At 48.6% G+C, this 69,291-nt stretch overlaps 6 protein-coding genes and 2 long non-coding RNA genes across 12 annotated transcripts; 6 read left to right on the top strand and 2 right to left on the bottom strand.

Annotated features, from left to right (window-relative positions):
• Positions 1 to 8,555: 8,555 nt before the first annotated feature.
• LOC132460192 (FH1/FH2 domain-containing protein 3-like) lies at positions 8,556 to 21,737 on the bottom strand. Of its 2 annotated transcripts, XM_060055263.1 has the most exons (4): positions 21,028 to 21,737; positions 14,781 to 14,887; positions 14,041 to 14,079; positions 8,556 to 9,043 (listed from the first exon to the last, which is right to left on the bottom strand). In XM_060055263.1, the coding sequence occupies exons 1-4, from the start codon at positions 21,190 to 21,192 to the stop codon at positions 8,827 to 8,829; spliced, it is 528 nt and encodes a 175-aa protein (XP_059911246.1). In that variant the 5' UTR covers positions 21,193 to 21,737; the 3' UTR covers positions 8,556 to 8,826. The 2 variants fall into 2 exon arrangements, with proteins under 2 accessions (XP_059911246.1, XP_059911247.1); XM_060055264.1 differs by lacking the exon at positions 14,041 to 14,079 and having other exon boundaries at positions 8,717 to 9,043; positions 21,028 to 21,735.
• Positions 21,738 to 23,652: 1,915 nt separating this feature from the next.
• slc6a19b (solute carrier family 6 member 19b) lies at positions 23,653 to 33,822 on the top strand. Its single transcript, XM_060055248.1, has 12 exons — positions 23,653 to 24,125; positions 25,584 to 25,724; positions 25,802 to 25,939; positions 26,659 to 26,840; positions 28,213 to 28,323; positions 29,500 to 29,612; positions 30,502 to 30,630; positions 30,710 to 30,866; positions 30,991 to 31,195; positions 31,819 to 31,978; positions 32,093 to 32,255; positions 32,626 to 33,822. Exons 1-12 carry the CDS (start codon positions 23,927 to 23,929, stop codon positions 32,797 to 32,799), a joined length of 1,872 nt encoding a protein of 623 aa, XP_059911231.1. The 5' UTR covers positions 23,653 to 23,926; the 3' UTR covers positions 32,800 to 33,822.
• LOC132460197 (uncharacterized) lies at positions 33,429 to 35,229 on the bottom strand. Its single transcript, XR_009526365.1, has 2 exons — positions 35,181 to 35,229; positions 33,429 to 34,079 (listed from the first exon to the last, which is right to left on the bottom strand). It is a non-coding gene; the product is annotated as an uncharacterized LOC132460197 (long non-coding RNA).
• On the top strand, positions 34,432 to 42,391 carry LOC132460186 (sodium-dependent neutral amino acid transporter B(0)AT3-like). Its single transcript, XM_060055249.1, has 12 exons — positions 34,432 to 34,729; positions 35,812 to 35,952; positions 36,399 to 36,536; positions 37,117 to 37,298; positions 37,480 to 37,590; positions 37,710 to 37,822; positions 37,922 to 38,050; positions 38,957 to 39,113; positions 39,345 to 39,549; positions 40,526 to 40,685; positions 41,342 to 41,504; positions 41,804 to 42,391. Exons 1-12 carry the CDS (start codon positions 34,555 to 34,557, stop codon positions 41,975 to 41,977), a joined length of 1,848 nt encoding a protein of 615 aa, XP_059911232.1. The 5' UTR covers positions 34,432 to 34,554; the 3' UTR covers positions 41,978 to 42,391.
• Positions 42,392 to 46,450: 4,059 nt separating this feature from the next.
• On the top strand, positions 46,451 to 54,955 carry LOC132460187 (sodium-dependent neutral amino acid transporter B(0)AT3-like). The gene is made up of 12 exons (XM_060055250.1): positions 46,451 to 46,742; positions 47,931 to 48,071; positions 48,536 to 48,673; positions 49,666 to 49,847; positions 50,079 to 50,189; positions 50,316 to 50,428; positions 50,527 to 50,655; positions 51,203 to 51,359; positions 51,637 to 51,841; positions 52,558 to 52,717; positions 53,220 to 53,382; positions 54,368 to 54,955. The coding sequence occupies exons 1-12, from the start codon at positions 46,568 to 46,570 to the stop codon at positions 54,539 to 54,541; spliced, it is 1,848 nt and encodes a 615-aa protein (XP_059911233.1). The 5' UTR covers positions 46,451 to 46,567; the 3' UTR covers positions 54,542 to 54,955.
• A 277-nt stretch (positions 54,956 to 55,232) lies between these two features.
• Positions 55,233 to 61,655, top strand: si:ch211-254p10.2 (solute carrier family 40 member 1). The gene is made up of 9 exons (XM_060055265.1): positions 55,233 to 55,589; positions 55,922 to 56,027; positions 56,115 to 56,182; positions 56,293 to 56,452; positions 56,570 to 56,685; positions 56,871 to 56,997; positions 57,452 to 57,730; positions 58,670 to 59,359; positions 61,161 to 61,655. Exons 2-9 carry the CDS (start codon positions 55,925 to 55,927, stop codon positions 61,424 to 61,426), a joined length of 1,809 nt encoding a protein of 602 aa, XP_059911248.1. The 5' UTR covers positions 55,233 to 55,589; positions 55,922 to 55,924; the 3' UTR covers positions 61,427 to 61,655.
• A 9-nt stretch (positions 61,656 to 61,664) lies between these two features.
• On the top strand, positions 61,665 to 62,876 carry LOC132460195 (uncharacterized). Its single transcript, XR_009526363.1, has 2 exons — positions 61,665 to 61,771; positions 62,147 to 62,876. It is a non-coding gene; the product is annotated as an uncharacterized LOC132460195 (long non-coding RNA).
• A 462-nt stretch (positions 62,877 to 63,338) lies between these two features.
• Positions 63,339 to 67,091, top strand: rpp25l (ribonuclease P/MRP 25 subunit-like). 4 transcript variants are annotated; one of them, XM_060055262.1, is made up of 3 exons: positions 63,339 to 63,551; positions 63,868 to 63,910; positions 64,023 to 67,091. In XM_060055262.1, the coding sequence occupies exon 3, from the start codon at positions 64,045 to 64,047 to the stop codon at positions 64,786 to 64,788; it is 744 nt and encodes a 247-aa protein (XP_059911245.1). In that variant the 5' UTR covers positions 63,339 to 63,551; positions 63,868 to 63,910; positions 64,023 to 64,044; the 3' UTR covers positions 64,789 to 67,091. The 4 variants fall into 4 exon arrangements, with proteins under 4 accessions (XP_059911245.1, XP_059911244.1, XP_059911243.1 ...); XM_060055261.1 differs by having other exon boundaries at positions 64,020 to 67,091; XM_060055260.1 differs by lacking the exon at positions 63,868 to 63,910 and having other exon boundaries at positions 63,349 to 63,551.
• Positions 67,092 to 69,291: the final 2,200 nt, after the last annotated feature.

Here is a 69,291-nt window from a genome sequence, read left to right as displayed (position 1 = left end):
TGCTTGTGTGTAGGTGAGTGTGCGTTCAGGTGTTTAATGGGTTCGGTCTAAACAGGTGTATACGTATGAAAGTAACAAGTCTATCAACTGTACAATACTTTACATGTACAGGTCATTCATGAAATATCTGTGTTGGTGTTAAAACAATGTTTTCTGAATATAACACAGAACTGTCTGTAGAGAATGCCAGTGATGCCATTGCATTCTGTGGGTGAGACAGTTGGACGCATTCAAGCATTTTTCACATGTCAAAGTTTAAAGGCTTTTATGTTCGAAACCAAAGAAGGAAAACATTTGAGTGCTTTGTGTGTTCAATGATTGTTAAGCGACCGCTTAAAAAAGCCACACCGGTCATGAATGAAAAGTTCAGAATGGATTACGACAAAGTCACTGAAAGATAACTTTGGGCAGCCAAAACCAGCCTTAACCCTATCCTTTACACAGACAAACACAATCCCAACCCCAGCCCCTTCACAGCCAACCTACCCCACACAAAACAAAGCACAAGTATTCCCCGCGTCGCTCCCAGCATCAGGACACACCACAGAGTTTCACTCTTCTTTCAAAGCCAAAGAAAAACGCAGAAGTCATTGTTTCCAAAAAACAAATATTTGTCCAGGGCCTGTTGAACGCTTGTGATGAGCATGTTTTACAAACAAATTCAGAAATGGGTTATTTCAAATGACCGCCTTCAAAACACAGTAATCTCTGAAAAAATCCAAACAAATGGAGGTGACGTGATGAGAGGCTGTCTGTGTGGAGCAGGAACATGGGGAGAAGTGGGAGCATGTGGACCGGAGAGCCGGTTCCTACGGTTCAGCAGGCTGGCAGAGGGAGCGGACTTCAGACACCCTCCACCATGTCCAGGCTGAAGCCCTGGATCCTGGTATCGACTCCAGTCCAGACGTGGGGTGAACCCAAACCCTAACCCCGACCAACCACAGGGACCCAGACAATCCCACGCTCACACACTTACCACCACAACCCTAACCAACCACAAGGTACGCCACAATCCCACGCTCACACACTTAACCAAGAACGGGGGCCATGCTTTTTGGGGTGTTTTCTTATTTGACGGCATCAGAAACACCCGGCAGAGCCTGGCCCATCTCCTCTACTCTGAGTGGACTCATCCAGTATTCATTTTTCAAATTGCAAAACATTTATTCAGACAGAATGAATGAATAAAAAAAAAGTGACTGAATAGAAGAAGAATGAATAGGAATGAATGAATAGGCTAACAACATGAATAGGCTGAGAATGAATAGGCCACAGAAGCAGGCTGCTGTGGTGTTTCCTCTTGTGGTGCCGTTGAATAACGTGTTTCAGGAAGGCCTTCTTCCAAGCGTGCCGCTGTTGCAAATGCTCTGCAATCCCAACGGTGTGGAGGACATTTTCCACGAGCCACTGTCCAGACGGAGCTCCACACGTGCACACACACCTCAACAACGGTGTCCCCCACACATCCACACACACATCCACAGACACCTCGCCACCCGTGTCCCACACATACACACACACATCCACACACACCTCGCCACCGGTGTCCCACACATGCACACACACACCTCACCAACAGTGTCCCATCGTCCTAGCTTTGAAGTGCCTCGGAAAGGCCCTTCTTTGTCCCCAGGAAACACGGCTTGAGGTTGGTCAGAGTAGAATGTTCACAAACTATTGGCTGGAGACAACAGATTTGGATTGTGTAGCCTCTTGATTTACGACTTATTTCTTTAACTGTGACAAAGATACTTGGGCTTGCAGCCTGCGCACAAATCCATTCCGTGGGACTCTAAAGTATAGAACGAGATCATCTGAAGTCAATCCATGTTTCAGAAAGACTTTTTTTATTTTTTTAAACCTATGATTAATTTAAAATGAATAATTTCAACGAATCCCTGTTCGTTAATGTCGATGTTAAACTGAAGACATCGTCAGTCAACTGTTAATGAGTAGTGGCATTAATGAGTGCACAAGATAGTTACAGCTGACTAATCTACTTCCTGATTCAAACCAAGCCCCTCCCCAATGACACCCGCCCCCCCCCCCCCCAACAGAGAGGAGGGTCCTTGATGGAGGGTGTGTCCATGGCAACAGGCTCTGCAGGGCTCCATTTAAACGCTGTCCACTTGAACAGGTCTGAATGCTCCTCAAATCATTAACCCGGTAAGGTCCCTGAAGCTGCCGCGGTTAACAAGACTTCCCAGCGGGCCGCTGGCGATGTGAGCCAACTAACGGAGGGAGAATAGCCGGTGTGTAGTCAGCGACACACTGTCGCTGACCACACACTGTGTGTAGTCAGCTACAGTGTGTCGCTGACCACACACTGTGTAGTCAGTGACACACTGTAGCTGACTACACAGTGTGTGGTCAGCTACACACTGTCGCTGACTACACAGTGTGTGTAGTCAGCTACAGTGTGTAGCTGACTACACACAGTGTGTAGTCAGCGACACACTGTGTCACTGACCAAATGATCCAGGCCTTCCCTGATGAAAACACACACAAATGAAGATGGCTGAAATATGGTTGCTGCAGTTAAACAAATCAATAATCTTCTAATATCTGGATGTTACAGACACTGCTGTTGTTTGGCTTTAATGTTAACTGACAATATTTAATATCAACAAGTAGTAGAGCAAAATTAAAGCGCTCCTTCACGCATGTGATACATATTTATGGGGTGTTTCATGCATTCCAGAACAACACTCCATCTGCCTCGGTCCAGTGTTCTATCGACTGACTGCCATCTGGTACGACGGCGGAACAGTCAGGATATAAACCTTCCTGAAGCCTTCTTAATGCCTGTCTTATATATGTGTCCTAATGCCCGACGTCCACATCAAAGCAGCAGAGAGGGAGGGGGGTGGCGGGGGGGGGGGAAACCGCTGGGGGCTGACGGACGGCCGTGAGTCTGACAGAGCAGACAGACGGCCGTGAGTCTGACAGAGCAGACAGACGGCCGTGAGTCTGACAGAGCAGACAGACGGCCGTGAGTCTGACAGAGCAGACAGACGGCCGTGAGTCTGACAGAGCAGACAGACGGGCGTGAGTCTGACAGAGCAGACAGACGGCCGTGAGTCTGACAGAGCAGACAGACGGGCGTGAGTCTGACAGAGCAGACAGACGGCCGTGAGTCTGACAGAGCAGACAGACGGGCGTGAGTCTGACAGAGCAGACAGACGGGCGTGAGTCTGACAGAGCAGACAGACGGCCGTGAGTCTGACAGAGCAGACAGACGGCCGTGAGTCTGACAGAGCAGACAGACGGGCGTGAGCCTTCTCGTGCTTCAGTGACACTCAGTCCTGTCAAACCGACCACAAAGCAGAGCCATAAACCACGAGCCGGAGAGAAATACTGAGAGTTACTCTATTGAATTAACAGATGGATCCAAACAATTCATACATTTAATCAAAGCCTTAAATCGAGGCCCAGACGTGATATAGTTTACCCTCACGAACGTTGATGCATATCTTAAACTTAAAGTTTAATTAAGTAATCCGTCTTTCCTTCGGAATAGTGAGACATGACTGAACTGTGCGTAGGAGGCTCCGTCTTGAGTACTTTAACAGCTTAGTTCAACTCTTGATGTAAACAGACATGAAACATACAATGCTCTCTGCAAAGAACAAACCGGGGTATCTCTAGTCTCCTTCCTCTCTACCCTGTTTAAAGTCTCCATCTACAGAGACACACCTGTCCAGATCACCCCAAAGAGGAGACACACCTGTCCAGATCACCCCCAAGAGGGCGGTGGACTGAAATGTTTTGAATTACAAAAGATCTTCTACAGTAAGGCAATAGCACATATGACTAGTTTGTGCTATTGACCGAAGTCACGGCTCCTCCATGCATGTCCCACTAGGTAACCATGGAGACGTAGTTCCTCCAGCACGTGGCCTGCATGTCCTACCGGTCAACATGGAGCCAGTAGATATAGCTCCTCCCCCATGTGGATGTAGCTCCTCCCCCATGTGGATGTAGCTCCTCCCCCATGTGGACGGAGCTCTTCCCCCATGTGGACATAGCTCCTCCCCCATGTGGACATAGCTCCTCCCCCATGTGGACGTAGCTCCTCCCCATTTGGATGTAGCTCCTCCCCCATGTGGACGGATGTAGCTCCTCCCCCATGTGAATGTAGCTCCTCCCCATTTGGATGTAGCTCCTCCCCATGTGGACGTAGCCCTCCCCCATGTGGATGTAGCCCCTCCCCATGGGTCCGGGCCTCTCTGTAGCCCGCCTCCCCCATGTGGACGTAGCCCCTCCCCCATGGGTCCGGGCCTCTCTGTAGCCCCTCCCCTGAGCGGTGACTGGCAGCTCTGAGTGGACTCACAATAGGAACCAGATGGGTTCTCAATATAAACGATGTGCATACCTTTTATACGTTTGTAAGCGAGAACATGCCAGCCAGTGTTTGCGTCCGTGTCTGGTTATGTTACAGGAGACCTGAATGTATACATTTGCGCGGCAAATGTTTAGAGCATATAATCAGTTGTTAAATACAAATTTGAGTCCCACTGTAATAATTGGCAGAGTGTGTTGTGGGCTTGAGGCACAAGGGGAAGAGAAGCACGGTTTATCCAGAGAAGAGGATGAGGCCTACTCAGAGCTCCGTAAGAGATCATAAAACCTTATATCGTGTATGAAGTATTGAAGAGAATAAAGCCCTATAAAACTAAGGTATATACAGTATATCTCGTCACTCTGTGTGGGTCGATGAATCAACCAAATCACCTCCTAGAAGCGAGATATTCTACAAATATATCAGCTTTATGTCCGCTACGCTACACCTCACTGAGTCGCCCACCCAGGTAGCGGGGACACAACAGCTATCTACATTTTTGTATTTAAAGTCTCCCACTGACAAAACAGGGACGGACTCAACTGCGACGTTAACCTGGTATCTGTTCTCTCCTTCAGACGTCCAACGTCGCCTTCAGTCCATGATCCGACTGTGGCTCGCTCTTTTGTGGAGCCGATGGATCGGGAGAGCCCGATCCATCGGACCGGACTCCGTCTGCCCGGGGTTTCCATGTTCCTCGTATGTTTTGAATCACCCCCCAGCCCCGCACCCCCCCCCCCCCCCCCCCCCCGCTTGTCCCCAGGCGCTTGGACATGATGCAGCGTTAGATTGGATGGCTGGAATGCAAAAATAGAGGGCCTGACATGACAGAGGGCGGGGCTGCGGTGTGGGAGGGCCCAGGAGGGCGCCTCACGGGGGCGAGCGCGCTCCGAACACACCAACCCCTGGGCGGCGCTACAGCGTGCCAGACCGGCACCTCTCTGTGTGGGAGCGAGTTCTGAGCGGACCGTCAGACGTAACCCAGATCTCGGTTTAATCGGCTACTAAAAACATGAGCTGTTTTGGCTGCTTGTGGAATGATAACAGATAGATTTCAAACTGCGATCCCTCATATTAACGCTGGCTTGTTATGGGTGATGAAACCCGAGCAGGGAGCTGGCGCGATGAGAGGACGAGATAGCAGCTCTGCTGCTCAACATGAGCCTGCACGCCGTACGACGTTCATCGGCAGCCACTGTGCCGACATGCCCGCGACACCCCCCTCGGACGAACACAACCGCTGCGCGCACACATACGCACGCGAGGACGCACGCACGCACGCACGCACGCACAAACAGACACACGCACACACACACACACCCAGAGAAAAACAAACACTAACATGCCTATGTGTCAGCCTCATGCAAAGCTTGCTCACAAACACAGAGGGCTATACCTATATATATGTGCATTATAATATTATACTATAACTCTATCATTAACTTTAGAGCTGGACAACATGTGCAGCGAAACCTTCTACCTTCTGGATAGCTGCTAAAGCTAAAATATAACGCTAAAGTATGAAACCTTTGTGGTAGCGGCTAAAGCTCAAGTATTAAACGTTGGTGGATGGCAGCTGAAGTAAACCTTTGTGTTAGTGTTAGCAACACGCGGAGGTTATTGTCACTACCCCAGACCGCTGTGCAGGACAGAGAAGAGAGACGAAGTTCAAACTGAAAAGATAAACGGACACATGATACTGTCTTGTACAGATAACAGATAATTGGTAACTTTGATGATACTTTTCATCAGACGCTATAATTCGATCATATTTGAAATAGAAAAGAAAATATCTTTTTTAATTTAAGCTTAATTCAATCACAAAGTCCTATTGAGGTTAGGCACCTCTTCTGCCAGAGAGGCCAGACAGCAGCACATTCACAAAGCATGACCCTTTAGTCTAGACTCTACAGCACCAGCGTGGGCTTTTCATTTGAAATGTGTCGATAGTCCTCACACAGGCCAAGCCCTTAAGACCCATAACACATACAGATGATAGAGGCTGGGCTTTCGATATCTACATCATCCTCACCCTGAATCCAAAGAGAGGTGAACCCTAACTCCATCTTCACTACGTTTACATCTACATTCAGTGTGTTAAGCAGACGTTTTAAACCAACTTACAACGGCTCATCCACACATTCACACAGCGATGGCGGCGTCAACAACGCAAGGCGGCAGCCAGCTCGTCCGAGACAGTCAGGGTGCAGGCGCCTCGCTCAGCGACGCCTCCTCACCAGGGGGGGCCGGGGATCAAACTAGCAACCTTCCGGTTACAAGTCAACTCGCTCTACCTCCTGAGCTAAGCCGACGCACGCACTGATTGGTCTAAATGGAGAGCCGAGGACAGCCGCTGTCCAACCGGGGCACGCTGCGATCCGGAATCGAACCCACGCCCTGTGGGTGCGTCACATGTGGAGCCTGGATCTCACGGACCGGCTGAGACCGGCGTGAGCCAGCGGTGCATTCTGGGTTCACTGATGTGTTTTTTAATTCCACAAACAATCTAGATTCAAACAGCGTTGTCAGTATTTATCTGGTGTAAACAAAGCCACTAAGTCAGAAGTGGATCAGCAGGAAGGGGGTTCAGTGAACCCTCAATTCATCTGGTAAACACTTTGTGTGTGTGTGTGTGTGTGTGTGTGTGTGTGTGTGTGTGTGTGTGTGTGTGTGTGTGTCTGTGTGTGTGTTTGTGTGCTAATGACTGTGATTAGAAGAGACTGGATAAGCCTTTAGTATTGGGCACGCATTAGACACACACACACACACACACACACACACACACACACACACACACACACACACACACACACACACACACACACACACACACACACACACACACACACACACACACACACACAAACACAATCAGCTGAGCTGTGAAATCAGGCTGTAAAGAAAAATCTCTGAAACGCTGATAGTTTTGTCCACCATGAACATCACAGCTGAAGTCTTAATGTGTCCGGAGGTTTCAGATAACATCGAGAGTCTGAACCACCGGACCAGGGATCACCAAAAGGACCACAAACAACTCACCCCTGTTTCAAATGTAAAGTCATTAACACCCACCTTCTATTTCCAAACCTTATACAATTTGATAAAACATTCTTTTAAACATAGCAAACAACTAATTACCAACCAACAACGTGCAACAGCTCAGGTCATTTTGACGTTGGTGCTCTGAAGTGCTTCATTCTAGGACCGCCAACCCGGGAGAATGATCTATTCTCCAGATGATTGACCAGCTGCAGACCACCTCATCTCCCCTGGCCCCGTGGAGCCACACGCTGAATCCTACAGGGTCTCCTACGGACCCAAGGAGACGAGAGAACGGAGAAGGCAGCCAATAGGAGGCTGACGAAGGCTTGGAGTGAGGAACAGGGCGGAGAACATGAGCGGGCTTTGAGGGGTTAGTGAGGACCCAGCCTCTGTTATGTGGGGTCTCTACCCTCCAGTCCGTCCTGGGGGGGGGGGTGTGAGGGGTCAGGGATCCCCAGTGTTGGGGGTCAGGGTCCCATAGTGGATCGGACAGCAGTAATCAGCCAGTATCCCCCCCCCCCCCCCACATCCCTTCAGGGTATTTGCGCCCCCGTTGCCCGGGGCTACCGGGGTAAGCGCCTGCTCCACTGAGGCTGAAACGTCTGAGACCCACAATGCAACAGTGAGCTGCTACAGCTTACAGCTCCGATAAACCAGAGGGGGGGGGGGGGGGGGGGGGGGGCAACAGGTGGCTGTCAACTTAGAGGAGAGAGAAGGCAGCATCCGCTTAGAGGAGAGAGAACCTTCTGTCACCACCGGGACCCTCACCCTGTCACCACCGGGACCCTCACCCAGTCACCACCGGGACCCTCACCCTGTCACCACCGGGACCCTCACCCTGTCACCACACCCCTAGGACCCTCACCCTGTCACCACCGGGACCCTCACCCTGTCACCACCGGGACCCTCACCCTGTCACCACCGGGACCCTCACCCTGTCACCACCGGGACCCTCACCCTGTCACCACCGGGACCCTGACCCTGTCACCACCGGGACCCTCACCCTGTCACCACACCCCTAGGACCCTCACCCTGTGAACACCGGGACCCTCACTCTGTCACCACCGGGACCCTCACCCTGTCACCACCGGGACCCTCACCCTGTCACCACTCCCCCGGGACCCTCACCCTGTCACCACCTGGGATCCTCACCCACTCACAAACCAGGACCCTCACCCTGTTCGTGTGTGTGTGTGTGTGTGTGTGTGTGTGTGTGTGTGTGTGTGTGTGTGTGTGTGTGTGTGTGTGTGTGTGTGTGTGTGTGTGTGTGTGTGTGTGTGTGTGTGTGTGTGTGTGTGTGTGAGTATACCCGTGTCTGACTGCATGTGTCCCTGGCCCCTGCTGTTGTTCTTCTATCACAGCCCATCCTGTGGTCGGGGGGGTCTCTGACCACGGTCCGAGACCCCATTACCTCCTCACCAGCTCGTTATCACAGCTCAGGGTCACCATGAGGCCCGCAATCTGGGCTCATTATCAGCCATTATTTCACCACAAGCATAATATGAGGCCAGTGAGGGTGATAATAGAGAGGTATGCTGCCGGGTCTGTGTGGTGGGACAGGACGAGGACAGAGTGCCGGAGCCAGCGGACTCACCGATACAGGCGTGGACTCGGACAGACAGCTGCATGCGCAGCACGATGCTGTGCTTCTTGCCTCTCCTGTGGAGAAAGGAAAGACAGAAGGTCAATCTTTATGCAAACATCGATCTGAAAATGATAACAGTGGTGTTTAACAAGGAAATAGGCTCATACAAAGAATACGTGAAACGTTGATAATGCTAAGGTGCTTCATATGATCGGGGTTGTGGCTGCCTGTTGGTAAGTAGTAGGCTCATTTGTGAAATAAATGATTTTGACTGAGTGATAGCATTCATGTGTCTTCGGACGAATGCCCTCTGGTGACCAATCTGTTGTTTGAGGAAACCACAACAGGGTTAAGAGAGAGAGAGGGAACACTGAGAACGGGACCACTGATATCTCCCCCGCGCCATGGCTTCTGAAGCAACCAGCTCCTACCACCTAGTGCCTAGCTCCTAGCTTATAGCACCACCTAACCTTAACCCTAGCTCTGACAAAACCCTAACCCTGGCTCCACCTTAACCCTAACCCTGGCTCCACCTTAACCCTAACCCTAGCTCCGCCTTAACCCTAGCCCTAGCTCCACCTTAACCCTAACCCTAGCTCCACCTAACCCTAACCCTAGCTCCACCTTAACCCTAACCCTAGCTCCACCTTAACCCTAACCCTAGCTCCACCTTAACCCTAACCCTAGCTCCACCTTAACCCTAACCCTAGCTCCACCTTAACCCTAACCCTAGCTCCACCTTAACCCTAGCTCCACCTTAACCCTAACCCTAGCTCCACCTTAACCCTAACCCTAGCTCCACCTTAACCCTAACCCTAGTTCCACCTTAACCCTAGTTGCCCAGGCCAGGGAGGCTTCATGCCTGGATGGAGCCCTCCTGGGCCCCTGATTGTAAAACATCCCATAATGTGGGCCCGCAGAGACTGAAGTGGGGAGCAGAGAGGCAACAGTTTACCTCATAGTTGGAAACCAGACAAACCAGTGCTTTCCCTCAGTGGCCAATTAATGACAGACATGAAGCTGGTGCAGCTAGTGCCCCCTGGATCAGCAGAGCTCCGAAGGTTCTGTAGGTTCTGGTTCTTTACTGACTGATAATGTTCTCTAAGTTCTGGTTCTTTACAGATTGATAATGTTCTGGGTCTTTACTGACTAATAGTGTTCTGGTTCTTTAATGACTGATAATGTTCTGGTTCTTTACTGACTGATAATGTTCTGGTTCTTTACTGACTGATAATGTTCTGGGTCTTTACTGGCTGATAGTGTTCTGGTTCTTTACTGACTGATAATGTTCTGGTTCTTTACAGCCTGATATGATCTCTAAGTTCTGGTTCTTTAAAGACTGATAGTGTTTTGGTTCTTTACAGACTGATGATGTTCTGGTTCTTTACATACTGATAATGTTCTCAGAGTTCTGTTTATTTACAGACTGAAAATGTTCTGTTTTGGATGGAAAGGCGCACACACACACACACACACACACACACACACACACACACACACACACACACACACACACACACGGTAAAGAATGATAAAGTTGTGCTTTGCAGTCTGTTAATATTATCCTTAGACTTCCCTCCTACCCTCATCTGGAGTTAAAGTTGCACTTTTTGTTTCCGTAAACATTACTTGGTTAGTTCAACCTCTGACCCGGTCCCTCAGGGTCCACAGACGACATTAAACTCACCAACAATAAAACGATATATAGGCAGTAGGAAAAAGTTAACAGGATAGGAAAATATGGAAAGCAGCCTTCTGGAATTTGACTCGTGAGACATTTAATAGATACGACAAATAAAGCTATAACTGTAAATTAATCGGACAAATAAACTGTGTGTATATTCGTCATACACTCAATAAATAAAGTTATAACTGTATCTATAAGACTCTGGGGGATTGAAATATTTCTGCTATGTGAATTGTAAATCATCTAAGATTGAGTAGATATGACGGCCGAATCAGCCTGTAGCAGGCTGAAACTATTACGGAGTCAATAACACACACACACACACACACACACACACACACACACACACACACACACGCGCGCGCGCGTGCGCGCGCGCACGCACGCACACGTACAGCGTTCACATACCAATCATCTGTCAAAATCACCTGACAAGGCATCAAGTGAAACCCCAACACCTAATCGGTAACATGTGCTTCAGACAACACCTCCCCCGCCACCCCCAACACCTCCCAGACCTTCCTCCAAGCCTCCGGGCCCACTTCCGGTTCCTTTCGCCGTGCGTGGCTCTGGGAGCAGGTGACCAGTGGGCCGCCCGGTCCTCACACAGACCCGGACGACACAAGCGGCCTCTCTATCTATCGCCGAGGGACGGCCAGACCGGGGGGCACGCGAGTGATGCATCTTCTGAATGCCAGCCTTAAGGGGCCGTCTGCGTGAGGTCAGAGACCCACCCCGACCCGGGGACGGGGGGCCGGGGGGACGAGGGGGTGTGGTGTGGGGGTCCCTGGGTCTGAAGCCCCCCTAAGCGGTCAGCGATGTCATTCACACACGGATGCAAGCTGATTTTAGTGTTTAAGATGCAAGATCTTAGACACACCTAGAGAGTGGAAGCATTTTAACATACGTGTGATAATTGTGGACTGAAATCTAAATGTATCCGTTTGTCATTGAGACTTTCCCTGGTTAAATAAAGGTTTGATAAAAAATAAACAGGATGTTCGCGGATGTAAAGGTCCGATCTTTTTCAATTTGGAATGGTTCCACTGGTTTAAGCTAGCATGCTTGTGCCCTTAACTGGTTCTGGACCGGACCAGGACTGAGGTGCTTGTTTACGAAATTATTCACGCAACTAATTGAACATAACAGGAAACAAGCGCCTAGAAATAGCAATCTAAGGCTGAACAGCTGATATCCTGCGTTAGCTTGTTGCCAAGGCGTTGTAGCCACACACGAGAGAACCCAGGGTGAGCGAGGCTCCCGCTGACGTGAAGAATGACCTCCTCAGTAGAAGCAGAGGTGAGACACAGAGTTACAAGGAAAGGTAAATCGCCTCATCAACCTCTCGTTTAAAATCTCAGCGATCATCCAGACGAACGTGGCAAGGCAGTGGGAGTCGCGATGTCAGGTGATCAACACCATCAAACCAAGCGGGGGGAACGGGCCAACGACTAATGAACGACGTGTTATCACAGAATAATGGTCCAACCCCCCCCCCGCCCATAGCGGCACAGGGAGGGAACCACTGGGAGACAGCGCTGGTTTTAATGGCACACGGTTAAACCGGCTGCAGCCAGTTGGCCGGGAGCCCTGGCTGAGGGCCACTCTCCCCTCGCTCACTAGACGCTCACGGGACCCGTCTCAGAACCGGGGGAACCATCGCCGCCACTCGCAACGTTCCACAGAAACACCCGAGCTGGAGAGCAGTTTGTAAATTCCAGCGTAGGCAAATAAATCCACGGGTATTTGTGGTCTGAGCCGAGCGGGACCGCCGTGCCAACCGCGGGTTTGACATCAGCCATCAACGTGTTCACAGCGTGAGGGCACGCCAACGCGGCCCACGCAGCGCTGACCCCCCGCCCATATAAGGCAGCGAAACACGGAGGGAATGAAGGTTTTTATAACTCTGCCGCTGCGCTGCCAGGTCTGAAGGGGCTAGCTACAGAGCAGCGCGTCGGGTTTGAATCCCGTGTTCCTCGGCTCCGTTTGGCACCGCTGGGTTTGAGGGAGTGTGAGTGAACCCGTGTTGGGGTACTGTTCAAGGTGTTGAGGGACCACTCCATGCTATTGGGGGCGTGAGGCTCAGGAGGTAGAGCAGGTTGGCTGGTCACCGGAAGGTTGCTGGTTCGATCCCCGGCTCCTCCTAGCTGAGTGCCGAGGTGTCCCTGAGCGAGACGCCTCACCCTGGCTGCTCCTGACGAGCTGGCTGTCGCCCTGCGTGGTCGACCCCGACCTCAATGTGTGCATGAATGGGTGAATGTTAGGCGATATTGTTAAGTGCTTTGAGTGGCCACAAAGCTCTGTAGAAACACAGTGCATTCACCATTTATAGGGGTACGATGAAATCATTCCACCTGTTTGGCTGGGCAGACAAGGTATCTAAGATGCCAAAATGGATGGACGCCATACTACCTTAACAACAGTCACACCTTACTCCAGGGCAGATGGTCACATAATGACTTTCTTAAGTACGACCTCTTGATTTAATGTCTATGAATAACAAATGATATTCTTGGTTTATTTATTAACGGTGCGTCCACTAGAGTAGCCGACGTATTTAATAATCAATACCAAATGAAGAGCCAACAATGCATCTCTTTCATATAGAATAGGAAAATGTGTTGGTTCATTGGATCATTCAACAGAGGACAGATATAGAGTCCATGTAGTGATGAATAGTTTTGATGCATTAAAGGTGCAGTATGAAGTAGCAAGGTGGGGATATTTTCCAACATTGCGTCTGGAGCGAGCTTGAAATCCTAAATCTTGCATATTGTAACTCTTAGTGATTTGAAGCATAACATACAGACTTATGCTGCCAGAATGATTTGCTGTCTTTCCATCGTTTCATTCGTGTTCTACTTGAAGCAGTAATCCTGCAGAGAGCGAGCAGATATACCACGGCATCTGAAACTCATCCAGCTAAACCAGCTAACACTTGTTCAATCAGAGAGACACGCTAAACCAATCTCTCTCTAATAAAACAAGTCTCCAGTACTTGAGTTCTGAGTGATCCATTGGGTTTATTAATAACTAGTTCTTTGTTTTGGGGCTCCCAGCAGAACCAGCAGGGCAGAGAACATACAACACCTTCCCACTAGGCCTAAAAAAAAAAAAGTTTGGTTCCTGTTGGTTGTCAGTTGAGGTCATGGGTAGGTAGGGAATTTATTTTATTTTTTTATTTTATTTTTTCCAGCGGCAGCGAATGATAGGTAGGTTGTTTTCATTTAAAAACGAGAAAATTCGCTCATCCTTGTACAGAATGAAGAGGGGCTGTACCAAAACGTAATTATAGAGGTGCTGTACCAACACGTAATTACATTAAAAAAAAAAAAAAAAAACGGAACCAAACAAAAAATTTTTTTAGGCCCTAAGACCATTTACCTTCGACTTCTGCACAGGGTATCCTGGCATTCAGCCGCTCTTCAACCGACCAATAGAGAAACGATTCCACCAAGTGAACAGACATAAGGGGTCGAAGGGAAACAAGGAGAGGGACAGACAGAAGGACAGGAAGACAGACAGACAGACAGAGGTACTGTTAAAGAGACAGAAATACATGGATAGAAAAACAGCAGATAGCAGACAGGAAAGACAGCCAGACAGAGATGCTGTTAAAGCAATAGAAGAGACAGACAGAGATATCAGACAGACAGACATATCAGACGGATAGACATATCAGACAGACAAACAGCGATGTTGTCAGTCGGAAAGACAGACAGCGATACTGTTGAAGCGATAGAAGAGAAAGACAGACATATCAGACAGACAGACATAACAGACAGAGAAACATTGAGCAGATAAAAAGACAGACAGACAGAGATACTGTTATGGCGATAGAAGAGATAGACAGACATATCAGACAGACAGACATATCAGACAGACCAACAGCGAGATGGGCAGACAGAAAGACAGACAGAGATACCGTTAAAGCGATAAAAGAGACAGACAGACATATCAGACAGACAGACATAACAGACAGAGAAACATTGAGCAGATAAAAAGACAGACAGACAGAGATACTGTTAAAGCGATAGAAGAGATAGACAGACATATCAGACAGACAGACAGACAGACAGCGGGCAGATAGCGAGCCAGAGAGGGGTGAGTGGGCGTGGTCCTACCCTCCGTCCACCTGGAAGCCCTCCAGCTCGTCCCTCTGCTCGGCCAGGGTAGAGTCCAGGTCCAGGTAGCTCCCATTGTGGGACAGCTGGAGGGCGCAGTCATCAAGCTGGGGACAGAGAGAAGACGTTTTGATTACCTATCACTGAGGGATCTCCTGTAACAGGACGGGAGGGGTTGGACTGATCGTAAGGTTCATATACGTCGATTCAATTCAATTAAATAACAGGTACAGTCCCAAAGGGCTTAAAATTAGGGAACCCCTCTGATCCTAACGTCCCAGTTGATTATGTTGATTATGGGAAAAATCATAATCAGGATTATTTTGGTCAATATTGAAATCACGATTATTTAAACGATTATCTTTGAGTTTGAAAACATGTATTTATTCAGCATGTCTCTCCCAAAAAAATCTTTGGAACTGAGAACTTTGAAATTTCGCCTTGAATAAATACACAAAATGGTCAAAAAGAGAATGTTCCAATCTAAAATAATGTACAGATATGTATCCACCTGTTCTGCCCTTTCTATAAAACATAAAATAAAAAAAATAAATTAAAAAAAACTAGATTATTGTATTATGTGATCGTTTGACGCTAAAATCGAAATCGCCATCAAAATTTGATTAATGGCCCAGCCCTAAGTGGGTGTGACTCAAACAGATCAGGTAATCCTGACCCGAGGACTAGATAAGCTCTCCTTGGTGGCTCCTGTTGAGTTTGGCCCCTCACGGCCCCGGTCATGGGGTTACAAGCAAGAGCCCTTCATGCAGCTCCAGTTCAGCAGCCCACTCGATGGTGCTGCTCCCTCGTCTCACATCTCAGACTCAAGATCGGCCTCTCAAGTCTGATGGCCGACCGGCTCAAACCTGGGTGATTTCCCTCTCAAACTCTCTGAGACACTAACACATGGTGCCATGGCTTTAAGGACTCGGCGGTCAGATTAACCTATTTATACCCGATCCTGTTAGAGTCAGACCTCAGCAGACGGCAGGGCTGAGGACAGGAACCAGGGGGTCAGGAGTCTGGCCCTGGCCTTGGCTTTGTCCCCGGTGCGTGCACGGTCCCCAACGTGCACAGTGTCCCCTCCACGTGCACTGTGTCCCCTCATCCACGGGCAAGGTGTCCCCTTCACATGCACAGTCTACCCTAACGTGCACGTGTTTCCTAATGTGCACTGATCCAATGAGACCTTTTCTCCAGCTTTGTAATAATATTGTTTCACTATTGCGCTAGTATAGACCCAACTTTTTGCTAATTTAGGGCTATTATTGGGAAACATCAAACTCCCATAATCATTAGAATCGTAACGGCAGTGTTTTGTTAAATACTTTGGAAGCCGGGCTGGCGTCAGGCTCCATCTACTCGTGACTTGATTGAATCTGGTGGAGAAGCTGAGAAAGACATCAGTGCTCAGAATGCTTTGATGTGTGTAATCGCTCTGCTTGTTCTACTCCACAGCACTCAGGGTCTCAAGGACTGAAGGGAAACATCTGCTGGGGAAGACAATCCTCGTTCTCTGGTCCCCAGGTCCGACTCGCTCCCTCGCCCTCTACGCCCTTCTGCCCGCCCTCTAACTTACCCCTCTGAGCACTAACTAACCCTCTTAGCAGTAACTAACCCCTGGAACAAAAACACCTGGAGATCACAGCCCTGTGAGGTCATTGTAGAAGAAGCCAGTCTCATTCTTAACTCTTCTGTTTTTACGACACGTTTTGAACTAAAAGCACATTCTGATGACATGAAAGCCGGGCCCACTGAGCACGGATGCGGGCCGCACAGCCGAGGGGACGGCACGTCGGGCCGAGAGCGGAAGAGGACGCGGAACGAGCCCAAAGCCACAAGGGCCGAGCCCGAGGGCGGGAGGGGTGTGGGAGCGCAGTGTCGGGCCAGACTAAAGGAGAGGTTCAGATGGAGAGGCTCATTAAGCCCAGACATGAGAGCGGAGCGAGGTCCACGCTCCACGGCCGCCGAGACACCACAACCAAGGGAGGAGGAACGGACTGGAGCCGGACGTCTGGCACGAGCTCAGAGCGAGCCGCCGCCGTCCGCTCTGAGCGTAGGGTGGATGGCGTCCGGGTCACACCGAGAGCCGCTGTAAAACAGGGTCGAGACGTTGTGTGTACCCTGTGTCAGGGCACTTGAGCCTGTAGTGCTGACCCTTAACGCCAAGGTCATGTTGGAACAGCCCCCCGTCTCAGTTCTCCTCTCCCGTCTGTCCTTGCGTCTGAGCGTTGTACCCACTTCCTGCCGTGTCACGGCCTGAAGTAAACAGCCACGTTAAACCCTGCAGCCGAGCTGGAACCAGTAATTAGACAAACGTTGATCCAAAGAAAGGCTTTTCCGGCGCACGGTTGGGACGAGTCCGTCTGCCAGTACCCAGCAGGGTACGCCTCTTATGAGCCGCGGCAAAGAGGCGATAGATCCAGATGTGTTCATTCACAAATCCATCCAATCACCCATCTGATCGTTGATCAATCCATCCAGACCTGGACCTAAAGGCTGCATCGTGGACGCTGGTTTCCTCTGCGTTCTGTAGCCTAACGTAGCCGACGTGACAGGGCTCCGCCTCTCCTCCAGCAGCAGCGTCCTGCAGACACCACATCGTGGACCGAGGAGGCTTCCTCCAGCGGCTCCGCGAGGGCCAAGTCCGGAGGAACCACCACAAGGTTCTGCTCACACACTGAGGTCTGGCCTCGGCCGCCGACCGGCATACTGTGGTCCTCTGGCCTGAGGAACTAAAAATAAACACCATGCAATTTTCAATTTCAGAACACTATCTCACTCCAGATATCTTCTGTGCGCCTCTGCGGAAGGTCAACCTCTCCTTCATTGTTGTTGGAGTAGGAGGCCGGTCATCATTGGTCTTTATTGGCAGTTCTGGTAAACGTGTCGTTTGTTAAATCAGAGATACAGACGGTAAACATCTTTAAAGGATTAAAGTGAGAGTGTATTGTTATAAGTTGTGGCCTCATTCTAAGGCACTCTTATTGAAGTACACGGCACGCATGACAGAGCAACCACAAGCAGAACGTATGGATCCACGTCCTCTGTGCATGTGGTGGAGGCTATACCGATTTACTACAGCCAAGTTGTGTGTGTGTGTGTGTGTGTGTGTGTGTGTGTGTGTGTGTGTGTGTGTGTGTGTGTGTGTGTGTGTGTGCGTGTGCGTGTGTGTGTGTGTGTTGATATGTGTGCAGCAATCACACCACAGAACACTATGTCAGACCATGAGAGCCACAAGCCTACATAACAATGTGTAGAGGAATTCAGGAGTCCTTTGACAGGAATGATAGACAAACCTGTATTTTACAGCATTTAGCTGAACTTCTCATTATGGAACGCTGTAATTTCCTCTGAATATTTTGCAGGAAGGCATGGGTGCCAAAGAAGTCCCTCAGAAGCCCTTCAGACCAAGGGGACGTCCTGTGTCTCCTTCTGCCGGGCCACAGCTTCTAATGCATGACATCCAGTCCATTCTACTACAGAATCAGCAAGTGCTGTTTTACTTAATATTTCATACGCAGAGGTAAAAAAACATCCACGATAGCGGCCCTCACATCTGGGATCAGCAGTCTGTGTTGAAAGGACCATAACTCATTTATATTGAAGGGCTGAGTCAGAAAGAGCCTGGTCATAGTTTCCATCGAGAGAAGAGCAGCACACTATCTGTGGTCGAGCTGCTGAGCTATAGAAGACCTACACTGCATAGACAGTCAGTAAGCAGACCTACACTGCATAGACAGTCAGTAAGCAGACCTACACTGCATAGACAGTCAGTCAGTAGACCTACACTGCATAGACAGTCAGTAAGCAGACCTACACTGCATAGCAGGTCAGGAAGTAGACCTTCACTGCATAGACAGTCAGTAAGCAGACATACACTGCATAGCAGGTCAGTAAGTAGACCTACACTGCATAGACAGTCAGTAAGTAGACCTACACTGCATAGACAGTCAGTAAACAGACCCACACTGCATAGACAGTCAGTAAGCAGACCCACACTGCATAGACAGTCAGTAAGCAGACCTACACTGCATAGACAGTCAGTAAGCAGACCTACACTGCATAGACAGTCAGTAAGCAGACCTACACTGCATAGACAGTCAGTAAAAGACCTACACTGCATAGACAGTCAGTAAGTAGACCTACAGTGCATAGACAGTCAGTAAGCAGACCTACACTGCATAGACAGTCAGTAAGCAGACCTACACTGCATAGACAGTCAGTAAGTAGACCTACACTGCATAGCAGGTCAGTAATGGCAGAAACAAGTCAGTACACGGTGACATGACGAACCAGTCGGTGCACGGGGACATGGCAGAAACAGTCGGAGTACGTTGACATGGCAGAAACCAGTCAGTACACGGTGACATGGCAGAAACCAGTCAGTACACGGTGACATGGCAGAAACCAGAGGAAATGAGGAAACCAGTCGGAAACCAGTCGGTAGACTGTGACATGGCAGAACCAGTCGGTACACGGTGACATGACGAACCAGTCGGTGCACGGGGACATGGCAGAAACAGTCGGAGTACGTTGACATGGCAGAAACCAGTCAGTACACGGTGACATGGCAGAAACCAGTCAGTACACGGTGACATGGCAGAAACCAGTCGGTACACGGTGACATGGCAGAAACCAGTCGGAGCACGGTGACATGGCAGAAACCATTCAGTACACGGTGACATGGCAGAAACCAGTCAGTACACGGTGACATGTCAGAAACCAGTCGGTACACGGTGACATGGCAGAAACCAGTCGGAGCACGGTGACATAGCAGAAACCAGTCGGAGCACGGTGACATGGCAGAAACCAGTCAGTGCACGGTGACATGGCAGAAACCAGTCAGTACACGGTGACATGGCAGAAACCAGTCGGTACACGGTGACATGGCAGAAACCAGTCGGAGCACGGGGACATGGCAGAAACCAGTCAGTACACAGTGACATGGCAGAAACCAGTCGGAGCACGGTGACATGGCAGAAACCAGTCAGTTCAACGTGGACGACCACCACTTTTGTTTTTGCTTTCCCAGATCTCCGATGAATCACCGGTGGGCTGACGAGCTCTGGAGGAGCTCAAGGAGACCTTGACCCCTGGGTTAGCGCTAGCTGCTAGCCGCTAGCCATGCAGCTGAGGAGACGGGTTTAGGGGACCTGACCCAGGGGACAGGGTTCAGGGGACTAGACCGTGTTCCTGCTTTCAGGGGACCAGACCCAGGGGAGTAGACCCTGGCCCTGGTCCTGGGCTCAGCTGACGGTTGCTGTGTCGGCCCCCAGGCCACCATGTGCAGCATGTCCTATTTATACCCGCCTAAACCAAGCTTCCTAAAACACCCGCTGACACGACCGAGCGGGGGGGCGGGGGCGGGGACGGGGGGAAGGCGTCACACCACCGGCCGGTACGCCGAGCGGCCTGAAAGTGTATGTCCGTCCGTACGGCTCCTTCTCCCTGGAGCGAGCGCTGAACCACCCAGGCCCCATCACCTGGGGCCTCCTCCACTACACTCAGAGCACCGCAAGCACCACGCTCTCTCTCTTTCTCTTTTTCCATCTCTCTCTGGTGGAAGGTGTTTGCCATCCCTTGCTGATCAAAGGGAGAGAGAGAGAGAGAGAGAGAGAGAGAGAGAGAGAGAGAGAGAGAGAGAGAGAGAGAGAGAGAGAGAGAGAGAGAGAGAGATTGAGCCATGCTCCTGGTACCCAGATCTTCCTGAGGTTGCTCTGTCTTTTTCCTCACCTTTAACAGTCTGTCCCAACCTATCAGGTGAGACGTGGTCTGTCTCGACCTATCAGGGGAGACGTGGTATTAACCTCCACCTTTAACAGTATATGCCTCAACCTACCCCAATGCTAAAAAACAACAACATGTGAAAACTATTTATGAACAGAAACAATGTTGAGAAAACATATGTTGAACTGAAATGAATAAAATGATACAGTCCACAGAACCACGCAAACACAACTCCACGCGGAGAGGACGGCAGAGCTTGTGGTAAACATTAATCCGCTCCACTGATTGATGGCTGATTACTGATTGACATCCGGACCTCATTCTGGACCCCCCGCAGCGTCCCGCACCCCCCGAGCTGATATTACTGTTACAGAAAGACTCGAGGGCCTACCCCATGCTGGGTGTACCTTACTCTATTGTATCACATCAATGGGAAAGTGTCCTGTAATCAATAACAAAGTCTATCCCTTACTTTAGGTTAAACATTAGGTTTAATATTGTCAGGGGAGAAACATACCTTGTGAGGGGCTTTGAGAAGCCGGTGAACTCCAGCGATCTGGTTGATCAGGGGAATCTCTTCCCTGAACGAGTACTGCGGAGGTCTGCTGGGCTCGGGGAAGCTGGTGCTGTTGAACGGATCGGTATCATCCAGGAACTGGACCCTGCACACTAGCGTGGCCATGGTGCAGCCATGCAGCGCGACGCACAACTAATGGAAACGAGTCGATGCGCCACGAAACCACAGAACGGTCTGCAGGAGGAGAGCGATCCAGAGGACACGTCTTCTTCAGCCCTGCGGTCCCTGAGACCTCCGAGACGGCTCCATTCCTAAAGAGGATTCCGGGGAATCATAGCCTACTTATGTCCACTTTGCTCACACCCATGGCTCTTCTTGTGAGGGATGCCTGTGAAATGTTTCGTTAAGTCCCGCACCGTCCCCTTTCGATTTGAGCAGGGCAGTATCCAATTCCATAAATATATAATATATATATGTGTGTATATATATATATATATCCAATACCCTTTCCAAAGGGATTACGGCGGTTCAGGTGCTGACGGGACTGCTGCACTGAGCAGATAATCTGTGAACGTGGGGATGAACCAAACGGCTTCCAGCGCCTCCTGAAGAGTGAGCGGCCAATGCTTCGTCAGGCTCCAGCCGGCTGGTCCTCTCCTCTGAGTAACATCGACCTCCAGTGGGCGAGGCGATGAGTGCCCTGCCTGGATAGAGACGAGGGGACGGTCAAACAGACCTATAATAACACAATTATTCACTCGTACGCGTTAATTCATATGAATATTAATGCTTTAACGAGGCATTCCCGTCATACATACATTATTGAATTCATGCATCCGTTCATAAATAAATAATAAGAAAATATACTCATATTAGTATTTTTTTAGTAGCTACTAAGTTTAGTAAAGAATTACTAATTACTAATGCACAAAAAATATATTTGATAAGAAAATATATTAATTTTAGCATATTAGAATGGTATTAGAGTACTTTTAATGTATAGGCCTACTCAAAATGTATACGCGTGGATGTCTGACTAAACACAGTGAACAGGTGAAGCACAGTGAACATATTTTCCTTTAAGGTCCCATGGCATGAAAATCTCACTTTATGAGGTTTGCAGCCTGCCGCCGGTTGCCTCGAGGCACCACCGCCGCGAAGCACGGCAGCAGGCAGCGCGCGGTTCAGTCCGACAAAGTCGGACTGAATTCCTCCAGACGATTCATAATATCGTCTGGAGGCGCACACAGCTTTTGGCCGTGATAATATGTATTATATGATATAGATATCTATGTATGATATTATTTAGATAGAGCACAAGGACTGTGACGCGAGTGTTGTACACTTCCTTGTTATTTGGATAACCGTTCTGCTGTTGGTGTTATGGCGCATAACACGTCGGACTCTTGTCTCTGGTGTTTCCACAACGAGACTTGTAGTGGGGGTTACTCAGTCATGGTTGAGAATGAATTGGGGGAAAGGAACTTTTGCTTTGACTCCTCAAGTAGGCCTACATGAACCACGACATGGAGGAGAAAGGGATTGTTGGCCGCGAATGTCTCCCGCTTGAGCCCCGCTTCCCGCTGCCGAGGGACCAGTACCGCGGGAAGTAGGGGTGCTGCAGCACCCCCTGTCTGAGGCCCTGTCTTATCACAGAAAACGATCATTTCTAAAAACTCCGGCCAAAGTGGAGATTTCTGAAAACACTGGTTATGTGTTGTCGTGTCAACGGGGAGAAACGGGATTTTAGGTTCTGAAGCGTCACATTATGCACCAGGAAATGCTTAACGTCATGTGAGCGCCCGCTGTACCGTATTGGTCAGAATATGAACACAAAACCCATTGTAAGACGACCTATATTTGGAAAAAAGATTTGAAGACCAGATCTTCTTTTTATAAATAAACAAATTGTATTCATTGAAATAATATACGAAAATAAAAAGGCATTGAATAAAACACTGCATTGCCACTAAACAGTAGTGCAAATAGGCCGTACTGATGTGTACACCAAAGACTATTCCTGACACTCCACTGCCCCGCTGTGTTCGCTCTGGCTGTGGTCGCTCCGCACTGTTTCGGCCCGTGGCAAAGCGAGTCATCCTCGCTGCTGTCCAAGGCATTTTGAGACGCAGCATTTATTTAATGCTCATATGACCTAGTGCTGAAAAAAGTTAGATGAAAAAGTGTGAGGGGAGCGGTGGAGCGCTAAACTTGTTCTGTGAGCAGCTGGATGTGAACCATGGTGTGAACACAATGATCGATTTTCGACTGTGCGCGCATGCACTGGTGTAATTGAGCTGCGCTGCTATATATCTTATATATATATATATATATGTAGCGAGTTGCGAGTCTAGTGCAGGCTGAGTTTTTTTACGAGAATACGTTCCCGCGGCTATGCGAGGGACCACCGCCTTGGCGCAAGCTGCTCAGGGCCACACCCCCACCCTCCTCCTTGACCCGCCTCTCTCCCCCTCATTTGCATTAAAGCTACGGACACTGAAACGGCGCATTTGGGGAAAGCTCAATGTGCGACTGGCTCGTAGTGGCTGTAACTCTGCACCACGGCGGAATTTCGGGATAACGTCTTCAAATACTGTGTTTGGGGCCGACTAATATCTATATTAAAGCATCCATAAAGTAGCATGCCATGGGACCTTTAACTCCCCTAAAGTGAACTTAATTTCCTCAACTCCCCTTAGCTTACCTCTTATCTGAGTAGACAACACTCCATTACATGCCAGGGATGTGCGTGGCGTCGTCACATTAACAGCTCTTATCAGCCCTCGGCTGCTTCTTCAGATAACAGGACGTTGGTTTCCTCCTTCCTGTCCATGAGTTCAGCGCACATAAAGCCGCTCACAGGTAGATCCACCCACAGAGCTCCTCAGACCTCCTCACCATGAAGCTGCAGCTGCCCAACCCCGACCTGGACTCCAGGGTCCTGAGCCACCAGGAGCTGGAGGTGCTGGAGACCACGGAGGCTGGGGACCGCCCCAAGTGGGACAACAAGACCCAGTACATGCTGACCTGCGTGGGCTTCTGCGTGGGGCTGGGGAACGTCTGGCGCTTCCCCTACCTGTGTCAGAGCCATGGAGGAGGTAAGGACGTCGCTTCCTTTCCTATCGACTCGTGCGTTTTGTATCCATGGTGTGTCCGCGGGACAGGCCGTGACCGGACCGGTCCTGGTCCCAGTGCCGTGGGTCACTGAGCAGTGGTGTTACGTGATGGTGGAGGATCCAGGGATACCTTGGGTAATATTTACCCTCCTCACTCAGAGGACTGGATTCCCTGCTGGTCCCAGTTAGATGGTTCACTGAGCAGTGTTGTTAACATGTGAGTGGTGAGGGGATACCTGGTGTAATATTAACCCTCCGTAGAGACTCATAGTCTCAGCTTACAGATCACTGAGCAATGTATCATATGGACCAATAACAACAGATCATATGGATCACTGAGCAACGTATCATATGGACCAATAACAACAGATCATATGGATCACTGAGGTACCGATCGCATGGATCAATAACAACAGATCATGTGGATCCTTTAGCAACCCATCAGATGGATCAATATCAACAGATCACATGGATCCATCACCAATGTCGTTGTCATCTTTGTTTGAACCAAGTTGACCTGGTGTCATATTATCCCTCGACATATTGATTACTCAAAAAACTATTTTATGCTAATTGAGAGCATTTCTGGTCAACTTGGATCAAACAAAGATGTTAATCACCCAAAAAATACTCTCCAACTGTAAAGGAAAGTTTAGAGTATCGAACCGAAACGAAAACTCAAAAGTTTCTTTGATACGAATATTGATGATCACAAACAAATGATAATGTTATCAGTGGAGCCTACAGTAGCTCGAGGGGAGGTTCCTGGTTCAAGGGGTCAGGATCATCCGGACTACCAGGGTTATCTCAGCGTTATCTCCGGGTTATCAGCTCCCCCAGGCTGAAGGCCAGCAGCAGGTTGCGGTTCCTGAGAAGCCGCCTCCTGCCCGGTAGTAAAAGGTGGCGATACGGTGACGGTGAGGAGAAACCAGACGGACATTGCCCCGTGGTCCCGGCCGCATCCTCTGTGTGTGCATCGATGTGTAAGGCAAAGGTGATGGGATATGATGGTATTGACAGGTTAGGCAAAGGTGATGGGATATGATGTTATATACAGGTTAGGCAAAGGTGATGGGATATACTGTCATATACAGGTAAGGTAAAGCCTTCAAGGTGATATAATGTCATATCCTGGTTAGTTAGAGGTGATGGGATATAATTTCATATACCAGTCAGTATTATATCATGAATATGACATCATTTTCTATGACTTACATGAGTAATTCTTACTTATAAACGTGATATCATCTCCATCTCTATACAGTGAGATGAACACAGATAAGGTCAGGACATATGGAGTGACATAAATCTATATTTCATTATCATTTATAATACAAATATTAATAATAATAGTAATTCCTATTATTTTGAGACTATAGATGAAATGGAGCCGGCCTAGTGTGAAGAGGACTCTAAACCGCCCCTTGTCCCCTCTCCCAGGAGCGTTCATGATCCCGTTCCTCATCCTGCTAGTCGTGGAGGGAATCCCCCTGCTCTACCTGGAGTTTGCGATTGGCCAGCGCATAAGAAGGGGCGGTCTGGGGGTGTGGTCTACGATCCATCCCTATCTGTCGGGCATCGGTAAGGCTGAACCCCGGAGCCCGTTCTAGAAGCCCCCCCTGTGACGGGCCGCTCTGACGCAGTGTGTGCGTCCCCAGGCGTGGCCTCCATGTGTGTGTCGCTGCTCATCAGTCTCTACTACAACACCATCATCGCCTGGATCCTCTGGTACCTGTTCAACTCCTTCCAGGACCCCCTGCCCTGGAGCCAGTGTCCCCTCAACGCCAACGCAACAGGTACAGCACTCTGACCCCACCCTAACCCTAACCCAAACCCAAATTTACCCACCCTAACCCTAAGCCTAACCCTAACCCTAACCCTAACCCCTAACCCTAACGCCTAACCCTAACCCCTAACCCTAATTTACCCACCCTAACCCTAAGCCTAACCCGAACCCTAACCCTAATTTACCCACACTAACCCCTAACCCCAAGCCTAACCCTAACCCTAACCCTAACCCCTAACCCTAATTTACCCACCCTAACCCTAAGCCTAACCCGAACCCTAACCCTAATTTACCCACACTAACCCCTAACCCTAAGCCTAACCCTAACCCGAACCCTAATTTACCCACCTCACTCTACCACTAACTCACCTTAACCCTAACTCACTCACCCTAACACCCTCTCACCCTAACCCTCTCACCCTAACCCTACCCCCCTGACCCTCTCACCCTAACCCTCTCACCCTAACCCCCCTGACCCTCTCACCCTAACCCTCTCACCCTAACCCTAACCCTCTCACCCTAACCCTCTCACCCTAACCCTCTCACCCTAACCCTCTCACCCTAACCCTACCCCCCTAACCCTCTCACCCTAACCCTCTCACCCTGACCCTCTCACCCTACCCCCCTGACCCTACCCCCCTACCCTCTCACCCTAACCCTACCCCCCGACCCTCTCGTCCTGCCCTCTGATTGCCCCTTCCCTTCGTCCGGGGGTCTGATGCTCTCCAGCCCTGCTGTCTGAGTGTGCGAGGAGCTCCTCGGTGGACTACTTCTGGTACCGGGAGACCCTGAACACCACCGCCTTCATCGAGGACGACGGGGGGCTGCAGTGGTGGCTGGTGGTCTGCCACATCAGCGCCTGGGCGCTGCTCTTCCTGTGCATCAGCCGCGGCATCGAGACCTCTGGGAAGGTACGGCTCGCTACCTCCACACTCCCAGACACCCAGTCCCAGACCTCTGGGAAGGTACGGCTCGCTCCTCCACACTCCCAGACACCCAGTCCCATACCTCTGGGAAGGTACGGCTCGCTCCTCCACACTCCCAGACACCCAGTCCCAGACCTCTGGGAAGGTACGGCTCGCTCCTCCACACTCCCAGACACCCAGTCCCAGACCTCTGGGAAGGTACGGCTCGCTCCTCCACACTCCCAGACACCCAGTCCCATACCTACCTACCTCGGGTACCTAGGGTTTGTTTCAGGTTAGAACACCTAGGCCAAGACATCAGGTGTCTCCACCGCCATTTTCCCGTTGGTAGCAGCTATAGTTGACTTTTGCTGCTCGCCCACTCCACCAGAGAATTTCTGTTGGCCCCAGTGTATCCAGGAGTAGGGGGAGTGTCAGGGATGGTTTGAAGGAAGCGGTCAAGTTCTGCCTTGAACTGGATCGGGGTTGGGATTGACTTGACATTTTTGGGTACAGCGTTGTACAGAGCAGAAGCAGTTGATGAGAACGAGTGGAATCTCATTGTGTTGATGCTGATATACTTGGAGCTTCCAAGCGGCCGGACACAGGTTACTCCTCGCCTCTCCGAGTGTTGGAACACCAGGTTGACCCTGTTGGGGATGGCACCGTGGTAGATTTTCCAGACAAGGATGACCATGTATCTTTCACGGCGGCGTTGTAGCGAGTAGAGGTTAAGACGCTTGAGGCGGTCCCAGTAGCTGAGGTTCGAGCAACCCGCTGTCTTTGCAGTGAAAGAGCGCTGGATCGACTCAATCAAGATAACGTCGCACTGCAGATGTGGTGACCAGAGAGCACAGCAGTACTCTACGATGGAGCGAACATAGGTCTTGAAGAGCAGCAGCATCGTGCTTTTGTCCCCGATCGAGAACGTCCTCAGAACCCAGCCGGCTTTTCGTGCAGCTTCGGCTGTTTTTTTTGGTGATGTGTTGCCGCCAACGGAGATCTTTGTCAATGAACACTCCGAGATCTTTGACGACATTGTCTGAGGAGATTACCAGTCCTGTTGATAGCTTGTACATCCATCCAGTGAGTTCAGAAAGACGACCAGGCTGTTCAGGCTTCACCTGGACCCTGCATAGCCTCCCCCCTCGGCCATCCCCTCCTACGCACTTATTGTATGTTGTACGTCCTGGCACTTAAAAATAGTACTTATCGTGTGGCGTCTTACCCTAGCTATCTCTGTTGTATAATGGTTTAACCTAGTGATGGTTGTGGTTTCTCTTTCTTCTATCAAATGTCCTTATTGTAAGTGGCTTTGGATGAAAGCGTCCGCTCCACGCCCTGAATGTGACTGACTCCAGGCCCCCTGTGCCCCCAGGCGGTGTACGTGACGTCCACCCTTCCCTACCTGGTGCTCACCATCTTCCTGATCCGGGGACTGACCCTGAAGGGCTCTCTGGACGGGATCAAGTTCCTCTTCACTCCCGACGTGAGTCCGCCATCCCACATCACATAAGATAAGTAACGGATAATCACCGAGAGGCAGGGCACTAAACAGTTTGATATGCCCGGCTCGTGGACGGCTTACCTCCAGGTGAGGTGAGTATCCCGTTTATTCTACTTGTTGCTTGCCAGCATAACAAAACAATTCAAATACTTTAATACTTCTGCTTTTTCTTATTCGTATTGCATACTCTGTTTGAGTTCCTCTCCCTCATAAAGTAGTCCCGTTTAATTACGATCGATCAAACATGTTTTGGACACCTCGAAGGGCATTATCTCACTTATACCATGGTCGCTTGCCAAAGAAAATAGATTAAGATCATTCATTTATATTTTCAGGCGTTTTACAATCCAAATATAAAGTTTATCACATGCCATAACATTGTTTCCCTGGTAACGCCTGAGGGTTTGACTAATACCTGGAACAACCATTACCATCCCGTAAGGTTCTTATGCAACGGAAACGTTGTTCACTCCTCCAGTAATTAGGACAGACCTTAGCTACGACTTGTTAACGGGAGGTATCGTCCCAGCCTTTATACCACAGATACTCTAGGGTCTATAGCATATAACCGCGTTTTCTGATTACAGTTTAATGCATTTTTCACAATTTACCAGCTCTCAGAACAGACAATTTGACTGGAACTATTTAGCAGGTGTCCACATATCAGGGATTAATGGACACCCTGCAGCCAATCAGAATCAAGTATTCCAAAAAATAAATAAAACCGGCGTATTGATCTACTATTTGATGACGCTGTGCTCAGTCAGCAGCAAGTACAACCGACAAGTCAGCGGGCAACCTGCCGGATTAATGCCCTCCTCCCCGCCAATCAGAATCTAGCATTCTTAAATGAAGTAGAATAATGCAATGTAATATAAGGCAGTAAACAGTAACCTGTATACCGTATATATTCATTTACATTTACATTTAGGGCGTTTAGCAAACGCTTTTATCAAAAGCCACTTACAATAAGCACATTTGTCAAAAGAAAGAGAAACACAAATATATATCTCTGTCGGTACAGTAAGGATGTTCAATGCCAGGCACTAACAACCACTGGGTTAACCCGTTCCCCGTATACAACACAGATAGCTAGGATAACACACGACACAAGTATTCAGTACATCAAAAGGATCCTTGTGTGTGTTCCTCCGTCAGCTGGCGGAGCTGGCCAAGGCCTCCACCTGGCTGGACGCAGGGGCCCAGGTCTTCTACTCCTTCTCCCTGGCCTTCGGGGGCCTCATCAGCTTCTCCAGCTACAACTCTGTTCAGTAAGGAGCTTCGTGTGTCCATGTGTGATCATCAGGCTTCACATCAGGGAGCACACCCCCCTTCAATGGTTGAACATACTGAAGGTCAGGCTCCACACACACAGCGTGAGGTTCTCCTTATGAAAGGGTGAGGTTCTCACTATGAGAGGGTGAGGTTCCCATTATGAAAAGGTGAGGTTCTAACTATGAGAGGGTGAGCTTCTCATTATGAAAGGGTGAGGTTCTAACTAAGAAAGGGTGAGGTTGTCATTATGCAAGGGTTGGGGTTCTCATTATGCATGGGTTAGGGTTCACACTTTGAAAGGGTGGGGTCCTCCCTATGAAATGGTTAGGTTCTCACTATGAAAGGATTTGGTTCACGCTATGAAAGGGTTAAGTTTTCACTATGGAAGGGTCAGGAGGTAAGGGTTCTCACTGAGAAAGGGTAAGGGGGTTAGAGTTTTCACTATGAAAGGGTTAGGGTAGGGGTTAGGATTTGAACTATGAAAGGGTTAGGGTTCTCACTATGAAAGCGTTAGGGTTCTCACTATGAAAGGGTTAGGGGGTTAGGGTTCCCAATATGAAAGGGTTAGGACTGGGGGTTAGGGTTCTAACTATGAAAGGGTTAGGGTTAAAGACATTCAATTAAAACCTTTGACCTAAAGTCCAAGTTGGAGGTTAGGGTTATTTGCTGGAAGTTGGAAGTTAGATACAGTAGACTTTGAGGGTCCAAAACAGTTTTCCTACTAGCAAATGGTAACTTATCTGAATAACATATTCATAACATCAAGTGAAAACAGAGCATGTATCCATCACTTCAGGATGTTTTATGTATTTCCTCAATAACCATTAATCTGTTAAGGGCTTCTAAACCTTGACGAACTTAAGGCCTTATCTTGTTTCCAACTAGTAATAACTGTGAACAGGATGCATTGATCATCTCCGGCATCAACGGCTTCACCTCCGTGTACGCGGCCACCGTCGTCTACTCCATCATCGGCTTCAGGGCGACAGAGAGATTCGACAGCTGTGTTTCCGGGTATGAAAGTTAAAACACAGCTAGTGTCAACGATGGAGTCCCCAGAACCGCTGAGCTGGAAAACCATTTTTCTTTTCAGAAACATTCTAGCATTGCTGAATGGGTTTGAACTTCCCGAAGGCAGCATCACAGGGACCAACTACGATCAAATCTTCACAGAGCTAAACCAAACAAATTCTGCACTCATAGACACACTGAGTCTGAAAACATGCAGCCTGGACACGTTCCTCAGTGAGGTAAGACCACAAAACTTACTTCCTGTTCTTAATTGAAGAGTCACACCCCTGTATTGTCAGATATGTTGCACCTCATCAACAGTTACAGCCCCGTAATGTCCGAGCGTGTCCTGTTTTGTCCCAGGGAGTGGAGGGAACCGGCCTAGCCTTCATCGTGTTCACGGAGGCTATCACCAAGATGCCCTTCTCCCCACTGTGGGCGGTGCTCTTCTTCATCATGCTCTTCTGTCTGGGCCTCTCCTCCATGTTCGGGAACATCGAGGGGGTCCTGGTTCCCCTGCAGGACCTCAAGCTCTTCCCCAAGAAGTGGCCCAAAGAGGCCGTCACCGGTACGGCGGTACCTCCGTCTGCATGCTCTCACTGCTCCATCCTCCATCGTTGTCCATTGGAAATAAAGGAAGAAAAACACATACATTTGTGGGGTGGGGGCACCCTACGAATTAGAAAAGGGTGTGAAGGGTGTGGGTTCGGCCCCCAATGCCTCGTACCTTTACACATCGCTGATCGAGACGCCTAACCCCTACCTGTTGCGTAATGACACGTATCTGTCATCCCTGGAAGTGGCTGTAGATAACAGTGGCTGCTTAACCACCTAATAGGATTTCTTTGGCTAGATTCTGGTATCTCCGTAGTTGTCGATTAGTGTTATCGTTGTGTGTTATCGTTGTGTGCTATCGTTGTGTGTTATCGTTGTGTGATATCGTTGGGTGCTATCGTTGTGTGCTATCGTTGTGTGCTATCGTTGTGTGCTATCGTTGTGTGCTATCGTTGTGTGGTATCATTGTGTGCTATCGTTGTGTGGTATCGTTGTGTGGTATCGTTGTGTGATATCGTTGTGTGATATCGTCGTGTGCTATCGTCGTGTGCTATCGTCGTGTGCTATCGTCGTGTGCTATTGTCCTGTGGTATCCCTGTGCATCCTGCGGTCCTGATTGCTCTGTTTGGGCTGCAGGTGTGACCTGTCTGCTGTGCTGTCTGCTGGGGCTGGTATTCGTTCAGGGTTCAGGGAACTACTGGCTCTCTCTGTTCGACGGCTACGGAGGCTCCGTCTCGCTGCTGGTGGTGGCCTTCTGCGAGATGGTCTCTGTTGTCTACATATACGGGATAGACAGGTGATGAGGGAACCCTGACAAATAGATCAATACGTCTCAAATGATAATCCCAAAGATATGCCGTAAGGTTTTAGGTTTCAACAATATTCTTTTGATTTGTTTCCTTCCTCCCAGGTTCAACGATGACATCGTCTTCATGATCGGCCACAAGCCAAACATCTTCTGGCAGATCATGTGGAGGGTCATCAGTCCGGCTGTCATGCTCTTCATCCTCATCGCCTTCATAGTGGACAAAGTCTCGGAAGACCTGATCTACAAATCCTGGGATCCTGAATCGGTAAATAATCAGCTGTTTGTAATGCTATTGATACTTTGACTGGCACTTAATGTACTCACTTACTGTATGTTGTACGTCCTTGCACTTAAAAATAGTACTTAGCATTGTGTAGCATCTTATCGTAGCTACCTTTTGGGCACACGGGGAATGGTTAAACCTAGAAAATATTGGTGCTTTGCACTTGGTTCTATGAACAACCTTGCTGTACCGACAGAGATCTATTGTTGTTTCTCTTTCTTCTGACAAATGGACTTATTGTGAGTAGCTTTGGATAAAAGTGTCGGCTAAATGTAAATGTGAATGCTAGTGAAATGTTCCGATACTACCAGGAACACGCGATAGTCAGTGGTGGTTTGCTTTATGTTCACAGGACGTTTTCCCTGCCCTGGTGGAATACTCCTATCCCTCCTGGATCTACGCGGTCATCATCGCCTTAGCAGGGATTCCCAGTCTTTTCATACCATGTATCGCCATTTTTAAATGTCTCAGAAACCTAAAAAGGAACAAATCAGATATAGAGGAGCTCCACGCTGCCAAAATGTGAGTAGTGAGCATCACAAGATATTGTGGAAAAATTAACCTTAACTATAATATACAATTATATAAACCCTGTTTACATAATTACTAGTCAATGGAGAGGAATTTCTGTAAATTCTCCTTGGATAGTTTTTATTTGCATTATCAATGTAGCCACGAAGGCAACTACGATCAGAATCATGTTCACCCATTGTCTCATTAAATGTATGCTTGGTAACTTTGCTGCCTGAATCTTCCGGGATCACACTCTAAATTTAGATAAAATACTTTGCTGTCCGAAGGGTCCTAAACATAAGTGATTCTTCATCACCTGACCGGTGTGGAACGTACAACACAACTCTTCTGCTCCACCCTTTTCTATTCCCACTTTCAGTAGTGCAACAACAATAAAGCGAGTTACTGGTTAACTTGATTATGGTACATAATCAAGGTCGTACAGAGAGATTGGAGTTGATTCAATACGTGGCCGATGGTCCCTCAGCCAAGTGCCTTCCTTCCTTTAGTCTTCCTTCTACCTTCCAGTAGCTGATAAAATCACAATTCTCTTCCATCCTCCTGTCTTTATTCACCCTGCTTACATTTTTTACAAGGGGCAAGAAAACCATACAAAGGTTCTTGGTCCTTAGGAAAAATGTGTTAATGAAAAAAAAAGTTAGATGTCATGTTCAAGTTGTTACTACTGTGTTTCTGTGTGTATTAATTTTTCATAATCAAATAAGAATGAATATCACGCAACTATAGTTTGATAGAAATACAATTAAAGTTGACTTGAAACCTTCAGGTTAGATAAATTATTATTGGGGTTTATTGCAATTCATTTGATTCTGTTCCAATCATTCTGTTGTTTGATATTAATGCATTTAAGAAAGGAACTTGCACCCTATGAAAAAGATTGAGAGAAAAAGTAGCCCATACACTTTGCACTGTTAATATTCATTGTTATTTTGTACAGTGGATTAAGTTTTGATGTTTAAATGACCACTAGAGGGAGACAATACGCTGTGTTTTAATAAAGTACATTATGCAAACATGTGACCCTCTTTTAAATACTTTAACAAAGACTTGAGTTTTATAAGGAAGCATGTTTGAATGAAACTCAAACTATTTAATTCTAGAAAAGAAAGCTCTTACTCAATATCCCAAATAATTAAATACTTCATCGTGATGACATAATTACATCATAACAATTTGAAGATGATTCTACCTCAGCATATTTAAAGATTGTTAAACAAAGGAGGTAATAATGTCACTATGATAGAACTGATACATTTTTGGTCTGAAATTAAACTGTACTTTACTCAGATGTTGCATACAGACGAGTAATCAACTGTGGTCGAAACAAAACCAAGAAACGCCCTTGGAATGGAAACCGGACTGAACTAAAATCCAGGCGGAGGACAACATAGAAACTGATGACCGTTTGAAGGGACAGCAGCACCAGGCATGACCGGTCACTCATCAATATGCAACAGCTAAAGAGGAGGCAGAGATCTTGTTAGGAGGGCAGAATACGTTTGAATCTCTCCTGTACACTAATGTGTCCCTGTGCTTCCAGATGTTCAACTTTAAAGGTTATTAGTTCCACTGATATCATGTTCTAGATCAAATAAAGCGCCCAGACACACGGCCTCTTTGTTCTTCAAGGAGTGTTACCAGACTGTTGTCGTTCTCGTTTCTAGCTCCGCCCCAAGGTGAACCTACCCGCCGTGGTTCTATCCTAAGCACAGCTCTGCGAGGGATGCTTTGACAAGCTGAAAGAGATATGATTGATGACCAGGACGTTTTGACGGAGGAGACTCCTGATGGGGAATCCAAGGGCACCCCTGAAAGACCCAAATGGGACAACAAGGTCCAGTATCTGCTCACTTGCATCGGTTTCGCTGTGGGGCTCGGGAATGTTTGGAGGTTCCCGTACCTGTGCCAGGTGTATGGTGGAGGTAAGAGTCAGTCATACTTTGTAGGGCTAGCAGAAATATTGTTTTGTGAGTATGGCTGTTATCATTTATTGTGTATATGCATTGTTTAAAAACAAATCAAAGGACTGAATTTGGGATTTTGATTTTGGGTCTTTTCGGAAGGTAAATCCAAAATCCTGGTTTGGTGTTTCCAGCATGTTTGTATTAAATTAATTCCACCAAACTGCATGGTGCCTTGGTATGGTAAGCCGTGAACTCATCTAATTTTCAGACAATTAAAAGGCCTTTATTTCATATGTAATACAATAAAACAACTTCTCAACACAGATCAATGTTGCAAAGAATAATCCATAACATAAAATTAGCCGAGTCATCACATCAACATTATTTAGTTTACACTCTGGTAAGTTTAATGTTGACCCAAAGCTCTCGCTGTGATAAAGCACGCTACGTCGATAGTGCAATCTCCCACCCAAACACCCCCGACCGCTATATTCAACCTTGGATTAAAAGGCTCTCTCAGCCTGCGTACCATGGATCTCAAAGGTATCTCATAGGGACCTCAGACGGATCTGATAGGGACCTCAGAGGGACCTCAGAGGGACCTCAGAGGGATCTCAGAGGGACCTCAGAGGGATCTCAGAGGGACCTCATAGGGACCTCATAGGGACCTCAGAGGGACCTCAGAGGAACCTCAGAGGGATCCGGCCGCTACCTTCTCACACAAACCAGGAGCTCACAGCTGGGATCTGACTTCAGGGGCATTCCTGGTCCTCTACCTTACAAACCAGGAGCTCACAGCTGGTTCTGTCCCCAGGGGGTAACAGCTGGTTCTGTCCCCAGGGGGTAACAGCTGGTTCTGTCCCCAGGGGGTAACAGCTGGTTCTGTCCCCAGGGGGTAACAGCTGGTTCTGTCTCCAGGGGGTAACAGCTGGTTCTGTCCCCAGGGGGTAACAGCTGGTTCTGTCTCCAGGGGGTAACATCTGGTTCTGTCTCGAGGGGGTAACAGCTGGTTCTGTCCCCAGGGGGTAACAGCTGGTTCTGTCCCCAGGGGGTAACAGCTGGTTCTGTCCCCAGGGGGTAACATCTGGTTCTGTCCCCAGGGGCCTTCCTGATCCCCTACCTGATCTCCTTGGTGGTGGAGGGTCTTCCTCTGCTCCACATGGAGCTGGCCATCGGTCAGAGACTCCGCATGGGCAGCATCGGCGTGTGGAGCTCCATGTCGCCGTACCTCGGGGGAGTAGGTGAGCTGCCTCAGCCGCCATCTTGTCTACGCACCGCCTTTCTACAGAGCGCTTTTTTTTTTCTTAGCTCTTATTTTCTTCAGCACTATTACTTCAGCATCAAATACACAAAAAAGGTTGAGAAAGGTCAAGTAAACAAACAGTTAATTGCTTTGAATGTAGGGATAGATATTAAAGTTTTAAAGTTAAAGAGACATTTATAAAGTTAAAATAAATCATATATATTATATATTTCTCTATATGGATAATAGAGGGGTGGAGTTAAACTCCTTACCTATCATAATGAACCCTTTGAAGGTTGGTTGGAGTTATGAATTATGTAAAGGAGAATATGCATGTTATTCATTCTTCATAGATAACAAGAGTCTGTACACACGCACTCTCTCGCACACACACACACACACACACACACACACACACACACACACACACACACACACACACAGGTGTGGCCTCCATGCTGGTGTCCTTGCTGGTGGGGCTGTTCTACAACACCATCATCGCCTGGGTCCTCTGGTACTTCTTCCACTGCTTCCAGAGTCCACTTCCCTGGAGCCAGTGCCCCGTCAACGCCAACCACACCGGTAACGCCAAACCCTGACTCACAAACCCTGACCCACAACCTGACTCACAAACCCTGACCCCCAACCTGACTCACAAACCCTGACTCACGAACCCTGACCCCCAACCTGACTCACAAACCCTGACTCACAAACCCTGACCCCCAACCTGACTCACAAACCCTGACTCACAAACCCTGGCCCCCAACCTGACTCACAAACCCTGACTCACAAACCCTGACCCCCAACCTGACTCACAAACCCTGACTCACAAACCCTGACCCCCAACCTGACTCACAAACCCTGACTCACAAACCCTGACCCCCAACCTGACTCACAAACCCTGACTCACAAACCCTGACCCACAACCTGACCCACAAACCCTGACCCCCAACCTGACTCACAAACCCTGACCCCCAATCTGACTCACAAACCCTGACTCACAAACCCTGACTCACAAACCCTGGCCAACAACCTGACTCACAAACCCTGACTCACATCAACAGCTCATCAACAGCTCATCAACAGCTCATCAACAGCTCATCAACAGCTCATCAACAGCTCATCAACAGCTCATCAGCTTGTCTTCTGTTGTCTGGTCCAGGGTATGTGAGCGAGTGTGAGCTGGGCACCCCAGTGAACTACTTCTGGTACCGGAGAACGCTCAACATAACGCCCGACATCGATGCCAGCGGGTCCTTGCAGTGGTGGCTGGTGCTGTGTCTGGCCACGGCCTGGTGCCTTGTCTACATCTGCTTCATCCGGGGCATTGAAACCATTGGGAAGGTGATCACAGTGGACCCCTCTTATCTGCGCACATTGAAGCCAGATAATGTATCAAGTGTACAGCGTACATCGTGAATCATATCGGAAGCACATAAAGTCATATTTCTCGGCACGGTCATAGTTACGGCTTACACGGGATGAGGCTTTGATAAGGCTACTAATCATTGGCTTATTTTATCAGGCTGTTTATGTGACCGCCACATTCCCGTACCTGGTGTTGACCATCTTCCTGGTGCGAGCGCTTACCCTCCCCGGGGCTCTGGACGGACTGGTCTACCTCTTCACCCCCAACGTGAGCCGGCGCTTCCACTCCCTGCCCCGATTATCAGTTCAGAGTTCAGAGTTCAGAGTTCAGGGTTCAGGGTTCAGGGTTCAGAGTTCAGAGTTCAGACGTTGTGTGTTCTGTTGCAGTGGGAAACGCTGAAGAATCCTAAAGTGTGGCTGGACGCCGCCACGCAGATCTTCTTCTCTCTGTCTCTGGCTTTCGGGGGCCTCATCGCCTTCTCTAGCTATAATCCTCAAAAGTATGCTACCTTTATGTTGTTTTATTCACACTATAAACGTGTTACATCTCACATTATACTGTATGTGCAGTCGAACCACTGAGCGTCCTCTCTCTGCAGAAACAATTGTGAAAGGGACGCCCTGATCGTAGGGTGTGTCAACAGCTTCACGTCGGTTTACGCTGCCATTCCGATCTTTGCCATCCTCGGCTTCAAAGCCAACGCCGACTACAATGACTGCCGTAATGAGTATGAGCCGTTACTTATACCTGTGTCCAATTCCAGTCTGGGGGATCAAACCAACGTCACTGTAACAGTCATAGTCCAGGCTTATCTTAAACATCTGTTACCAATACACCAATGTACCAATATCAAAAACCCTTTGTTCTGCCTAAGAGCATTTCGGCAAACGTGTCTGCCACAAATGGGAGCAGCACTAAAGCACTTTAAAGGTTGGGTATGGGATTTGCGAAATGCCAGCAGATTTTTAAAAATACACAACTCAAACGGTCCTACCCTCTCTCCTTCAACGCTGACTCTGACTCCACCCATTCCAAGCACGAAGGGGTCGCGCGCGGGGGAGGGGGAGTGCAGTACGACCGTTTGATTGACGTACTTACTGTCCAATGCAACTCGTGGCTCTGGAAATCTTTGGCTGGAGTTTTTCGAGCCCTGCCCGTTCCACAGATGATTGACTTGTTTAATTTTCATGTCAGTACTTCTAACTCAGTGGCTGCAAGTGGGTTATGATAAGGATTTCAAGTAATTTTGCAATAATTGCCAAAAAAGCGAATTCCATACCCAACCTTAAAGTACAGTGATTTGTAAAGTCCTTTTCCACAAACTCTGTAGGCCTGCCGACAGACACACATTGCTTTCAAAAAGCAAAGTGCTATGATGCTTTTGTTTACCTCTGTAGCAGGCAGTCCCTTCGCCACTCATTTTGATCGATTCTATTGGTCGATGATTTAGTGAAGCCAGGAAAGATGGCTACGATGGTTTGATCAACCAGATCGGTATTGCCCTTTAAGATCACTCAAAGTTATCATTAAATCATCTCATTCATGTGTACTCTTGAGTTTAGTGTTATGGCTTGTTGATCATTGTTGCCCGTATTATTAACTGTCTAGTGTTATTTCTCCAACCCTTTCTTAGGAACATATTGGCATTAACAAATGCATTTAGCATCGGTGATGCAAACATAACCCTCCAAAACTACGGTGAATGGTTGAGTCATCTCAACGCTTCTGATCCCTCTGAGGTGGAGAGCCTGAACCTGAAGACCTGCAATCTTCAAACTTACCTTGAACAGGTGCACCTTACAAATATCCCTCCTCCATCTGGATTTGGAGTTAGTAAATCCAAGCAACAGGGATTTAGATGCCTCTCATTAATGATTCTAGGGGTCGGCTTCGCACAAAGGTAGACACTCTGGAGTGATCAGAGTCAAAACCAAGGCCATCCAAGTTCAAACAACAACCTGCCCTGCCTCTGTTCATCACAGGACGTTCTGTGCCCACAGTAACGGTTGTTCTTCTCACAGAGTGCCTCTGGAACAGGGCTGGCCTTCATCGTGTTCACCGAGGCGGTGATACAGATGCCGGGCTCCCAGCTCTGGGCCGCCCTCTTCTTCATCATGCTCTTCTGCCTGGGCCTCTCCTCCATGTTCGGCATGCTGGAGGGAATCCTCACCCCACTGCTAGACCTCCACCTAGTCCCAGCCTGGGTTCCTAAAGAGATGCTCACTGGTAATGAATTCATGCGTCAAGTATGGAAAACGGATTAGCCTCCACTCTGGGTCCTCTGGATCCTAGCAGATGGGGTTCCTCCATCTGTTCCCAGGAGGATCTGTAGATAATCTTATAATAATCCTATTAATAACGGTACGGAGACAACTTGCTCCGCTTGTTTAGGGAGATGTCGTCTACGTGCAGGGCCGACGGACTGCGGGGGAAAGTGAGGCAGTCGTGGGGGGGCCCAAGGCAGAGGGGGGGCCCATGGCAATTAAAAAAATAAATAAAAATAAAAATCTTTTGAATTATCCATAGCCCATAGTGTAGGATTCGCACACGGCCACGTCTCCCCCCCGTCAACAATTGTTATTTTAATTCGGGGGGGGGGGGGGGGGGGGGGGCATCAGTACCTCTTGTATACAGGGCCCAGGATTTGGTGCAACGGCCCTGTCTACGTGTACAACCACAAGTTTCCAACTCCTTACTCCTTCTGTAGCGGACTTGTCATTCATAGAATAAAGTTTGCTAATAACCATTAGATTTTGCATGACTCACAATTCCGTGCTACATTTTGAATGAGGCTCAATAGAGCATGTCCATCCTATTGTGTGTCATGGGTACCTGTGGTTATTTGGAAGAAGATTTTTGAAGTTTTCCCAAAATGTTCACTGTGCAAATTAATCTTTCCAGACGGACATTAAGGGTCCAAGAGGCCAAAGGTTCAGCATGTAAAACAAAGCCTGTGTATCAAGTTTCAGAAAGGTTCTTCCGCCGTGATGGCGGGGGCGAAAGCATCAACAGATACTCTGGGAATACATAATATTAATACTACAAGACTTAAGACTACATTTCCATCAGTCTTCAAGGTCTATGCCTGGTCTTGCTTGACCTACATTGGATGTTGTCCATCCAACTAAATCATATCCAAATACCTGGTTAGGGTTAGCGATGTGGTTAAAACCATGAAGTACCTCTCCCCTGTTGCTTGTAGGTCTGATATGTTTGCTCAGCTTTACTGCGGCCCTGATCTTCACCTTGGGCTCGGGCAACTACTGGTTGGAGATCTTCAACACCTACGTCGGGTCGCTGCCCCTGCTCATCATAGCCTTCTTCGAGATGACGGCTGTGACATATGTCTATGGGATTAAAAGGTAAGATAACTATGAAGGCACTATGAATGCAATGTTGGAAAAAAAATAGTATTGCATGGAGACAATATACTATGTATCTGAGTGTATATAATTATAAAAATTAGTATCTACTTTATGTGTATCTTAATGTTGCTATGTGTATCAAAGTGTGCCTCTGAGTATACACAGTATGTGTGCCTGTTTGTATAAAGCACATGAATCTAAGTGTGTATCTGTGTGCATACAGTATGTGTGTCTTTGTGTATATACAATGCATGTATCAAAGTCTGTCTCTGCGTGTATACAGTATGTGTGTCTCTGTGTGTGTACAGTATTTGTGTCTCTCTGTGTATACAGTATGTGTGTCTCTGTGTATACACAGTGCCCGTGTCTAAGCGTGTCTCTGTGTGTACACAGTGTGTGTGTCTCTGTGTGTACACAGTGTGTGTGTGTCTCAGTGTGTACACAGTGTGTGTGTCTCTGTGTGTACACAGTGTGTGTGTCTAAGCGTGTACACAGTGTGTGTGTCTCTGTGTGCACACAGTGCGTGGGTCTAAGCGTGTACACAGTGTGTGTGTCTCTGTGTGTACCCAGTGTGTGTGTCTCTGTGTGTACGCAGTGTGTGTGTCTCTGTGTGCACACAGTGCGTGGGTCTAAGCGTGTCGCCATGCCAACAGGTTCAGTGATGATATTGAATGGATGACCGGACGCAGGCCCAACCTCTACTGGCAGGTCACCTGGAGGCTGCTCAGCCCCCTGATGCTGCTCATGGTGTTCCTGGCCTACATTGTGATCGAGGCTGAGACCACGCCCACCTACAACGCCTGGAACCCAGACTTTGTAAGCAAGCGTCTAGACGAGGCCCATGTTCCCAATGGAACCATAACATATGTTATTTACATTTAGGACATTTAGCAGATGCTTACATCGAAAGCAACTTACAAGTACATTTGTCATAAGAAGCGGAAAGATATATCTCTACAGCAAGGATGTTCATAGAACCATGTGCCAAGCACTAACAATGATAGCTAGTGATAGCTAGCTAATGCAGATGCGCCACAGTTAATTACTAAGAATCAACACAATGCACAGTACTCCATGTCATGGGTCAGAGTTAGTAATAGGGTCTCCTTCTGCAGGTGGACTTCCCCCTGTTCGACGTCCAGCCCTACCCTGGCTGGGTGTACGCTATCACCGTCCTCCTGTCAACCATTCCCATCATCTCCATACCCCTGGTCGCCTCCTATACATTACTGCGCTTCCTGAGAAAGCGATATCTGGACCGACACAATATCAACCCATATGCTAATTGATATCCCCCCTCCTCCATTTACATATTTTGATTCATACATTTTCTTCCTTCAATCTTGAGTGGTCGTTTTTTCAAATCAAACCCCTCTCAAACTGATTAGACATAGTGCCCGCTTATGTCAGAACAAGTCAAGTATCCAAATTGTATGGTAAGCTTTGAATTATTGATCAGTTGATAATGTTTTGCATCCATTTGTTTACCCTATGAGCTATGACATATTTACATTCAAACAATTGAATTGTATGATGCTGTATTGATCTTGTGTATTTGCAAACTCAAGACAACTCAGCCCGCTACCCTTTAGCCTTTATATTTTCCTCTTAACTTGGCGTTTTGTTCTAAATCAATTTAAATAACCAAGATGTGAACTCGTATCGTAAAGAAATACAAATAAAAAAATGCGGATAAAACCTGAAACACAAACAGAGGTTGAGTTTTATTATTGCAATCATTCATTAAATATTCATCCTTTTCATTCATTACAACAAATCCTGGATCTGGGACTGGAGCGGTGAAATGATATCTAAACGCACGTGTCAGGGTAAAGCTCCCTTAGGACTCGGGAGGTTCAAAGGTTCACGCGGTTTTATTTTTGCACCGGAGCAACATATGTGTCCGTCAACACATGCATGAGTGTGTGTGTGTGTGTTTGCATGTGAGGGTATACAGAAGATAGTGTAGACTATGTATTGGACCCTCCAGGGCAGGACCCCCCGCCCTGGAGCCAGTGTCCCCTCAACGCCAACGCAACGGGTACAGCACTCTGACCCCACCCTAACCCTAACCCTAACCCTTTATCCACCCTAACCCTAAACCTAACCCTAACCCTAACCCTAACCCCAAGCCTAACCCTAACCCTAACCCTAATTGACCCACCCTGAACCTAACCCAAACCCTAATTTACCCACCTCACTCTACCCCTAACTCACCTTAACCCTAACTCACTCACCCTAACCCTCTCACACTAACCCTAACCCTAACCCTCTCACCCTAATCCTCTCACCCTGACCCTAACACCCTCTCACCCTATCCCTAACTAATCCTAACTCACTCACACTTACCCTAACCCTCCCACCCTAACCTTAACCCTCTCACCCTAACCCTCCCCCCTACCCTCTCACCCTAACCCTCTCACCCTAACCCTACCCCCCGACCCTCCCCCCCTGACCCTCTCACCCTAACCCTCCCCCCCTGACCCTCTCACCCTAACCCTCCCCCCCTACCCTCTCACCCTAACCCTACCCCCCTAACCCTCTCACCCTAACCCTCTCACCCTAACCCTCTCACCCTAACCCTACCCCCCTGACCCTCTCACCCTAACCCTCTCACCCTAACCCTCTCACCCTAACCCTACCCCCCTACCCTCTCACCCTAACCCTACCCCCCTAACCCTCTCACCCTGCCCTCTCACCCTAACCCTCTCACCCTAACCCTACCCCCCTACCCTCTCACCCTAACCCTACCCCCCTAACCCTCTCACCCTAACCCTCTCACCCTGACCCCCCTGACCCTCTCACCCTAACCCTACCCCCCTACCCTCTCACCCTAACCCTATCACCCTAACCCTCTCACCCTAACCCTCCCCCCCCGACCCTCTCACCCTGCCCTCTCACCCTAACCCTACCCCCCTACCCTCTCACCCTAACCCTACCCCCCGACCCTCTCGTCCTGCCCTCTGATTGCCCCTTCCCTTCGTCCGGGGGTCTGATGCTCTCCAGCCCTGCTGTCTGAGTGTGCGAGGAGCTCCTCGGTGGACTACTTCTGGTACCGGGAGACCCTGAACACCACCGCCTTCATGGAGGACGACGGGGGGCTGCAGTGGTGGCTGGTGGTCTGCCACATCAGCGCCTGGGCGCTGCTCTTCCTCTGCATCAGCCGCGGCATCGAGACCTCTGGGAAGGTACGGCTCGCTACCTCCACACTCCCAGACACCCAGTCCCATACCTCTGGGAAGGTACGGCTCGCTCCTCCACACTCCCAGACACCCAGTCCCATACCTCTGGGAAGGTACGGCTCGCTCCTCCACACTCCCAGACACCCAGTCCCATCGAGACCTCTGGGAAGGTACGGCTCGCTACCTCCACACTCCCAGACACCCAGTCCCATACCTCTGGGAAGGTACGGCTCGCTCCTCCACACTCCCAGACACCCAGTCCCAGACCTCTGGGAAGGTACGGCTCGCTCCTCCACACTCACCCAGTCCCAGACCTCTGGGAAGGTACGGCTCGCTCCTCCACACTCCCAGACACCCAGTCCCATCCAGTGAGTTCAGAAAGACGACCCGGCTGCTCAGGCTTCACCTGGACCCTGCATAGCCTCCCCCCTCAGCAATCCCCTGCTACGCACTCATTGTATGTTGTACGTCCTGGCACTTAAAAATAGTACTTATCGTGTAGCCACGAAGGCTACTCAGCTACGATCAGAATCATGTTCACCCATTGTCTTATTAAATGTATGCTTGGTAACTTTGCTGCCGGTATCTTCCGGGATCACACTCTAAATTAAGATAAAATACTTTGCTGTCCGAAGGGTCCTAAACGTAAGTGATTCTTCATCACCAGACCGGTGTGGAACGTACACCACGACTCTTCTGCTCCACCCTTTTCTATTCCCACTTTCCGTAGCCCAACAACAATAAAACGAGTTACTGGTTAACTTGATTATGGTACATAATCAAGGTCGTACAGAGAGATTGGAGTTGATTCAATACGTGGCCGATGGTCCCTCAGCAAAGTGCCTTCCTTCCTTCAGGCTTCCTTCTTCCTTCTACCTTCCAGTAGCTGATAAAATCACAATTCTCTTCCATCCTCCTGTCTTTATTCACCCTGCTTACATATTTTACAAGGGGCAAGAAAACCATACAAAGGTTCTTGGTCCTTAGGAATAATGGGAAAATGTGTTAATTGAAAAACAAGTTAGATGTCATGTTGAAGTTGTTACAACTGTGTATCTGTGTGTATTTATTTTTCATAATCGAATAATTAATAATAATAATAATTAATTAATATCACGCAATTATAGTTTGATAGGAATGCAAATAAAGTTGACTTGAAACCTTCAGGTTAGATAAATTATTTTTGGGGTTTATTGCAATTCATTTGACTCTGTTCCAATCATTCTGTTGTTTGATATTAATGCATTTAAGAAAGGATCTTGCACCCTATGAAAAAGATTGAGCGAAAAAGTAGCCTATACACTTTGCACTGTTAATATTCATGGTTTTTTTGTAGAGTGGATAAAGTTTGATGTTTAAATGTCCACTAGAGGGAGACAATACGCTGTGTTTTAATAAAGTACATTATGCGAACATGTGACCCTCTTTTAAATACTTTAACAAAGAATTACGTTTTATAAGGATGCATGTTTGAATGAAACTCAAACCATTTAATCCTAGAAAAGACAGCTCTTACTCAATATCCCAAATAATTAAATACTTGTTCATGATGACATAATTCAACCTGGTCTCACAGGAATCCGTGAAATGACTACGGACGAATAACTCGAAATCCGTGGACACATCACGGAAACACGCCGATTTCCGTGATGTGGCCACGGAATTCGCTCCAATGCAAGTTAATGACGCTGCTGTTCCGTGGCTCACACACGGATCCCCGTTTCAATGAGCGAGTCGACCACGGGGGCTTAACTCAAAAACCCGGGGTGGTCTCACTGAAACACTTAAATTGTCCTTGTTGTGTCCACGGAAGTTGCTCCAATGCAGGTAAATGACAATGACAGTCAATGATACACACAGATTCCCGTTTCAATCTGTGTGTGTGCCACATTTGACCACAGCGGGGGCTTAACTCGAAATCCGTGGTGGTCTGACGGAATCACTTCAATTGTCCGTGATGTGGCCACGGAATTTGCTCCAATGCAAGTAAATGACACTGTTATTCCGTGGCTCACACACGGATATCGGCGTGTTTCCGTGATGTGGCCACGGATTTCGAGTTAAGCGTCCGACCGTAGTCATTTCACGGATTCCTGTGAGACCATGTTGCATAATTACATCATAACAATTTGAAGATGATTCTAACTCAGCATATTTAAAGATTGTTAAACAAAGGAGGTAATAATAACACTATGATAGAACTGATACATTTTTGGTCTGAAACTCAATAGTCCTTTACTCAGATGTTGCATACAGTCGAGTTATCAACTGTGGGCGAAACAAAATCAAGAAAGGCCCTCGGAATGGAAACCGGACTGAACTAAAAACCAAGCGGAGGACAACATAGACACTGATCACCGTTTGAAGGGACAGCAGCACCAGGCATGACCGGTCACTCATCAATATTCAACAGCTAAAGAGGAGGCAGAGATCTTGTTATGAGGGCAGAATACGTTTGAATCTCTCCTGTACACTAATGTGTCCCTGTGCTTCCAGATGTTCAACTTTAAAGGTTATTAGTTCCACTGATATCATGTTCTAGATCAAATAAAGCGCCCAGACACACGGCCTCTTTGTTCTTCAAGGAGTGTTATGTTGTCGTTCTCGTTTCTAGCTCCGCCCCAAGGTGAACCTACCCGGCGTGGTTCCATCCTAAGCACAGCTCTGCGAGGGATGCTTTGACAGGCTGGAAGAGATATGATGGATGACCAGGACGTTTTGACGGAGAAGACTCCTGATGGGGAATCCAAGGACACCCCTGAAAGACCCAAATGGAACAACAAGGTCCAGTATCTGCTCACTTGCATCGGTTTTACTGTGGGGCTCGGGAGTGTTTGGAGGTTCCCATACCTGTGCCAGGTGTATGGTGGAGGTAAGAGTCAGTCACACTTTGTTGGGCTAGCAGAAATATTGTTTTGTGAGTTATTATTTATTGTGTATATGCATTGTTTGAAAACAAATCAAAGGACTGAATTTGGGATTTAGATTTTGGGTCTTTTCTGAAGGTAAATCAAAAATCCTGGTTTGGTGTTTCCAGCATGTTTGTATCAAATTAATTCCACCAAACTGCATGGTGCCTTGGTATGGTAAGCCATTTCATATGTAGTACAATAAAACAACTTCTCGACACAGATTAATGTTGCATAGAATAATCAAGAACATAAAATTAGCCGAGTGATCACATCAACATTATTTAGTTTCCACTCTGGTAAGTTTAATGTTGACCCAAAGCTCTCGCTGTGATAAAGCACGCCAGGTTGATAGTGCAATCTCCCCCCCAAACACCCCCGACTGCTATATTCAACCTTGGATTAAAAAGCTCTCTCAGCCTGCGTACCATGGACCTCATAGGGACCTCAGAGGGACCTCAGAGGGACCTCAGAGGGACCTCAGAGGGACCTCATAGGGACCTCAGAGGGATCTCAGAGGGACCTCAGATGGACCTCATAGGGACCTCATAGGGACCTCAGAGGGATCTCATAGGGACCTCATAGGGATCTCAGAGGGATCTCATTGGGATCTCATAGGGATCTCATAGGGACCTCATAGGGATCTCAGAGGGATCTCATTGGGATCTCAGAGGGATCCGGCCGCTACCTTCTCACACAAACCAGGAGCTCACAGCTGGGATCTGTCTCCAGGCGCCTTCCTGGTCCTCTACCTTACAAACCAGGAGGTCACAGCTGGGATCTGTCTCCTGGTTCTCTACCTTCTCGTACCAGGAGCTCACAGCTGGTTCTGTCTCCAGGAGCTCACAGCTGGTTCTGTCTCCAGGGGGTAACAGCTGGTTCTGTCTCCAGGGGGTAACAGCTGGTTCTGTCCCCAGGGGGTAACAGCTGGTTCTGTCCCCAGGGGGTAACAGCTGGTTCTGTCCCCAGGGGGTAACAGCTGGTTCTGTCCCCAGGGGGTAACAGCTGGTTCTGTCCCCAGGGGGTAACAGCTGGTTCTGTCCCCAGGGGGTAACAGCTGGTTCTGTCCCCAGGGGGTAACAGCTGGTTCTGTCTCCAGGGGGTAACAGCTGGTTCTGTCCCCAGGGGGTAACATCTGGTTCTGTCCCCAGGGGCCTTCCTGATCCCCTACCTGATCTCCTTGGTGGTGGAGGGTCTTCCTCTGCTCCACATGGAGCTGGCCATCGGTCAGAGACTCCGCATGGGCAGCATCGGCGTGTGGAGCTCCATGTCGCCGTACCTCGGGGGCGTAGGTGAGCTGCCTCAGCCGCCATCTTGTCTCCGCACCGCCTTTCTACGGAGCGCTTTGTTTTTTTCATAGCTCTTATTTTCTTAAGCACTATTACTTCAGCATCAAATACAAAAAAAATGTTTAGAAAGGTCACAGTAAAAACAAACAGTAATTGCTTTGAATGTAGGGATAGTTATTAAAGTTTTAAAGTTAAAGAGACATTTATAATGTTACAATAAATCATATATATTATATATTTATCTATATAGATGATAGAGGGGTGGAGTTAAACTCCTTACCTATCATAATGAACCCTTTGAAGGTTGGTTGGAGTTATGAATTATGTAAAGGAAAATATGCATGTAAATGTTATTCATTCTTCATATTAGATAACAAGAGTCTGTACACTCTCACACTCACACACACACACACACACACACACACACACGCACACGCACACGCACACGCACACACACACACACACAGGTGTGGCCTCCATGCTGGTGTCCTTGCTGGTGGGGCTGTTCTACAACACCATCATCGCCTGGGTCCTCTGGTACTTCTTCCACTGCTTCCAGAGTCCACTTCCCTGGAGCCATTGCCCCGTCAACGCCAACCACACCGGTAACGCCAAACCCTGACTCACAAACCCTGACCCACAACCTGACTCTCAAACCCTGACCCCCAACCTGACTCACAAACCCTGACCCCCAACCTGACTCACAAACCCTGACTCACAACCTGACTCACAAACCCTGACCCCCAACCTGACTCACAAACCCTGACCCCCAACCTGACTCACAAACCCTGACCCACAACCTGACTCTCAAACCCTGACCCCCAACCTGACTCACAAACCCTGACTCACAACCTGACTCACAAACCCTGACCCCCAACCTGACTCACAAACCCTGACCCCCAACCTGACTCACAAACCCTGACTCACAAACCCTGACCCCCAACCTGACTCACAAACCCTGACCCCCAACCTGACTCACAAACCCTGACCCCCAACCTGACTCACAAACCCTGACCCACAACCTGACTCACAAACCCTGACCCCCAACCTGACTCACAAACCCTGACTCACAAACCCTGACTCACAAACCCTGACCCCCAACCTGACTCACAAACCCTGACTCACAAATCCTGACTCACAAACCCTGACCTCCAACCTGACTCACAAACCCTGACTCACAAACCCTAATTCACAGACCCTGGCCAACAACCTGACTCACAAACCCTGACTCACAGACCCTGGCCAACAACCTGACTCACAAACCCTGACTCACAAACCCTCACCCACAACCTGACCCACAACCTGACTCACAAACCCGACCCACAACCTGACTCACAAACCCTGACCCCCAACCTGACTCACAAACCCTGACTCACAAACCCTAATTCACAGACCCTGGCCAACAACCTGACTCACAAACCCTGACTCACAGACCCTGGCCAACAACCTGACCCACAACCCGACCCACAACCTGACTCACAAACCCTGACCCACAACCTGACTCACAAACCCTGACCCACAACCTGACTCACAAACCCTGACTCACATCAACAGCTCATCAACAGCTCATCAACTTGTCTTCTGTTGTCTGGTCCAGGGTATGTGAGCGAGTGTGAGCTGGGCACCCCAGTGAACTACTTCTGGTACCGGAGAACGCTCAACATAACGCCCGACATCGATGCCAGCGGGTCCTTGCAGTGGTGGCTGGTGCTGTGTCTGGCCACGGCCTGGTGCCTTGTCTACATCTGCTTCATCCGGGGCATTGAAACCATTGGGAAGGTGATCACAGTGGACCCCTCTTATCTCCGCATATTGAAGCCAGATAATGTATCAAGTGTACAGCGTACATCGTGAATCATATCGGAAGCACAGAAAGTCATATTTCTCGGCACGGTCATAGTTACGGTTGAATGATGTTTTCATCTGTTAACGAAAGGCCGACTCATAGTACAACATCTTACACGGGATGAGGCTTTGATAAGGCTACTAATCATTGGCTTATTTTATCAGGCTATTTATGTGACTGCCACATTCCCGTACCTGGTGTTGACCATCTTCCTGGTGCGAGCGTTGACCCTCCCCGGGGCTCTGGACGGACTGGTCTACCTCTTCTCCCCCGACGTGAGCCGGCGCTTCCACTTCCTGCCCTGATTGTCAGTTCAAAGTTCAGAGTTCAGAGTTCAGAGTTCAGAGTTCAGGGTTCAGGGTTCAGGGTTCAGGGTTCAGACGTTGTGTGTTCTGTTGCAGTGGGAAACGATGAAGAATCCTAAAGTGTGGCTTGACGCCGCCACGCAGATCTTCTTCTCTCTGTCTCTGGCTTTCGGGGGCCTCATCGCCTTCTCTAGCTATAATCCTCAAAAGTATGCTACCTTTATGTTGTTTTTTCACACTATAAACGTGTTACATCTCACATTATACTGTATGTGCAGTCGAACCACTGAGCGTCCTCTCTCTGCAGAAACAATTGTGAAAGGGACGCCCTGATCATAGGGTGTGTCAACATCTTCACGTCGGTTTATGCTGCCATTCCGATCTTTGCCATCCTTGGCTTCAAAGCCAACGCCAACTACAATGACTGCCGTAATGAGTATGAGCCGTTACTTCTACCTGTGTCTAATTCCAGTCTGGGTGATCAAACCAACGTCACTGTAACAGTCATAGTCCAGGCTTATCTTAAACATCTGTTACCAATATACCAATGTACCAACATCACAAACCCTTTGTTCTGCCTATACTGCCTAAGAGCATTTCGGTAAACGTGCCTGCCACAAATGGGAGCAGCACTAAAGCACTTTAAGTGAAGAGATTTGTAAAGTCCTTTTCCACAAACTCTGTAGGGCTACCGACAAACCCACATTGCTTTCAAAAAGCAAAGTGCTATGCTTTTGTTTACCTCTGTAGCGGGAACTCTCATGCTAAATGCCCTTCGCCACTCATTTTGATTGATTTAGTGAAACCAGGAAAGATGGCTACGATGGTTTGATCAACCAAATCAGTATTGCCCTTTAAGATCAATCAAAGATATCATTTAATCATCTCATTCAAGTGTCTTCTTGAGTTTTGTGTTATGGCTTGTTGATCATTGTTGCCCTTATTATTAACTGTCTAGTGTTATTTCTCCAACCCTTTCTTAGGAACATATTAACATTAACAAATGCATTTAGCATCGGTGATGAAAACATAACTCTCCAAAACTACGGTGAATGGTTGGGTCACCTCAACGCTTCGGATCCCACTGAGGTGGCGAGCCTGAACCTGAAGACCTGCAATCTTCAAACTTACCTTGAACAGGTGCACCTTACAAATATCCCTCCTCCATCTGGATTTGGAGTCAGTAAATCCAAGCAACAGGGATTTAGATGCCTATCATTAATGAGGAGGTTGGGGTCGGCTTTGCACAAAGGGGGACACTCTGGAGTGATCAGGGTCAAAACCAAGGCCATCCAAGTTCAAACTCACACTTATTAATAATTGTAATTCCGATGCAGCTTGCATCAAAAGCAACCTGTCCTGCCTCTGTTCATCACAGGACATTCTGTGCCCACAGTAACGGTTGTTCTTCTCACAGAGTGCCTCTGGAACAGGGCTGGCCTTCATCGTGTTCACCGAGGCGGTGATAGAGATGCCGGGCTCCCAGCTCTGGGCCGCCCTCTTCTTCATCATGCTCTTCTGCCTGGGCCTCTCCTCCATGTTCGGCATGCTGGAGGGAATCCTCACCCCACTGCTAGACCTCCACCTAGTCCCAGCCTGGGTTCCTAAAGAGATGCTCACTGGTAATGAATTCATGAGTCAAGTATGGAAAACGGATTAGCCTCCACTCTGGGTCTTCTGGATCCTAGCAGATGGGGTTCCTCCATCTGTTCCCAGGAGGATCTGTAGATAATCTTATAATAATCCTATTAATAACGGTACAGAAACAACTTGCTTCACTTGTTTAGGGAGACGTCGTCTACGTGTACAACCACAAGTTTCCAACTCCTTGCTCCTTCTGTAGTGGACTTGTCATTCATAGAATAAAGTTTGCTAATAACCATTAGCAAAGCAACCATTATAACCATCGTGCTCAATTTTGAATGAGGCTCAATAGAGCATGTCTATCCTATTGTGTGTCATAGGCACCTGTGGTTATTTAGAAGAAGATTTTTGAAGTTTTCCCAAAATGTTCACTGTGCAAATGAATCTTTCCAGGCGGACATTAAGGGTCCAAGAGGCCAAAGGTTCAGCATGTAAAACAAAGCCTGTGTATCAAGTTTCAGAAAGGTTCTTCCGCCGTGATGGCGGGGGCGAAAGCATCAACAGATACTCTGGGAATACATAATATTAATACTACAAGACTTAAGACTACAATTCCATCAGTCTTCAAGGTCTATGCCTGGTCTTGCTTGACCTACATTGGATGTTGTCCATCCAACTAAATCATATCCAAATACCTGGTTAGGGTTAGCGATGTGGTTAAAACCATGAAGTACCTCTCCCCTGTTGCTTGTAGGTCTGATATGTTTGTTCAGCTTCACTGCGGCCCTGATCTTCACCTTGGGCTCGGGGAACTACTGGTTGGAGATCTTCAACACCTACGTCGGGTCGCTGCCCCTGCTCATCATAGCCTTCTTCGAGATGACGGCTGTGACATATGTCTATGGGATTAAAAGGTAAGATGACTATGAAGTCACTATGAATACAATGTTGGAAAAAAAATAGTACTGCATGGAGACAACATACTATGTATCTGAGTGTATATAATTATAAAATTAGTATCTACTTTATGTGTATTTTAATGTTGCTATGTGTATCAAAGTGTGCCTCTGAGTATACACAGTATGTGTGTCTGTTTGTATAAAGCACATGAATCTAAGTGTGTATCTGTGTGCATACAGTATGTGTGTCTTTATGTGTGTACAGTATGTGTGTCTCTCTGTGTATGCAGTATGTGTGTCTCTGTGTATACACAGTGTGTGTGTCTGTGTATACACAGTGTGTGTGTCTCTGTGTATATACAGTGTGTGTGTCTGTGTATACACAGTGTGTGTGTCTCTGTGTACACAGTGTGTGTGTCTCTGTGTGTACACAGTGTGTGTGTCTCTGTGTGCACACAGTGTGTGTGTCTCTGTGTGCACACAGTGCGTGGGTCTAAGCGTGTCTCCGTGCCAACAGGTTCAGTGATGATATTGAATGGATGACCGGACGCAGGCCCAACCTCTACTGGCAGGTCACCTGGAGGCTGCTCAGCCCCCTGATGCTGCTCATGGTGTTCCTGGCCTACATCGTGATCGAGGCTGAGACCACGCCCACCTACAACGCCTGGAACCCAGACTTTGTAAGAGAGCGTCTAGACGAGGTCCATGTTCCCAATCGAACCATAACATATGTTATTTGCATATACATTCAGGACATTTAGCAGATGCTTACATCGAAAGCAACTTACAACAAGTACATTTGTCATAAGAAGCGAAAAGATGTATCTCTGTGGGTACAGCAAGGATGTTCATAGAACCAAGTGCCAAGCACTAACAATCACTAGGTTAACCCATTCCCCGTAGACAGCAGTGATAGCTAGCTAATGCAGATGCGCCACAGTTAAAGCTATACTGTACGATGTGAGAGAGCTAGCATGATTTGAAATTAGCTTCTCTTCGGAGTTCCGTTTAACTCCTCCCCCACCCTTCAGGACTCCCTGCCCCCACCCCTCGACACAGAGCCGTGCACGAGCGCTAATGCTGCTTACGGCTTACTTCAACGGCAACCATTGCGTCACTTTTCAGGCCATTCAACGCCCTCAGCTGTCGCCATCGCTGAAAAGCTAATCCAATATTTATTCTCGTTTTTCCTCGAGCAGTCTCTAACTTCTTTTTTGTTGCTGCCTTTTCAGTTTCTGTGTTTCTTTTTCTTGCCTTTTTAAAAGGATGGCTCACTAGGTCTAGTCCACTGTCATGAACTACTATGACAACAACGCTTTCTTTGCCCTCCGTGAACGTGCTCAGGCCGGCTCAGGCTCGTACACAGAGGGGAGAGAACGCGCAGGCTTGTGATTGGTTCTTTAGATTGGGGCACAGTGTCTCCGATTGGTAAGCATTTTAACAGGTTTATAGCGGATACAGAATTCGTTTTTTTTTCGCTTCCTTTTCATTGCCCATAAGTTATTTATTGCCGTCAGGATGTAAAAACCAATTTCAACAACATATTAAAAGGTGCATATTACTGGATCCCGTACAATATGCCTTTAAGTAGCCTACTAAGAATCAACACAATGCACAGTACTCCGTGTCATGGGTCAGAGTTAGTAATAGGGTCTCCTTCTGCAGGTGGACTTCCCCCTGCACGACGTCCAGCCCTACCCTGGCTGGGTGTACGCTATCACCGTCCTCCTGTCAACCATTCCCATCATCTCCATACCCCTGGTCGCCTCCTATACATTACTGGGCTTCCTGAGGAAGCGATTTATGGGCCGACACAATATCAACCCATATGCTAATTGATATCCCCACTCCGCCATTTACATATTTTGATTCATACATTTTCTTCCTTCAATCTTGAGTGGTCGTTTTTTCAAATCAAACCCCTCTCAAACTGATTAGACATAGTGCCCGCTTATGTCAGAACAAGTCAAGTATACAAATTGTATGGTAAGCTTTGAATTATTGATCAGTTGATCATGTTTTACATCCATTTGTTTACCCTATGAGCTATGACATATTTACATTCAAACAATTGAATTGGATGATGCTGTATTGATCTTGTGTGTTTGCAAACTTAAGACAACTCAGCCCGCTACCCTTAAGCCTTTATATTTTCCTCTTAACTTGCCGTTTTGTTCTAAATCAATTTAAATAACCAAGATGTGAACTCGTATTGTAAAGAAATACAAATAAAAAAATGCGGATAAAACCTGAAACACAAACAGAGGTTGAGTTTTATTAATGCAAGCGTTCATTAAATATTCATCCTTTTTATTCATTACAACAAATCCTTGGCCGAGGATCTGGGGCCGGAGCGGTGAAAAGATACCTAAACGCACGTGTCAGGGTAAAGCTCCCTGTTCAAAGGTTCACGCGGTTTATTTTTGCACCGGAGCAACATATGTGTCAGTCAACACATGCATGAGTGTGTATGTGTGTTTGCATGTGAGGGTATACAGAAGATACTGTAAACTATGTATTGTGAGTGCGTTCAAGCATACAGGTCAACATGTGACCAGTGACCATGCCCTGCTGTGTGTGTGTGTGTTTCAGTCACATACGTCGTCCTTTATGTAGCGTGGGTGGCCAGCGATATTGTCCGGGTCGACGCCACGTGCTTTGGAATATGCTGGCTGCTTTTGTTACCCCGCGGCCCGTTCTGCCCTTCTGGCACTTTCATACAATGGTGCCCCGGTGGACACAGGGCTGCGGTCAGGCCTTTCACACCACTGCCGCTTGACCTCCTGCTCTCGGGAAAGCCAAGTATCCCAATGTACGATCGATGGAAAAAGAGCATCGCTAAAGGACAAGGATATCACTAAGGATCTGTCAAACCATCGCAGCAAAGGTGAGTGATTTCATGGCTGCCTGTGAGTGTATGAGGTGAACACAGATATGTGTCATGTGGATTAACTGATTTACCCTTAAGGGAAGGAATTCTCTTAAAAAAACGGCTTCATTGCATTAATATAGATGTGGAATGTGTCAGGCCTGTGTGACTGGACAGGTAAACTTACAAATGTTTTGGCTGGGAACTATACATCATACGGAAAGAAAACAACTCATCATGCAGCATGTTAAAAGTCCAAACGTGTCCCTGTAATTGTAAACGGTTCTGTAGCAGGAGGTGACTGTTGACCCGAGATGAAGTCAAGCGTTTGACCTTTGACCCTACCACAGGAAATGTCCCTGCGAGCCGACGCCTCGGAGTCGGGGGGAGTGGTGGTGGAGTACGAATCGGAGGATGTCAGGGAGCCAAGCATCAAAAGGTCTAGGAGTCAACCAGGTAAACACGACCTCCGACCTCTGAGAGAAGTGCTGTTCCATTCCACGGTATGGGATGATGACACCTTGATCTGATGTGTTGTTGAAGGCTCAGCGCTCGTCTATCTGAGGGGACCCAAGTTCCTGATCTATGTCAGTGGAGCTTTATCGATGTGGGTAAGACGTGTTTCCATATCCTCACACAGGGATGACAACGTTTCAGCGAACCACAGGTCGTCCACACACGCAGGCGCGAGTGTTCACGTGTCGTTTCTCTATCAAACCAGGGGGATCGCATGTGGCACTTTGCCATCTCCGTCTTCCTCATTGAGCTGTACGGCCGCAACCTGCTGCTCACGGCCGTGTTCGGCCTGGTGGTGGCCGGCTCGGTGCTCCTGGTGGGAGCTCTGATCGGAGACTGGGTCGACCGCAACCCCAGGAACAAGGGTGAGCCCCGGGCACTTCGCCTCCTTCAGAGGGACGGAGCACGTCGTGAGGACACTTGACCGTCTTATTTTGAAGTTTTAAATGTATAACCTCTTCTTGTTTTTCCCCCTGTTTTAGTCGCACATGCCTCCCTCTTTATTCAGAACGTTTCAGTGACCGTGTGTAGCATAGTGCTCATGCTGGTGTTCTCATACAAGCAGTGGATCGAACAGATTTGGGATGGTTGGCTTACTGTGAGTATGCTGGGCGGCTCCACTTCATTTGATGACGATCATAATTCCCCGTAGACTATGGTTCACTCTGCTGTGTCTGATCCGTCTCTGACGGTCGGAGTCCCTTCCCCGTCGGTGCCTCTGAGCCACAGTCTACCCTGTGCTGCCACGTGTAGTAACATGTTGCATCACAAAACTTACACAAGGTGGTTTGTTATACGGTGGTGATCGTCCTGGCAGATGTGGCTAACCTTGCGAGCACTGCCCTGACCATCGCCATTCAGAGGGACTGGATCGTGGTCATCACGGGATACAACCGCGGACACCTGGCTGGTGGGTCCATTCCTACTCTCCGTCACTGGTTAAACTGGGAGAGATGTTATAGGTTCATAACATGTTCACAACATGAACACCCCACTCATCCTCAACTTTTAGAACTAATTTAGAAAAAAAAGGCAAAAGAGAAAAACACGGCATTTCAAAAGTTACTTCAAGTCTGCCCACATGAATGAGTGTCTCAGGTATGACCGTTTCACTTTGTTCACGTCGATGACGTTTAACTCTGTCCACAGTAATGACCTTTTAACTCTGGATGACTGTTTAACTCTGCGCATGTGAATGACTGTTTACCTCTGTCCACATGAATGACTGTTTACCTCTGTCCACTGGGATGAGCGTTTAACTCTGTCCAAAGCAACAACCGTTTATCTCTGTCCACAGGACAGAATGTCTCAGGAAGGAGCGTTTACGTCTGTCCTCGTGAATGACCGTTTGCGTCCGTCCACAGGGATGAACGCCACAATGAGGCGGATCGACCAGGTGACCAACATCCTGGCTCCGTTGGCGGTGGGGCAGGTCATGACGCTGGCCTCCAACGTGGTGGGGTGCGGCTTCATCCTGGGCTGGAACGTGGTGTCCCTCATAGTGGAGTTCTTCTTCCTGTCCCGCGTGTACCGCATCGTGCCGGCCCTGTCGGTGAAGCCCCCGGGCGCAGACGTGGAGGAGGCCTGTCTTCAGGGTGGGGCGCGGAGGCGGACGCACGGTACACCCCGCAGTAGACCGACTCGTTAACGCCTCAAACTGCAGATTTATAACTCTGTTATATGAATCTTACCGTTTGAGATCGTGTTTGAATCAAAAACAGTATTTTTAAATGTTTTTGGAGACAACTACTGACATATAGTCGGTATTTTAATCATAGTTAAAGGAATTAAAAATGTTTAACTTCTATCCAAGATTTTACCGATGTGAATTTGATGCCTTATTGCCATTGATATGTTATCTATGGATTGAGTCGTTTTCCGCCTAGTTTTATAAGCAGTAAGCAAATGTGGAATTTTGTTTCAGCCATCAGCAGTAACTTCAATGCTTCCTCACCATATAGTAAACATTAGACGGCCATCGGAGGGGACTGAAAAGGTCGAGATATAGCGTTGGGTGCAGGGTGCTAGGAGCAAACCACTTTCAGAGCAACGCGTGCTCTGGGTCAGTGGTTCCTGACCTTTGACTTTAGCTGTACAACTGTTTGTCATCAAGACCTTTGGCGGACCCCCTCATACATATAGATGACGTAGCTACAAATGCACATGGTGTGGCTGGGCAGAGTGCCAGAGCCCCCGAGTATTACTGCAGGAGGCCATGGCCGGTGGGAGACAGTGGAGGAAGGCCAGCGCCACTGCTTATGCTACCAGTGTCTTCATCCAGTCCTCATGGAAAACGTGACATCGGAAACACGATGGAATGCACCAAGCAACACTATTCCTCAAATAATAACAAGCCATCACACCACTATTTGTTGAACAATGTTTAAAAAAAGAGCTTATTTATATTATTGTAGATTTGACTCGTGCACCAGGGGTAAAAAAACACTGGACTAGAGCCGATCCAAATCCGTTCCATCGGTCCTTGCACCTGTGGTCTAGCCTCTAGCAGCTGCTTCCTCCCAAAAGCTCCGACACCAAACCGAGCTCCGTCTCCTTCCCCCCTCCAGTGACGAGCAGCAGAGCCAGAGGGACCCAGGCGCTGCCCGAGGAGCCCAGCGAGCGCAGCCTCAGCCTGAAGGCCGTCGCCGGGCTGCCCCTCTGCTTCCAGAGGCTGCGGCAGCTGCTGAGCACCTGCCGGGACGGCTGGACGGCGTACTACCAGCAGGACGTGTTCCTGGCCGGCATGGGCCTGGCCTTCCTGTACACCACCGTGCTGGGCTTCGACTGCATCACCACGGGCTACGCCTACACCCAGGGCATCAGCGGCTCGCTGCTCAGCCTGCTGATGGGCGTGTCCGCCGTCACGGGCCTCATGGGCACCGTGATGTTCACCAAGCTGCGCAAGGCGTACGGCCTGGTCAACACGGGCGTCATCTCCAGCTGCCTGCACCTGGGCTGCCTGCTGCTGTGCGTGTGCTCGGTGTTCGCCCCCGGCAGCCCCATGGACCTGCGGCTGCTCATGGCGTACGCCGACAACAGCTCCGCGTCCTCGCCGGCCGCGCCCGGCGGCGGCGGGGGCCGGATGGCGAGCCAGAGGGAGAAGCACTCCTACCCCCTGGGGGGCGGCAGCAACCAGCCGCTGCTGCCCGACCGCTCCTCCATCCACTGGACCAACAACACGGTGCTGTTCGACAACGTGCCCTCGGGCACCGCGCCCGAGTCCTACGTCTCCATCATCCTGCTGTTCCTCGGGGTCATCACGGCACGCGTCGGTGGGTAGGGGCCTGCACCGCCTGCTCACGGCCCCCCAGAGGGGGCGGTTTAGAGCAGGGGTTCCCAGGGGCCGATGCTTTAGGGGTGGGGTTCAGGGGCCGATGCTTTAGGGGTGGGGCCTCAGCCAGGGGCCGATGCTTTAGGGGTGGGGTTCAGGGGCCGATGCTTTAGGGGTGGGGTTCAGGGGCCGATGCTTTAGGGGTGGGGTTCAGGGGCCGATGCTTTAGGGGTGGGGTTCAGGGGCCGATGCTTTAGGGGTGGGGTTCAGGGGCCGATGCTTTAGGGGTGGGGCCTCAGCCAGGGGCCGATGCTTTAGGGGTGGGGTTCAGGGGCCGATGCTTTAGGGGTGGGGTTCAGGGGCCGATGCTTTAGGGGTGGGGTTCAGGGGCCGATGCTTTAGGGGTGGGGTTCAGGGGCCGATGCTTTAGGGGTGGGGTTCAGGGGCCGATGCTTTAGGGGTGGGGTTCAGGGGCCGATGCTTTAGGGGTGGGGTTCAGGGGCCTGATGCTTTAGGGGTGGGGTTCAGGGGCCGATGCTTTAGGGGTGGGGTTCAGGGGCCGATGCTTTAGGGGTGGGGTTCAGGGGCCGATGCTTTAGGGGTGGGGTTCAGGGGCCGATGCTTTAGGGGTGGGGTTCAGGGGCCGATGCTTTAGGGGTGGGGTTCAGGGGCCGATGCTTTAGGGGTGGGGTTCAGGGGCCGATGCTTTAGGGGTGGGGTTCAGGGGCCGATGCTTTAGGGGTGGGGTTCAGGGGCCGATGCTTTAGGGGTGGGGTTCAGGGGCCGATGCTTTAGGGGTGGGGTTCAGTGGCCGATGCTTTAGGGGTGGGGCCTCAGCCAGTGGTTGGTGCTTTAGGGGTGGGGCCCCAGCCAGTGGTTGGTGCTTTGCTGTTTGGTGACCCAGTGTTTCCTCCAGTGGTACCCCCTGTCCGTTGTCTCTGGTCCACCCGTCTGTCCGTTACCTCTGGTCCACCCGTCTGTCCGTCGTCTCTGGTCCACCCGTCTGTCTGTTACCTCTGGTCCACCCGTCTGTCCGTCGTCCCTGGTCCACCCGTCTGTCCGTTGTCCCTGGTCCACCCGTCTGTCCGTCGTCTCTGGTCCACCCGTCTGTCCGTCGTCTCTGGTCCACCCGTCTGTCCGTCGTCTCTGGTCCACCCGTCTGTCCGTTACCTCTGGTCCACCCGTCTGTCCGTTGTCCCTGGTCCACCCGTCTGTCCGTCGTCCCTGGTCCACCCGTCTGTCCGTCGTCCCTGGTCCACCCGTCTGTCCGTTGTCCCTGGTCCACCCGTCTGTCCGTCGTCTCTGGTCCACCCGTCTGTCCGTCGTCTCTGGTCCACCCGTCTGTCCGTCGTCCCTGGTCCACCCGTCTGTCCGTTGTCCCTGGTCCACCCGTCTGTCCGTTGTCTCTGGTCCACCCGTCTGTCCGTTGTCTCTGGTCCACCCGTCTGTCCGTCGTCTCTGGTCCACCCGTCTGTCCGTCGTCTCTGGTCCACCCGTCTGTCCGTTACCTCTGGTCCACCCGTCTGTCCGTTACCTCTGGTCCACCCGTCTGTCCGTTGTCTCTGGTCCACCCGTCTGTCCGTTGTCTCTGGTCCACCCATCTGTCCGTTGTCTCTGGTCCACCCGTCTGTCCGTTGTCCCTGGTCCACCCGTCTGTCCGTTGTCCCTGGTCCACCCGTCTGTCCGTTACCTCTGGTCCACCCGTCTGTCCGTCGTCTCTGGTCCACCCGTCTGTCCGTTACCTCTGGTCCGACCATCTGTCCGTTGCCTCTGGTCCACCCGTCTGTCCGTTGTGTCCGCAGGCCTGTGGTCCTTCGACCTGACGGTGACGCAGCTCCTCCAGGAGAGCATCTGTGAGTCGGAGCGGGGAGTGGTCAACGGGGTGCAGAGCTCCATGAACTACCTGATGGACCTGCTGCACTTCATCATGGTCATCGCCGCGCCGCAGCCCCAGCACTTCGGCATCCTGGTCATCATCTCCGTGCTGTTCATCACCGCCGGCCACACCATGTACTTCCTGTACGCACGCAAGGCCAAGAGGAAGAGCCGACAGCGGCGAGACACGTAGAGGATCTGGAGACCGCGGCTAACCTTAACCCTGGGTTAATCCTAGCCCGTAAACCCTGGGTTAAACCTAGCCCATAAACCCTGGGTAAACCCCAACCCTGGTTAACCCTAATCCATACAGCCTAGGTTACCCCTAACCTGGGGTTAACCCTAACCCATAAACCCTGGGTTAACCCTAACCCATAAGCCCAGGGTTAACCCTAACCCATAAACCCTGGGTTAACCCTAACCCATAAACTTCTTCAGCAGCATCAACAGACCACTCACCCCCCCCCCCCCCCCCCATTCATTGGTCCCTTTCATTCTACAAGCCCGCCCGACACGTGGCCAGCCAACCAGTACTCAGGTGAAACCTTGGGGGGGGGGGGGGGGGGGGGGGCAGCATCTCACCGTCATGTATCAGGGTTTGTTTGTTGAACGTGGACACAACAGATGCAGCGTTGTGGAACCTTCAGTGGGAGACCGACGTGGACCAGGCCTCCAGCGCCAGGGCACAGGCACATGTCTGCGGCCCGCCAAATCACGATAACACCCCGCTAAGGCCTCAAGCTAGCCTGGAAGACTCAGACAGCATTTGGGATTGGGAGGATAGAGATGGATGTTTCTCAGTTCGCATAGGATGATGAAGGGACTATAATTGACATCTAAAAAACAACAATTATATCACAAACCAAACAAGTGGCATAAATGTTACTGATCCGTCCACTTGGAAATATTCCAGGAAGTCCTGCGAGGAATACAAGAAGGGAACTTGGCGTGAGATACTTGATGTGGAAACAGAAAGCAATCCAGCAGAAGAGGAAGACCGTAGAATACCTTTCCCCCTGGTGTGTTTCTCTGTGGATGAATCAAGCAGACATGCACCTCTCTTTCAATCTGATCATTGATTTATATTGATTTATATTGAATTAATGATATGCATCTGTTACAGGAGAGTCGTTCATATCAAACAAATCATTTATCTTGTCTTTTGACGCGCATCAATGGTGGGTGTACTTATTAAAGACTATTGTTACTATTTCTACTTCACATAGATAGAGTGATATTCATGCCGTTTTAAACACCCTTTTACTTCATGCATTTCTGTGATTATTGTATGCCAATATCTGCTCTGTACTATTGGCAATGGTGTTACATTACACTATATCTTAGGTTCTGTTTGTCAACTCTACCTGACCTGTGACCTTACCTCAGCTCAGAACTAGCAAACGTTTCAACAAGGACTTGGACATTTATCTCAGCTTCTTCTGTCTTCTGGAAACATGGATGCACAGTGGAATTCACGGATCATTAAAGTTCACAACGTTGTTCTGCAAGCAGCACCACATCACATTATATTTGTACACTTTTCCTGTGGAATCTCAGTATTGTGCTGTCTTCTTCTTTTTCCAAAAACCAACATTTATGATCACACAATAAACACTCACAAGACTCAAACTCTGTTTAAATCATTACTGTGCATGAGTTTCTGTGAACCAGCAGGAGGAGGCATTGGAGGAGACACTGAAGGAGACAGTGGAGGAGACACTGGAGGAGGCAGTGAGGAGACAGTAGAAACAGGGACAAAGCAGAACCCTTTTAGTGGAGCAGCCACCAACAGTGAGGGGCCATCCCCATCTGCTCCATCCCCATCTGCCCTGTGTGCAGACTGCAGAACCCTTGTGTCCATCAAGTGTCACGTATACGTAAACAGACCAAAGAACACTCATTACCTTTACATTATGTTTTTTGTTGATGTTTGAACCCAGAAATTGCAGGGATCATGCGAGTGCATCGATTGTAATCGACTTCAAGTGCGGCATTTTAGAAACAAGAGGTAGAGAAAATATTTGATTGAAGCAGAGCTAGAAGGACAGACAGCCTTGACTCTGGCGACCTCTGGTGTTTAAAAGCTCCAATGCTCCACCAATGCGCTGCAGTTTGCGGCAGCTGGGGTCAATATACGTTAACGCAAATCTAGGAAGGAAACAAACGTGGGCAGTCTGGTGATGTTGCAGTAGCTCTGATCAGACATCAAGGTTGGAAATAAGTTAATTTAAAGCCGGGTAAAGTAAAAAGTAACTCGCTGGATGTACGTTCAGGTTTATGTGGAGTTGATGATGGATTACCAACAGCTTGTTTAGCAGGTTAGTCTAATTCAGCAACTCAACCAAACACTGGAGAATGAATCAAACCACAGCATGTGTGTCATATCGTAAACCACATTTATATCGGTCACCTTTCTCCGCAATGTTCAAACATTATTGGAAAATGAAAATTCGTTTTATAAAAACCCTGCTTGCTTATGGTGAGCAGCGGGACTGAGGAGATGAATTGATCTGAAGGCCAGTCGCTCTCCTGGCTCCGAAAGACCCCAGACCGAAATGTTGTTGATAAAGGCTGCCGGTGTGTGTGTGTTTTGTGTGTTCGATTCTTAATGAGGTTAATATCCAATTGAACTAGCCCTGGTAACGCATGTTTCTATCCCCTCGGACCCCGTACAAATGTAAATATTAACATCCAATACCTACATTTCACGTTGGATAAAAGCCCCGAATGACTGAAGGTAACCTCCCGCCGTTCCCCTCCCTGTGTCCCCGTCCCTCGCTCCCCAGCAGCGCGTCCCGCTCCGTGGTCCAGATGGAGAACTACCGCAAGGCGAGCACGGAGGAGGACCCCGCCCGCTGCCCGTTCCTCCACCTGCCCGCCGGCACGCCGCAGGTACTCGTCAAGGACGGCAGCAAGATCCGCAACATCCTGGGCTTCGTGTTGAGCCGCGTGGAGGCGCCCCGGCCGCGCCCCCTCCGCAAGGGGGACCGCCCGCCGGAAGGCGGAACCACTGCAGGGGTCCCGGCGGCCCCGGAGGTCCCGGAGATCCCCGTGGACCCAAAGCCGCTCAGCAGGCAGATCGTCTTCACGGCGACGGGGAAGGGCATCTCCAAGGCCATCTCGTGCGCGGAGATGGTGAAGCGGCGGCTGCGGGGCGGCGGCGGCGTGCACCAGCGCACGGAGCTGCAGTACCGCGCCGTGCGAGAGCTGTGGGAGCCCCTGGAGCCCGGGGCCGGGCTGGACGGACTGACGGTCAGCCGCAACGTCCCGGCCCTCTGGATCCTGCTGTCCAGGGACCCGCTGGAGCCCCCGGGGCCCGCGGACCAGCCCCCGGGGACCTCGGACGGCCTGTGGGCGCAGGAGGGGGAGGAGGGGGAGGAAGAGGGGGAGGGAGGAAGAGGAGGAGGAGGAGGAGGAGGGAGGGCGGGGGCCAAGAGGAAGAGGGGAGGCTATGGGGAACGAGGCGGAGGGAGGGGGGGCAGGGGGAGAGGTGGACGCCCCCCAGGGAGACCCAGAGGACCTGGGAGAGGCCAGTGCCACGTTGTTTTCAAATAAACAGCAAGTGCCGATACCACAATGTGTTGTTGCCTCCACTGAAATGTCCCGCCTCCTCCAGCACAGCTGTTCCGTCAAACGGTCGGTACCATCATCCCGTAGCGCTGAGGTTACCGGCCCTGAGAGGTCGGTGGTTTACCAACCAAGCACGATGATGGACGAAGTACCATGACGGGCTGCTCATGTAGGAATGGCTATTGGCTCCTGGCTAATGGCTGCCGTCTATTGGCTCCTGGCTAATGGCTGCCGTCTATTGGCATCTATTGACATCATTATGCATTCGTCTTCATGAAAGCATCCATCTTTTTATTGTGATAATCGACCTGACTCAATAAAGACGTCTGTTAATTAAGGCTGACCACCTCCATATACACATGGATCTAAATATCGCATCGTGAGTTAGGATAGGAGCAGGCTTCACTCAATGTGTATTTAAGAGTGCTGGCCTGAATAGTCAGATCAAGTAAAGTAGGAGGGATGCGGGAATGCATGAATCCACTTTTATTTGCACAGACGTTTTGGCGTGTGCCTTCTTCAGTGTGCATCAATTAAACTGTTTAACCGGTCTTGAATAACCACACCCATTGACAAAACCCCATTGACAGCAACAATTAAATGTTATCCAGTCCATACATGATCATTGTCACTAATGTTTCAGACAGTCCATTGATGAGAATAAATTACATTTATGTATACATACGAATGAACGTACATTATATTTATAAGAAACAACTTGGGGACAAACCTGCCTTCATCCCATTCGGGATACAGGTGTTTAAATTAAATATATACCAAGGGTCTCCACGAATAGCAGAGGCCCATGTAGTCTTTCTTAAATGTGAAGTCTGCATTTTATTTTCGTTCGGTGTATATTGTGTACTTAATAACCAGCAATTGCTGGTAATAACCAGCAATAAATGATTTCATTTAGATTCAAATAATGTTTCTGGAATTGGTATCCATTATTATAAATTGTATTTTATTCTCTTCTTCTGCTTTACCGGGTCTCATGCGTCTTCACATAGAGTCGGTAAACTTTGTCGATGGAGAGTTCCTTTAAATATTGCCACCGTAAAGGATTATTGGATACTATCTCCTTTCCTTTCGCAAAGGTTGCTAAAGGAGGGTTAAAGGATGAATCAAGGCTCCTTTCCTAAATAGTTTTAGAAATCGAACCACCTTTCATCCAAGCACTCCAGGAAAGGAAATTTCCTATCCAAAAAATAATTCGTAGAGGCCCCAACAGGCCCCCAGGAGCAGTGCATACTTCTGCAATCCACCAGTGCTCAGTGGCAAAGCCTGGTATTGCAGCTGTTTTAGCGGGCTGTGGACGGGTCCCTCGATTCATGGAGGTCCGGAAGTAGATATCTCCGTTCACTCCAATACAAGTGGGGAACAGGAATGTGTCTCCGCAAAAAATGTCTGGATATCAATCAAAGGCTCATAATTATCTTTATACCATGTACTAATAAAATGTAAGTTTTCGCTTTTCAAAACGCCTCCTCAAGCGTTTTATTAGCCGCTGTTTGCAGGAGAAGAAGGGGTGGGCAGCTGAAAGGAGTCGTAGTCAAACAAATGTTGTTCCGGCCCGGCATCCGAGAGGGCTCAGTTTTGCACGGCTCCATTAACTTCTCGTGTAAGTGTCGAGTGGTAATTAATCCGCTGTCCTTTCTTTGATATGTCCATGGCTCAGACCTCTTGCTTATGATGCTACAATGCTAAGAATGCTAGAAAACCAGAGTATTTCTGCATCCGGCACGTCATGCACTAGGGCGTGGCTCGAGACCTCCATGATGCGGAAGCAAATCTCTCCTTGGTTGCACTGCGCCATTGAGCAGTTTTCATAGGAATGAATGGAAAAGTCCGCTGTCCTTTCTTTAAAGGGGACCTAATATGCTTTTTCGACTTTTATGACCTATAAACGTTGTTATAATGATTGATAGTCATGTTTAACCATACTAAAGTGTCAAATAATGACGTACATGCATTTCGACGTATTCCCTGCTGACAGTCTGGGGTGGCTGTGCAGAGCGCTAAACACTCGGGGCAACGTTTGCGATTCACTTGTTCACATTTCCGGGAAATCATCTACTTCGTAGAGGCACTCCTGCCGCGCCCCCATATGCCCTACAATTATGGAGTCAGTTTCCTGCCATAATTCAAACCTGAAAAAAAAAGTTTCAAAGGCTTGTAAGTCTGGGTTTGAAAACTCAACACCTTGTAAAAAAGGTTTTGCAACACTGAAAAAAGAGATTATAACCTGAAAAAAAATAATAATAAAATTCAAACATCTGTAAACATGATTTTGTGTTCTATTTTATCTTCTTCATCATTTTCAGCAACACATTTTCAAGGTTCAAACAATTTCACCAGCGCATTTGCAGAGTTTCAAATCTGGCACTGTTCTAACGGTGTATTTCATTGTTGCCCGGTTTCGAAACCTTGTAAATGGGATTCTGCAAACAGGTGTTCATACATTGAGAAATACGTTTTGAAAGGTTGAATATTTAGTTTTAAAAACTTGTAAAGGTGTACGTTTACGACATTGCAACGTATTTTTTCAGAACTGACTTTTCAGCACTGACTTTTCAGAGATTTGAGCGCAAGCTTTGAGTCACGTGAATATTGGCAGTGTTCTGATGCCACTCGTTTTGAAACTCCTGACAGTCGAATCTGAAAACGTTCCTGGGGGCGGGACCATTTAGCTCTAAACCTATTGGTTGCTCTCGGCTGACGTACATTCCAATCACATGTGCCGTTCACCGGGCTGTTCGTGATTGACAGTGCTCTGCCGATGACACGAATAACAACGGGTTGATTTCGCGGTTGATTTTGATTTCCATTTTCTGGAACCAGAGTCTCATCTCCATAGGACGCGACTAGCAAGGACGCGTCCTAGCAAGGCTGCAGCCTTCACTTTGGGAAACAGCCATGGTTCCAGAAAATGGAAATCAAAATCAACCGCGAAAGTCGCTTGTTATTTGTGTCATCGGCAGAGCACTGTCAATCACGCACAGCCCGGTGAACGGCACATGTGATTGGAATGTACGTCAGCCGAGAGCAACCAATAGGTTTAAAGCTAAATGGTCCGGCCCCCAGGAACGTTTTCAGATTCGACTGTCAGGAGTTTCAAAACGAGTGGCGTCAGAACACTGCCAATATTCACGTGACTCAAAGCTTGCGCCTGTGTGGTCAAATCTCTGAAAAGTCGGTGCTGAAAAGTCAGTTCTGAAAAAATACGTTGTAATGTCGTTAACGTACACCTTTACAAGTTTTTAAAACTAAATATTCAACCTTTCAAAACGTATTTCTCAATGTATGAACACCTGTTTGCAGAATCCCATTTACAAGGTTTCAAAACCGGGCAACAATGAAATACACTGTTAGAACAGTGCCAGATTTGAAACTCTGCAAATGCGCTGGTGAAATTGTTTGAACTTTGAAAATGTGTTGGTGAAAATGATGAAGAAGATAAAATAGAACACAAAATCATGTTTACAGATGTTTGAATTTTATTTGTATTTTTTTTCAGGTTATAATCGCTTTTTTCAGTGTTGCAAAACCTTTATTACAAGGTGTTGAGTTTCAAACCCAGACTTACAAGCCTTTGAAACTTTTTTTTTCCAGGTTTGAATTATGGCAGGAAACTGACTCCATATACAATGTCTCACTGCTATGGAAAGCCAAGAAGGCCACTAACTGGCCCTAGAATGGCGCGGTAAAAGTGCAAAACCGTACGGATTCCGTAAGGTAGCTGTTGCTTGTCGGCAACAGCTGTGGATTATACACAGCGTTATAACAAGGATTCAGGAGGTTATTTCTAAAGGTTTACAAAGGAAAGTGACGATAAAAGAAAGCCTTCATTTTCATCCAGAGTTACGAGTTGTCTGATATGAGGAAAGTGACGGTTTCTCCGTCAAGTGAACCGTCCGTCTTTGCTCTTTTTTTGCCAACCAGTTTACGTGCAGGATTCCAGAATCAAAACGATAACATTCAACGTGTTTATTAATATGGCAGCAACATTTTACACCAGTTTTAGAATATTCACTACAACAGATGTTGAACACCAACATGCTTATGTAAAATCAGCATAGTACCATATTCAGCTATGGACAGTTCTGCGTTGTGCGTCATAGCCTACGTCAGCCTACACAGACCATGTTCTAAATAAAATGAAATGATAATTTGATAAATATCATAAAAAGGGTGGATGTCAATAATGTAATGAAAAATCATGTTGTATGATAAAATTATACAAAAAAAAAAAGTATTGATTTGTTCAGAAAACGTTCTCACTTGCAGTTACAGCCAGGGGCCGCTGCAGCACCCTAAGCACCCCCACAAAAAACAAAGGGTAACACTGTCGTTTTTTATCGGTCATCATGAAAAAATAAATAAAGGGCACTGTAGATATTTATCAAATAAAACATAGGGGGCAATACTGTCGTTTTGATCAAATGAAACATGAGGGGTAACACTGTCGTTTTTATCAAGTGAAACATA

Source organism: Gadus macrocephalus, chromosome 6, assembly GCF_031168955.1.
Source record: "Gadus macrocephalus chromosome 6, ASM3116895v1".
Classification (NCBI taxonomy): Eukaryota; Metazoa; Chordata; class Actinopteri; order Gadiformes; family Gadidae; genus Gadus; species Gadus macrocephalus.
The sequence above is the reverse complement of the archived record's forward strand: the minus strand, read 5'-3'. Positions and strand labels throughout refer to the sequence as shown.

Bases quoted from the DNA above. Each gene is read 5' to 3' on its own strand.
- LOC132460192 (XM_060055263.1), bottom strand. From the start codon at position 21,192: ATGGCCACGCTAGTGTGCAGGGTCCAGTTCCTGGATGATACCGATCCG. The intron at 14,080-14,780 runs GTAGGACCACGC...GGTCGGTTGAAG, and splicing joins GGCTTCCAGGTGGACGGAGG to AGCGGCTGAATGCCAGGATA. The intron at 9,044-14,040 runs GTAAATGGTCTT...CTTTCTCCACAG, and splicing joins ACCCTGTGCAGAAGTCGAAG to GAGAGGCAAGAAGCACAGCA.
- slc6a19b (XM_060055248.1), top strand. From the start codon at position 23,927: ATGAAGCTGCAGCTGCCCAACCCCGACCTGGACTCCAGGGTCCTGAGC. The intron at 25,940-26,658 runs GTACAGCACTCT...GATGCTCTCCAG, and splicing joins CCTCAACGCCAACGCAACAG to CCCTGCTGTCTGAGTGTGCG. The intron at 32,256-32,625 runs GTAAATAATCAG...TTATGTTCACAG, and splicing joins AATCCTGGGATCCTGAATCG to GACGTTTTCCCTGCCCTGGT.
- LOC132460186 (XM_060055249.1), top strand. From the start codon at position 34,555: ATGATTGATGACCAGGACGTTTTGACGGAGGAGACTCCTGATGGGGAA. The intron at 37,823-37,921 runs GTATGCTACCTT...CTCTCTCTGCAG, and splicing joins TCTAGCTATAATCCTCAAAA to AAACAATTGTGAAAGGGACG. The intron at 41,505-41,803 runs GTAAGCAAGCGT...CTCCTTCTGCAG, and splicing joins ACGCCTGGAACCCAGACTTT to GTGGACTTCCCCCTGTTCGA.
- LOC132460187 (XM_060055250.1), top strand. From the start codon at position 46,568: ATGATGGATGACCAGGACGTTTTGACGGAGAAGACTCCTGATGGGGAA. The intron at 48,072-48,535 runs GTGAGCTGCCTC...ACACACACACAG, and splicing joins GCCGTACCTCGGGGGCGTAG to GTGTGGCCTCCATGCTGGTG. The intron at 53,383-54,367 runs GTAAGAGAGCGT...CTCCTTCTGCAG, and splicing joins ACGCCTGGAACCCAGACTTT to GTGGACTTCCCCCTGCACGA.
- si:ch211-254p10.2 (XM_060055265.1), top strand. From the start codon at position 55,925: ATGTCCCTGCGAGCCGACGCCTCGGAGTCGGGGGGAGTGGTGGTGGAG. The intron at 56,998-57,451 runs GTGGGTCCATTC...GTCCGTCCACAG, and splicing joins CAACCGCGGACACCTGGCTG to GGATGAACGCCACAATGAGG. The intron at 59,360-61,160 runs GTGGGTAGGGGC...TTGTGTCCGCAG, and splicing joins GGTCATCACGGCACGCGTCG to GCCTGTGGTCCTTCGACCTG.
- rpp25l (XM_060055262.1), top strand. From the start codon at position 64,045: ATGGAGAACTACCGCAAGGCGAGCACGGAGGAGGACCCCGCCCGCTGC.